The 60948-nt window shown below is 38.0% G+C and overlaps 5 protein-coding genes across 5 annotated transcripts; 1 reads left to right on the forward strand and 4 right to left on the reverse strand.

Annotated features, from left to right (window-relative positions):
• Positions 1–2083: 2083 nt before the first annotated feature.
• On the reverse strand, positions 2084–4823 carry LOC145815449 (3-hydroxy-3-methylglutaryl-coenzyme A reductase-like). The gene is made up of 3 exons (XM_082912147.1): positions 3620–4823; positions 3302–3483; positions 2084–3185 (listed from the first exon to the last, which is right to left on the reverse strand). Exons 1-3 carry the CDS (start codon positions 4591–4593, stop codon positions 2569–2571), a joined length of 1773 nt encoding a protein of 590 aa, XP_082768273.1. The 5' UTR covers positions 4594–4823; the 3' UTR covers positions 2084–2568.
• Positions 4824–16053: 11230 nt separating this feature from the next.
• On the reverse strand, positions 16054–33534 carry LOC114283425 (glutamate--tRNA ligase, chloroplastic/mitochondrial). The gene is made up of 13 exons (XM_028226232.2): positions 32901–33534; positions 32661–32779; positions 31412–31533; positions 29903–30085; positions 28207–28325; positions 28009–28057; positions 27766–27867; positions 27520–27622; positions 27330–27393; positions 26943–27057; positions 26386–26486; positions 16758–16914; positions 16054–16618 (listed from the first exon to the last, which is right to left on the reverse strand). Exons 1-13 carry the CDS (start codon positions 33230–33232, stop codon positions 16388–16390), a joined length of 1797 nt encoding a protein of 598 aa, XP_028082033.2. The 5' UTR covers positions 33233–33534; the 3' UTR covers positions 16054–16387.
• A 16339-nt stretch (positions 33535–49873) lies between these two features.
• LOC114283423 (protein THYLAKOID ASSEMBLY 8, chloroplastic) lies at positions 49874–52725 on the forward strand. Its single transcript, XM_028226229.2, has 2 exons — positions 49874–50533; positions 52187–52725. Exons 1-2 carry the CDS (start codon positions 50126–50128, stop codon positions 52583–52585), a joined length of 807 nt encoding a protein of 268 aa, XP_028082030.2. The 5' UTR covers positions 49874–50125; the 3' UTR covers positions 52586–52725.
• A 366-nt stretch (positions 52726–53091) lies between these two features.
• On the reverse strand, positions 53092–58668 carry LOC114283424 (uncharacterized). The gene is made up of 2 exons (XM_028226231.2): positions 57925–58668; positions 53092–53871 (listed from the first exon to the last, which is right to left on the reverse strand). Exons 1-2 carry the CDS (start codon positions 58347–58349, stop codon positions 53634–53636), a joined length of 663 nt encoding a protein of 220 aa, XP_028082032.1. The 5' UTR covers positions 58350–58668; the 3' UTR covers positions 53092–53633.
• LOC145815450 (cell wall / vacuolar inhibitor of fructosidase 2-like) lies at positions 54197–55184 on the reverse strand. The gene has a single exon (XM_082912148.1). The coding sequence runs from the start codon at positions 54950–54952 to the stop codon at positions 54377–54379; it is 576 nt and encodes a 191-aa protein (XP_082768274.1). The 5' UTR covers positions 54953–55184; the 3' UTR covers positions 54197–54376.
• Positions 58669–60948: the final 2280 nt, after the last annotated feature.

The raw sequence follows: 60948 nt of genomic DNA on the forward strand, positions 1-60948 counted from the left end.
ATGAGGCAACGACGATAGCTAGAAATTATGAAGGACTATGATATAGAGATCCATTACCATCCCGGCAAAGCTAACGTAGTAGCAAACGCATTGAGTCAAAAGACGACCAAAAGTTTGGCATGTACCCTCATTCCTCGCAAGATCAATGAACTGCTTGCCAACATAGTTGTGGAACCCGAATTGATTAAAGAAATCAGAGTCCACCAAAGTGAAGACAAACTTGTGAAGAAAAAGTACGGGAAGCAAAGAAGCATGCCCGATCCTGACTTTACGATAAGCAATGAGATGCTAAAATTTTGAAATCGAATTTGTGTACCCGACCTTCCAAAACTCATGAAAAATATATTGGTAGAAGCTCATAGCTCGAAGTTTGCGATCCACCCTGGCAATACGAAGATGTATCACAATCTAAAGGAATACTTCTGGTGGACAAGAATGAAGAAAGACATAGCAAGACATGTCTCCAAATGCCTGCGTTGTCAACAGGTTAAAGGAGAACATCAAAGACCTACAGAAATGTTACAAGCACTCCCTATTCCCGAATGGAAATCGGAGCACATTACTATAGATTTCGTGGTAGGGCTACTGCAATCAGTCTTAAAGAATGATGCAATATGGGTTATCGTATATCGATTGACAAAGTCAAGGCATTTTCTACCAATCATAATCATGTACTCCCTCTCTAGGTTCGTCACTCTATACATTAAGGAAATCATTTGTTTGCACAGCACCCCAATTTCAATCATATCCGATAGAGACCCCCGCTTCGTGTCTCACTTCTGAAACAAATTGCAAGAAGCTTTGGGAACCACTCTGACGTTTAGCATGGCTTATCACCCGCAAACTGATGGGCAATTTGAAAGGACAATCCAGACTTTAGAAGAGAGCAGAGAGTGACCCATAGAGAGAGAGATAGAGAGCAGAGAGCGACCTACAAAGAGAGAGAATAGAGAGCAACCCACAAAGAAAGAGAAAGAGAGTACAGAGTAACAGAGAAAATGAGGAACTGGTTCGGGTTTTGGGGGAAAAGAAAGAGAAGTCTTTAAAAGCATGGTAGCAAGTAAGGGGGGTGGGCCAATTTATAACAGCTTTCTGTTAAAAGCGTAGTTATAAATCACACTTTCTGTTAAAAGCGTGGTTACAAATTACGCTTTCTGTTCAAAGCGTGTTTCTAAATTGCATTATTATTTAAGCCTAAAAACGCTAATAGCAACAAACATTTCTTAATTAAAGTCGTGTTTTCTAACCACACCTTCATGATTTTGTTGATTTTGTCCGCCTGGGTCAGAAATTTATTGAAAATGTGTTTTGTAAACACGCTTCAACTTAGCTTGAAAATTTTGACCAAACTAGACTTAGTTTAGAAAATAATTTAGCCTCCGTTTGGGAAGTGGGTTGACTTTTTAATTTTTTGATTTTTTTAGCTATTTTAGCCTAGGCTAAAAAAACTTGGTTTGAGAAGAACTTTTTGACTTTTTTAGCTTTTTTTTATAAGAGAAGAGTGTGATAATTATAAATTAGATGTGATATTTTATTTATTATGACTAAAATAACATGTTTTATCATTAATGACTAAAATAATCACAAAAACCCTTGCCAAACAGAACCTAGTATGGAGCTTAGTTTGGAAAAAAAACCCATGACTCTTTCCTTTTTGTTTTCTTTAATTTTATAATAATAATGATACCTTATATTCTGCCTGTGTTTGGCAAGTGGATTTGTAGACTTTTTTGGCTATTTTAGTCACAAAAAACAAAATAAATTATTTTAGCCATAACAAACAAAATATCACATCCAACCCATAATCATTACATTCTTCTTTCACAAAAAAACTCAAAAAAATCAAAAAATTAAAAAATTCTTCCCAAATCAAACTTTTAAATCCAGACTAAACTAATCAAAAAAAAATAAAAAGTCAACCCACTTCCCAAAGTTGGTTTTGGGCCATTAGTGCGAGTTGAATCACATTCATCGTTTATCTTGGAATGGGCGCCGCGTTTACTGACATTTTTCTGTCCAAATAAAAACAAAAAAAAAAAACTTACTTTGGTGGAGATCCATGGCAAAACCCCTCCTGAAACTCTTGCATCCCAATTGAAATGTCCTTGATTGAATATATTATTGAAGTGTAGATACAAAAGAAGACTTGTGAGTACAACATAAACAGACTGAACTTTGAGGAGAAAAATAAATAAATAAAAATTACAAGACTAAGAACTAATGGCGGGCCACCCCCCAACCTTGCTCAGTAATACAAATACAAAACATACAAACAAACAAACCACAAAACAGTTTTGTTCGAGTTAGCAGCTTATCCTCCATACATGCATATCATCTTGTTAGTACCACCAGCTGACCTCTGCAATTATTATTCTTATACAGTAACAGCTTGTGCTGTGGGTGGGGGTGGGGGTGGCTCTTTTTTTGTTTTTGCTTTTTGTTTTTTTTTTATTTTTTTATTTTTTTGTTATGAATGCCTGAAATATAATATAGAAGAGAGAGACAGAGAGATGGGCAATTGTAATTGCTGACAGGATTAGGAATAGGATTAGGATTAGGATTTATGATTTACGATGATTTATGGGTAGTGGTCTGGTGGTGGTCAAGTCTGGAAACATCTTTGTTAGATCTGTTGTACTTCATGTGACTTTTGACAAGCTGTCCAGCAGCAATAGCTGACATGAGAGAAAGCTCCCCAGCAAGAACAGAAGCAGCTACAATTGTGGCCAACAGCCTTGCGTTTGATCCAGCTGACTCTTTGCTTGCTCCCTTGACCCCAAGCAGGTTCAGACACGCCGACTGTGATGCCAACTGGGTACCCCCTCCCACCGTCCCCACCTCAATACAAGGCATTGTTACCGACACGTGAAGGTCCTTCCCTTGGTTCACTGCTTCCATCATTGTGATGCAGTGTGAACTCTCTATGTTCTGCGCCGGATCTTGTCCCGTGGCTATATAGATTGCTGAAACTATGTTACTCGCATGGGCATTGAATCCCCCTAGTGCTCCTGCCATGGCTGAACCCGTGAGGTTCTTCAGCATGTTTAGCTCCACCAATGATGCAACATCTGTTTTTAGAACCTTCTCCACTACCGCCTCCTTTATTATAACCTCGCAAACAACTGACTTACCCCGTCCTTCTATCCAGTTCACTGCAGCTGGCTTCTTGTCCGAACAGAAGTTTCCTGCCAAATTTACAACAACAACAAAACCATATCAATCATCGATTGCTGTGCTGCACAAAGAGAGAAAGAGAGAGAGAGTATTTTATTTGATTGTTATAAAACAATATTCTAAGTACCAGAGATGCCAATCACATCCATGTCCGAGTAGTCATTCTTAAGGAAATCCAAAACGTTCTGTACACCTTTGGATACCATGTTCATTCCCATGGCGTCTCCGGTGCTGCACGAGAACCTCATGTACAGATTCTTCCCAGCAATCGCGCATTTAATGTTCTGTAGCCTACCAAATCGGCTAGACCTGCATATCCGAGGCGCCTGAATAAGTTAGAGAATACTCATAATGCTCATATAGTATAACACATACAAACACAAACAAGAAGAAACCGAAGAGGGAATTCATTTATTTAAAAAGACAAAAAATACTCAACACGAACCGGTTAAAATGGAGGGACAGAGTTTCGAAATTGTGGGGATCTTCCATGAAGAACTTCAATTGGGCGGCCCTCTTGGCGGAGGCGAACCTGACAATAGGAGCCCTGGTCATAGCATCCCTCAACACGACGCTGCTTGCCCCACCGGAGACGTAAATGGCTTTGCAACCCCTGTTGGTACTGGCCACCAAGCAACCCTCTGTTGTGGCCATCGGAACCGAATACTCCTTGCCGTCCAGCAAGAGAGGACCCGCTATACCCACCGGGATCTGAACATATCCTACAGGCATCTCGCAGCACTGCCCCAGAATTGACTCGTAGTCGAAGCCATCCAAGGGCAGCCCATCAAGCGACTTCCCAGTCATCCTCTGCAATGCCTCCCGCCTAATAGCTGTGGCTCTGTAGCAATCCCCGAGCTTCGACTCCAGGGCATAAGAGGGAGTGGTTCCAGCAACTACGGACTTGATGATTTCCTCGTCCGATGATTCAAAAGCTGCTGCCTCCTCCTTGGGTTTTGAAGGGAAATCGACAACGGAAGGAGGAGGAGGTGCGGCCGCGCAGGGAGTGGAACGAGTGTCGTCCTTGAGGAGAATCTGGTCAACGTCTTGTTCTTGAAGGTCGAGGTCGTCATCGGAGCCCCAGACGTCGTCGTGGGAAGAGCGGAGAAACAAAGACTGGACGAAGCCGATGCCAAAGAAGCCGAGGAGGTAGATGAAGGAAGCAACGAAGGCAACGATGGCGGCGATCTCGGAGAGGGTGATGAGGTGGAGAGGGGTGGAGTTGCGGATCTTCTCGCGCCAGCGGCTGAGTAGGTAGTAAACCACGGAGAAGAATAAGGTGAAGAAGACGCCGTTAGTGAGGTAGAGAGGGAGGGGCACGGCCTCGGACGCCTTTGTGCCCTTGGATAGTGGCTTCAGAGCCGCCGGGGAGGGGATTTGGTGATGCTGCTGCTGGATGGGTTTGATCGATCGCTCCATTTTCTTCTTCGACCACTCCGTCCGTTGCCGATTCAATTACTAAATTCGAGCAAGGAGGAGGAGGAGGAGGAAGAGGAAGAGGAGGCAATTGCAGGGCTTTGTTTTTTCTTATTTTTTTTATTGCCTGAGCTAAACAAAGCTAGATTTGGGTTGGAGCGAATGGCTATGTCTTAGGCCCAATATTTATAGGGTGTGCTAATAAAATAAAATAAAATCCTTCATTCCACAATGGTTTGCTGTAGACTTCGAAAGCCCATATGGACCCACAGCACGATAGTAATATCACGTGCTATGGAAAAATGTGGGGCAAAATTTAAAAAAATAAAAATAAGAATCATATTAGTGAAAACAAATTATAAGTCTTTTTTTTGATAAAATATTAAAAGTTAAACTCATAAATTTTTTCATTCAACTAAAATTATTTTTTATACTTGCAGTTGAAATGTTATATTTTTCAAAATTATTAAATATATCAAAAAATATGTATGAGAAAAGCATATAAAATAATGTACTAATATTATTTTCAATTATTAAAAAAAATGTGATGAATTTTTTACTTTCAATAAATGGCTATATAATTTAATTTTGGATTTTTATTTACAAATTCTATTTATATAATATTAAAGGTTTATATTATTTAATTAGCTCCTCATATGATTTCATCACATATATCATATAAAACTCATAAAATAATATGATTAAACATATGTAAAGCATCATTAGAGTTGTAAAAATGGCCTGCGAGCCTGTGGACTGTCTGAAGCCTGCCCAAGCCCAAGGCCGAATGGCTTGGACCGTGCCCTTTTTACACCCCTAAACATCATATATGACAGCCCAATGTTATATCATATAATATGGGAACTTTTTTGATAAATCATCTTTCTAAGAGTTGTATTCCATCTAATCCATATTCTTTTTGACTATTTTATTAGGTCCTATTTGAGGTAAGAAGACCAGAACACCCTCAATCTCTCATGCTCCCTATTAATGTTGATATTTAATGTTGATTGTCATTATGTTTTGGTAATTCTTATGTATTAGGATGTTGATTGTCATTATATTCATATTAATTTGAAATGAATTTTTGTCATTATGTTGTCAATTACATGATGTGAATATTCATATCATGTAATTGAAATGAATATTCACATTAATTTGAAATGAATTTTTGTCATTATGTTGCCAATTACATGATGTGAATATTCATACTAAAACATATGAATGTAAACATTCAAATCACTACATTAGACGAGAGAGAATGTTCACATATTATGAACGTTCAGATCACTACATGTTGTGAATAAGAATGTGTTATTAATTAAAAATATAATGAATGTTATTTTTAATGTGTTGTCAATTGAAAGTAAGAAGATTCACATGTTGTAAACGTTCACATCACTATATTAGATGAGAAATAATTTTTCGGAAAGGTGTTGTGAAGATGAGAGAGAATATTTTTAATGTGTTGTTAATTAAAAATATATTCACATTATATAATAGTATAAAATAATAACATCAATATTATTTAATTTGTATATAAAATTTTTTATACCTTGGTTCTTTCCCTTCTCTCTCCTCCCCCAACATTAAATATAAATATTAAATATGCATAAGAGTCTGAGAAAATAGTGTAAATCAAGAAAAAAAGATTTTATGAAATAAAAGTATAAATATATGAGATTAAGTGAGTTAAAAAATTCCTTCATGGACTCTTGGGTTAGAACTCTTCTAAATGTATATATTTTTATAACCAAGTCTCCGACCCAATTTATCCACACTTTGATTAATTCTTAGGTCCCAAATTTTGCCCGCTAAGCCGGCAGCTCCTCGAAGTTTATACAATTTAACAGTGTGGTGACATTAGCAATGTTTCTTAGGCCATGTTTGTTTGGACGGATTGGATTAGCATTCCCATGACTAATAATCCTAAGACTACGAATTCGTTGGATTATGTATCCTATCTTAATTAATAGACAAGTTTAAAATAATTAATCCGTACTTTAATTGTTTAACCAAATATCGGATTAATAATTTTATTGGACTATTAGTCCAATCCCAAGCTCATGTCCACCCAAACAAACATGACCTTAAGGTTCCTACAAGAGAGGTTATTTTTTATAAATTTTTTTTGTTATTATTTTGTACCATGGTATATTTGAACATTTGTAATTAGTATATTTGAACATTGTTTGAAATTATTATTATATACAATTTAACAAGATAATAATCTCATATCATGTACTGAAAATTTATTACAATGTAAAATTCTATAACATCCTCAAAAAAGGATGTGAACCGAAAGTATACATATTTATCTCAATTTTTTTGTTCGTACTTGTAAATTTAATTGCTAGTTTGTGGTTAGAATGAGCAAATAAATAAATGATAATATATGTAACCATTTTTCCAATGATGTGATGTGATGTGATGTGAATCATGCGTAGTGTGTAGGTGTGGTGTGGGTGTAACGCAGTAGGCAGGAATAAGTTGGGTCGTTTCTTTCTCTCTTTAATTATTTTTTCATTTTGGCCATCCATTCCCCCATTTCCACCAACTTTCTCAACTCTATCTTTGACGGGATTACTCCTAACCTAAGATTTGTGACTAAAATCACAAGAATACCCTCTCAAATATTCAAATTAACATTTTCTTCCATCTCATTCTTCCTGTTATAATTAATGGAACATGTCAAAATAGGTTCCAATTTATATATTAAAATTTTGATTTCGCAAACTTCAATTTTTTTGTCTCTCTTATTGTTTGACTAATCAATAAGTGTTCTCATTTCAATTGTTTGACTAATCGATTTTTTTGTAATAAAAAAATAAAAAATTAATTTTTTTTACTCTTCACAAATTTAAAATTCAAACTTAATCTCAATTTACCTTCTTTTTTTTAAAAAAAAAAAGACAGAAGAAGTGAAGTTTTCCACTGAAATATATACATATATATTATAACAACACACGATGCCTGCGCGAATAATCATTTTGTTTAAAAAAATAAAAGATATATATGTATAAACACATAAAATATTTAAAAATAAATTTTTTTGGGTATGTTAGTCTTTTCAAACTCAAGTATCACACTCAGTAAGAAAGTATTTTGTTCAAGTAAATTCTTGATCTTAAGCCTTCAATTGGTCACAATATTTATTGATGGATGATGGAGTTATTCAAAAATGAGCTACCAGACCATCATTCATCACGATTCACGATATTCATACCCCCCCAATCCACCTCTAGATCCTCAGTCTTCCTTCTTCATCTTCGTCATTTCAGTTCCAGAACAAGGAGTGAAAGTAATTACTAGTGCCACACCATTGTCATGAGATAAGGATTTTTTTTTTTTAAAATTAGAAAACTTGATTAATTATTCAAAAAAAATAATTAAATAAATATAAAGAGAGAGAATAAAGGAGTAGATCATAAAGATACTCTCATTAAAGCCACATCAAAATAAATAAGAAAAATACCATACAAATAAATAAATTTAAATTAAATTTAAATTTTTTTCTTCCTAACTAAATATGTCATGTAATAATAAAAATTTAGAATCTAAAACAAAATCCGGTTTAATAATATGATAACTATTATATTAAAAAATTAAAAAATATATATATATATATATATAATCTATTAATTTATAAAATATTACTCAATAAATAAATATATTGGTTGAGTCTCACACTAGGTCGTCACTACTACTTCCTAGTCTCAAGTGGTTGGCGCCAATGTATCTTACGAAGACCTAGAAATTCTTGAATAAATAAAAATAAAAAAGGAAAGAAAAAAACAAAAAAAAAAGAGGCCTAGCTATTCAAATGCAAATTAATTTACATTTTTGGTTCCACCTATGCCTTCCATCTTCAAGTCAAGGTGTAGGACTAAGACCCACTTTTATATATACCTTACACAATGCGTTGGATCTCGCCATGGGGAGTTCTTTATTAGTCCCCAATAGTCGGAGGACATATAAATATTTCATCCAGAGTATAAAAGAAAATTGAAATATGTTCACCATATCAATTTGTCGAGTAAATTAATTAGGGTTCATGAAGTCTATGTCGAATTAATTTCATTATATGTTGGAGCAACAAATTTATTTAAAGTAACTTATTTTAATTACATGCCTGTATATAATTAAAAATGCACCACATATGATGTATATTGAATTTATAACTATTTTTTATTTTATTTTATTTTATTGTTGTTAATAGGGATGTAAGAAAAACTGAAAAAACCGACCAAACCGATTGAACCGGATCAAATCGGCCATATTTGGTCTGTTTTTTAACAATAATCGGTCTGTGCGGTTTTAAAATTTGATTTTTTTTTTATTTTCGGTTCGATATCGGTTTAAGCACCTTGTGCACGATTTAAATCAAAACCGACCCTTCAATATATATTATATTTATAATATATATATATATATGTATATAATTATATAATGATATTAATAAGTATAATAAATTATTAACCTTAATTAATTTACCTTATCATCTTTATAACCTAATTTTGTAAACTCTTATTATATATAATCTTAACTCTAACTCATTATTCTTGGAACCTTATTTTCAAACTTTTTTTTTCTTTTTATTTTTGTTAATTTAGGAATTGAAAAGTAGGTATTAAATGGATGGATTGGATATGTTTGAATAGTAGATAATAACTAATTTAATATTTTTATATAGATTAATGATTATATTTAAAAGTGGCTCAAGTTTGAAAAATCCTAAACTGATTAAACCACACCAAACCGAACCGTTTCAATCGGTTTCGGTTCGGTGCGGTTTGAGGAGAAGTAGTCTGCATCGGTGTCCAAAATAATAAAATCAACATTATCGGTTCGGTGTAATTTTTTACCTAAATACCGATCATACCAAACCAATTACATCCCTAGTTGTTAATATGACATCTATCATAATATTGTAATAGATTCCTTTCAAATTATAAAATTTCATTATCCGGTTTCATGTTAGTAAATAAGAAAATTTTATAAAAATGATTAATTTAGATAATATTTTTCTCACAAAAATAAAAGTTATTAGAGATAGAGAACCAACTACATGGTAGTTGGATTCCAAGTTAGGTTCCATTCGCATATGGGGGGGAAAAGTAGTAAAATTATTATAAAGAAAATTCAAAAGGCTTGATGATAAATTAAAATTGAGTTTGTAATTTATTCAATTAAAATTTAAATCTTAAAATTTTAAATGGAGCGTAACTTGACCCACCTCTGTTGGTCTGATAACAGAGGGTGTATTATTTGAAGGGAAAGCAAAATGAATTTTGGGAGACGATTTGATCATTAAAATAGAATATATTATAGGAACTTGTTTTGAAGAAATGAGGCACCATTAATTCAATCCATCATATATATGTATATATATATTTTGACTGCACCCGCCAAATCAGCCCCTATAATGTATCTGTATCTATATATAGTAATAATAATATAATCTCTAAAGTCTAAACTGCTGGCCATATAATACTATACTAGTATGTATGTGAATGTGAATGTGATTACCAAGTCCAACAAGCGCCGCTGTTCCACCACGACCAACCCACTCCACACCCACCCAGCCCCTAGTTTGCTTTGCCTAACATAAAATCAACCTAACCCAGAGCCTATTTTTTGATAAAATTGCTCTCCATTAGCTTTGCTAATTATTGCTGTCTCATATTAATGCTTGTCTAGTCCAGTGCACCTTAACAAAGTGAGAGGGAAGAGCAAAAAAAGACCAACACACGCACACAAGGGGATTTAGTGATGCTGCTGCGCAGATTGTGCGGCAGCACCTGTTGTGCGTCAAAATGGGCCCATTTTGGGGCACATTTTGATAATCCGAACCGTTCATATTTTAAAATATATCAAGTAGAACATGCTTACAAAAAATCAAGTTAATCGGATATCGTTTACTTATTCATCCACTCATATTTGTATCTATAAAAATAAATAATAATTGTAAATTAAAGTATTAAAATGAATACAAATGTGAGTGAATGAATAGGTAAATGATATCCGATTAACTTAATTTTTTTTAGGCATGTTCTACTTAATGTATTCTAAAATGTGAACGGTTCGGATTATCAAAATAGGCCCTAAAATGGGCCCATTTTGATGCACAACAGTTGCTGCTGCGCGTGCAGCAGCATCACTAAATCCCACACAAGGAGTGTTGGGCTGCAAATGGCATTTTTAGTGGGCCCACAATATATTATGTTATAGTAATATTATAAATAAAAAATTTATATATAATGATAAATTGATTGTGAATTTTTCATTTCAAAACAAAACGTCATTAAAAGTAAATTTATTTATAATAATAATATTACTATATCATTATTATTAATTTTTTTGAATGAATTTATCTATAAAAAGAATTTTTTATTGCAGAAAAAATTAGTCTAAGGTCTTTTTCTCATGTTTAGTAATAGAAGGTGAGAGGGAGATTTTATGAGCTGAAATGGGCCATGGCAAAGGCCGGGCAAGTTGAGTGCCGAACACGTTCGGGCCACGGTATCTTGGGCTTGTCCAGAGAGGTTTTGCTTGGTTAAGGCACAGGGGCCATGTTGGGCCGAGCTACTTGGGCTCATTTGTGTAGAAACCGGGCTACTTGAAGTTGCTCGACCGAGATGACTGCCTGCCATTCCGGATTCCACGGTTCGTGCGTTCAGCTCGGCAGGAAGGCCTACAGCTAACTGGTTCGACCTACCTCGAGCTCGGTTTGCCGGAATGCAACCAAGCTCGGTCGTTCTGGGGCTCGGCGAGTGGATCACTCAGGTACGCCGTGCAGCGCGGTCATGAGAAGCCGAGGTGGTTCCGCCGGTCTGCCGGGCTCAGCCAAGATATCCTAACAGTTTGGTTAGGTGGTGATTGCTGGATTTGTGCTGACAAAGGGGATAGTAGCACCACGTGTTGAGAGACTAATGGGAGTAGATTTGAGGCACAAAAAGTATATAAGCGTGTCTGCGCCCCCCATGCTGAGGCAAATGATCATTTGGTGAGATACACTAAACACTGAACTCTCTCATCTCTCTCTCTATCCCTGAGTGTGTACTAACTTGACTGTCGGAGGGGTTTTCCGACCATACACCGCCGGGTAGCTCACCGCCATTGTGTTCGCAGGACGATCGGATAGACACGAAGCTTGGTAGAAAGGAGTACGGGCCTCGCCGGAATATTTGGTCCCCGTACAGAAGGGATCCACAATATTATTTTATAATATCTAAGGTCTCTCAACTCTCACGCCCATATATCACAAAGAAATTTGACTCTCTCAAATCAAACCTCAGTTTTTTTTTTTCTCTCTCTCTCTCTCTCTCTCTCTCTCTCTCTCTCAATCTAAACTCCTCTCCGATTACTACACGACCTCTTCTCCAGCCTCCTCTCGCTATGCCCAAGACCTCACCGTCAAGCGCCTCGCAATGTCTAGCCGTTTGACCAACATCAAAACCCTTATCGAATTCCATAAAAACGACCCTAAAATCACCCAAGAACCCTACCTCTCTAGCCTCATTCGATCCTATGGCGTCGCCAGAATGTTCGATCATGCCCTCAAAACCTTCAATCAAATGGACGATTTTGGAACCCCTAGATCGACGATCTCATTCAACGCTCTTCTATAGAAGATTGAGACCAGAGCTTCCTCGCCGACACCGTTATGTGGGTTTGAAAATCCTTTGAAGAAAATGTTCAACACAAATGTCAAGGTCAACATAGATGTGAGTCTGAAGAAAACCCTTTGCTGGTATGTGAGTTTGGTGAAGATGCCAAGGTCAACACAGTTTGCTGGTATGTGAGTCTGTAGAGAATTTCTCTTCCATTCTCTCTTTGTTATCTTCTATTTTAATTTTGAAAATTGAAGTTTTTCTTCAATGTAGCTATCTATGGAGTCCCTTCTCTACATTTTAATCTTTTGAAATGTAGACTGACTTGTAGACATCAACAATTTCTTTGATTCAAATAAGAGAAAATTCAAATTTCTCTAAATTCAAACCAAAGAAAGTTCAACAACACAGAGAAAATTACCCCAGAGAAATTGAAATTTCTCTGAGTTCAAACCAGAAAAATTCAAAGAAAATTGAATGTTTTTAAATTTTCTCATTAAATTTTCTCTGATTTGAACCCAAAGAATTTCTGGACTTCTCAAAGAATTCAAGCTTTTTGGATTTTATGAGGCTTTAAAGTTTTTTATGAGTAACATTTACGATATGATCATCATTAGGAAGCAAGCCATAAATTTCATACCATTGTTGGTGAAATTTACTAGTCTGGTCAAGTGTTGTGTTATGATATCCATTGCTTTTGGTGTTTTGAATATCTTACAGTTCAGAGAAAATTGGTCAAAATAAAAATGGTGTTTGTTCAATTTTTCCTGAGTTATTGTTGTTTGAATGTCTTACAGTTCAGAGAAAATTGGTTAAAATAAAAATAGTAGTTATTCAATTTTTTGTGGTTTGATAAAAAAAATACAGAGAAAATTACGAGCAAATCAGAGAAAATTGGTCAAAAACACAGAGAAATTCTCTAGAAAGTTCTCTAGATAGAATTTCTCTTGAGAGAAAATCTCTGAGAAGTCTAGAGAAATTCTCTAGGTTGAATTTTCTCTAAATCAATGTTGAGGGACCTTAGACATTATGAAAATATTGAGTGTCATTTATGTTATAAACTTTTAATACCAGAAATCTTTAAAAAAATCCCTTAAATACTTAACCCACACCTCAACAAACTCACTATTTAAATTAACAAAATCTTAACACACAATTAAATCTCACATTTAATTTTATTTTTTTTTAATCATAAAACACATTTTAATAAACAAATTTAACTAAGACTCATCTTAAGAAATAGGTTAAAAGTCACTTTATAACTTTTAATCTACTTTCCCTCTCACATAAAAAAAACTAAAAAACTAAAAATAATTAAAAAATTAATTTTTAACCATATTTTTATAAGGGAATGGCTTCTGTCCAGTCCTTAATCGGACTGGATCGTGCTGTTGGGCCCATGGAGGCCCACCACGGGTCCCGTTTTGATAATCTGAACCGTTCAATGTGTAGAACTCGTCGAGTACTATAAGCTGGTAAAAAATCACGTTGATCGGATATCGATAGCTATGTGATCAAAACAGATTTTTGTCAACCGTTAATTTATTCACCGTCTATTTTTTTTTATACAAAACTGATTTGATCATATAGCTATCGATATCCGATTAACGTGATTTTTTATAGGCGTATAGTACTCGACGAGTTCTACATATTGAACAATTCAAATTATTAAAATAGAATCCGTGATAAACCCTCACAAATTAACAATACGATCCAATCTGATTAAGAACTGAACAGAAGTCATGTCCTTTTAAAACCCCTGAGATGCTCTTACCCATGCATTCACCCATCATCACCACCACAATGTGTTGTCAGCGTTGACTACATTGGAATTGGCTGGTCCCCTTCCCTCCCCTTGTCCTCCTCCACTTGGCATATTTTGTTTTTATTTAATTTTTAAAATAAAGCCATTTGCTCGAATCAATTTCCCCAAAAAAATAAAAATAAGAATACTACAAATAGTGTATGATTATTTTGACCACAGTTACAGCCTTGTGTTGTTGTTCGATTGTAAATAAGAGAAGAAATGGTCTCTCATACACCCACGAGTCTGTCACGAGTCACGACTCTCACTAAGCTTTTACAAATTATTTAGGCTGTATTTGGTTTGTTTATGAAATTATAATTTTAAAGATAAATATTTAAATTACTTTTTAAAATTCACAATTAAACACACAATTCAAAATTACTGAAAACTTATTTAAAAATTAATTTTAAAACTCATAACTAAACACATAACTCAAAACTAAATTCAAAATTTAAAACCAAACTCTTTTTAAAATTTTATTTTAAAACAAAAAAAAATTAAAATATTTTCTTATTTTATTTTTTAAAATTATTTTTAGAATCCAGTTTTAAGTGAAGTCGTATTTTAAGTTATGAGTTTTGAATTAAGAAAATTTATTCGGTTATAAGTTTTAAAAAGAGTTTTGAATTATATTTTGAAATTTTTTGGATTTATTTTTTAAAATATTTAAAAAAATTCTTAATTTTATTTTTTTAAGGTAAATCTTTTTATATTTTAAATACTTAATTATTTATTTTAATGTGCATTATATTTCATACATTTATGTATTGTATTTTTTTAATATTAAAAAAATTAAAAATTATTTTTTTATTTTAAATATTTTTTATTTTTTAGTTTAAATATTTTATTTTATTTTTTAAAATATTTTAATTTTTTTGTTAGGTATTGGTTATGATTTGAGTGTAGAGTTTTAAAAGTAACGTGAAGTTTTGAATTATGTGTTTAGTTATGAGTTTTGAAAATAATTTTTAAATTGAGTTTTGAGTTATGTATTGGGTTACGATTTGAGTGTGAAGTTATGTTTTGAGTTTAAAATATTAAAATTAAAAATTAAAATATTTACAAAATATAATAAAATGTTTAAAATAAAAAATTTGAAAATATTTAAATGAAAATTATATATTCAAAATAAAAAAATAAAATTTTCTTAAACATTTTTTAATATTTTAAAAAAAATAAATCCAAAAACTTTAAAAATTCAAAAACTCTTTTCAAAACTCATAACCAAATAAATTTTCTCTTTTCAAAACTCAACTCACAATTCTATACTCAAATCACAACTTCAAAGAGAGAATTACAATTCCAAAACTAAACCAAACATATTTCCCAGCTTCAATCCTGCAATCAAAAACACTGAATAAGAAATATTATGGAACCCAGATGTTACATCCCCATTGTATTCCACTTTTCATGACGCAAACAAACATGGCCTAGGACTAATAAATACCTATTATGCATGTTTGTTTGTCATCAGCCCAATAAACCATACATACATAACATTATAACACTGTACCACAATTGGTTAAAAACTGTCTTTTCATTTTTTTAACTTTTCTTTTTTTTTAAAAAAAATATAAAAAATTAGCGAGATAAAATGATCCAAAATAAATTAAAAATTAAAATTTAACTTTTAATCATATTCCCAAATTGACCCATATAATATATATATATATATATATATATAAAAGCTACATAATACATATATTTTTTACATGTTTTTGTTACTCCAAGACACAAGTGAATAAGTCACATATGTATTTATAAATGTGAACCATATTGCTTTGTATTTAAGAGTTAAAAAAATGAGGTAATAAAATAAACTATATATAGCATTGGTCATATAACATAATAATGCACAATAAAAGACTCGAATATATAATAAGAATAAGTATTTTCTGCATTTAATAATTATGATGGGATACAGTACAGTCTGCTTGCATATATTAGCAAGGCAAATGCTGAAATTTAGAAGCTTTCGTAGATTTGGGTGTCCTTTTTGCTTACAAATGAATAAAATATAAATATACTTCCCGAAACAATACATACAATAAAAACAAAAGAGTGGCATAAAGAGTTTTCCAGGAATACGAATGTAATTTTGTGTAATACAATACAAGAGGTCGACATCTGTAATTACCACCAGCTGTCCAATTCCCTATGCCCTACGCCATTTCAAAATGTTTGCACTTGCACTTGCGCTTGCTCAAAACAAACTACAGTCAAATCAAACGTGTATATCACATAGGAATGAGTTCGACTTCAAACGTGTATTACATGTAACACAACTTAACCAACCAACTACTATCAACAATCATCACGTGTAACCCAACTTGGGTAGAGACAACAAAAAAAAACAAAAACAAAAAAACTGGAAACTTCAGTTAGATACAGCTGCAGCAGACTCCAATACAGTTTGGTCGCTGTTAAAAGATTCCCATTTGATTTCTCTCAACATTTTGAACCTGTCATCCAACGTGACAAACCCAGCTTGAGCAGCCACCACATTAGATGATCCAGCTTTGTGGAGCAGAAGCACACTAGCCCCCATATCTGGGCCATGAAGCTTTCCCGTTAGCAACACCCGAAGAGGCATGAATAGAGATTTTCCCTGCCCATGACCACGTAAATGCGCAATTCAAGTTATCAATACAAGAAAGAAAAATAATTAAATAAAAAAAGAAAGAAAAGAAACCAAGAAATAATAGGTGGTGTTTTTTTTAGAATGAGCCTATTAAATTAGAACAAACCTTGCGTTTCAATGATTTACCAAAGCTCTTTACCCACTTCTGCCATCCAGCATGGCCTTCTTCAAGGGCACCTAGGAGTTCACCACTATCATAGGTAGCTAACAAGCTAGCTGCAACTTCTGGAAGCCCGTCTTGCAATACAGGTTTACCTTCAGGACTGTAGATATAGCACACAAGTAGTCAGGAAAGATGTCACATGGATCTGTTACCATCATAAATCAATTTCAATCTCTTATACTTCAAACGTGACATGTGGGCTTTTCTAACAGATTTTCGACTGTACATATACCTCTGCAGTTGACATAATATGAAATTATCCGACTATTATTTTTATTTTATTTTTTTTGTAATCAGATAAATGTACAACTCCGTTAGGGTTGTTAACAACTCCGCCGGTCCCAAGCCCGGGTTAAGGAGGAAGGTTGTGTGTTAAGTAGCCGACAGCCAACACGTAAAAAAAGCCGTTCGGATCCCTTATGAAAATGAATCCTACTTTGAATCGTTTAAATGCTTAGCCGTTACCCTGTAACGCGTTGCGCTTGTCTTCGGATATTTCAAAAAGTGAGCAAGGGGCGCCGCATCGACGCCTGGGTGTTTCCTTGTTTTTCTGGACGAACACGGGTAAAGAAGTTAGTCCAAGACTACAGGTTTAGGATAGCCACTTGGAATATAAGAACCTTAACTGGTAAGACGATGGAATTGGTAGATGTTATGAATAGGAGGAGAGTTAGTATAGCTTGCTTACAAGAAACTAAGTGGACGGGTGAGAAAGCTAGGAAAATTGAGGATACCGATTTTAAACTGTATTATAGTGGTAAGGACAGGTGCAGGAATGGCGTAGGAATCATAATTGCCAAGGGTCTGGTGGAGAATGTAGTAGCGGTCATTAGGAAGGAGGATAGGATTATGTTAGTTAAACTAGTTATTGGAGAGAATATAGTGAACGTTATTAGTGCATACGCCTCTCAAGTAGGATTACATGATCAGACTAAGAGAGATTTTTGGGAGCAAATGGATGAGATCTTACAGGGGATGCCCGTAGGAGAGAACCTAGTTATAGGTGGAGATTTTAATAGCCATGTAGGCATAGATAAACTAGGCTATGAAAGGGTGCATAGTAGATACGGTTGTGGTGACAGAAATGAGACTGGAGAGAGTATTTTAGATTTTGCATTAGCTTCTGACCTGGTGGTGGCCAATACTATGTACAAAAAGAGGGAAGAGCATTCGATAACTTTTAAGAGTGGTCAGTTAAGAGCCAAATAGATTACTTCTTAGTGAGAAAGTGGACCACCTAAAATGCAATGATTGTAAGGTGATTCCTGTAGAGAGACCTGACCTCTCAACATAGGATTTTGATACTAGATTTATGTTTTAAAGGGCAATACCAAGCTAGGAAGGATGGTGGGCGTCGTAGGATGAGATGATGGGACCTAAAAGGGGATAAATTAAAAATATTTAAGAATAGAATGGATAAGGAAGGTACTTGGTACTTGGTACTTGATACTTGGTACTTGGAAGATGATGCTAACACTATGTGAAATTCGATAGCCAATTGTATGAGGAGAATCTCAAGGGAAGTGTTTGGAGAGTCAAAAGGGATGGGACCCAGCGCTAGGGAAACTTGGTGGTAGTGGAAAGAGGTTCAAGCGGTAGTTAAGGCAAAGAAAAAGTGCTTTAAAAAGTGGCAGAATGATAGAACTGAGAAAAACCTTAAGAGCTATGGATTAGCTAATAAGGAGGTCAAAAAAGTAGTGAGAGAGGCTAAGTTGAAAGCTTATGATGACCTATACATTAGACTAAATAGTAAAGAAGGAAAGAAGAGGATATACAAACTTGCTAAGATACGGGAGAGGAAAACAAGAGATTTTAATCAAGTTAAGTACATCAAAAGTGAGGATTCTAAGGTATTAGTGAATGATGAAGAGATTAAAGAAAAATGGAAGAACTATTTTGAGAAACTATTAAATGAGGAACATGAAGATACAGCAATAGGGGAAGAAATGGCTAGTAATACGATAAACCAAGACTAGGTTTTATAGCAGTATTAGGAACTTTAAAGTGAAGATTGCACTTAAGAAGATAAAATCAAATAAGGCTTTAGGACCCGATGATATTCCTACTGAACCTTGGAAGTGCTTGGGTAAAAAAGGGGTTGCTTAGTTGACTAGGTTGTTTAACAAAATTTTATTAACTAGGAACATGCCAGATAAGTGGAGGAAGAATATTTTAGTGCCAATATATAAGAATAAAGGAGATGTCCAGAATTGCAATAACTATAGAAGAATCAAGCTAATGTGCCATATAATGAAAGTGTGGGAGAGGATGATGGAATGCCGATTGCGAGATATAACAGAGGTGTCAAATAATCAATTTGGGTTTATGCCCAGCAGGTCAACAATGGAAGCGGTTTATCTTTTGAGGAGAGTAATAGAAAAGTATAGAGAAAAGAAAAGAGACATTTATATGGTGTTTATCGACCTTGAGAAAGCATATGATAGAGTGCCCCGAGATATAATATGGTGGGTGCTAGAGAAGAAAGAAATGACAAAAGGTTACATTGATGTGATTAGGGACATGTGTGAAGAGGTGGTAACCACTATTAGATCGTCTGCCGGAGAGACAAATGAATTTCCTATTACACCAATGATCTACCTTAAGCCCTTATCTTTTTGCTTTAGTTATGAAAATATTCAGGATAACGTGCCATGGTGTATACTTTTTGCAGACGATATCATGCTAGTGGATGAGACTAGAGAATGAGTTAATACAAAGTTGGAGATTTGGAGAAAAGCTCTTGAATCTAAAGGTTTCCGGATAAACAGAAACAAGATAGAGTACATGGAGTGTAAATTTAATAACAGTAACAGTAACAATGAAAGCAGAGGAGAAGTGAAGATTGAGAACCAAGAATTGCCTAAGAGTGAACATTTTCGTTATTTAGGGTCGATTATCACAACAGCGGGGGAAATTGATGCGGATGTGGCCCATAGAATTAAGACGGGATGGTGTAAGTGGAGAAGTGCATCTGGGGTGCTGTGTGATAAACGAATACCCACTAGACTAAAAGGTAAGTTTTATAGAATGACTATTAGACCAACGATGTTGTATGGGACGGAGTGTTGGGCAGCCAAGAAACAACATGTAGATAAGATGAGTGTGGCTGAAATGAGGATGCTAAGGTGGATGTATAGCAAGACTAGACAAGACAGAATTAGGAATGAGTGTATTCGGGAATGGATAAGAGTAGCACCGATAGAAGATAAGTTGAGAGAGAATCGATTGAGATGATTTGGTCACATTCAACGGAGACCAATAGAGACAGTAGTGAAGAGATGCGATGCTGTAACGGTAGAAGGGAGTGTTAGGGAACGGGGTAGGCTTAGATTAACGTTGGCTAACATTGTAAATAGAGATATGAATCTACTTAATTTGACTAACAAAATGGCCTTTGATAGGGCCGCGTGGAAAAGAAAGATTCATGTAGCCGATCCCATTTGATGGTACTTAAGGCTTGGTTTGGTTTGGTTTGTAATCAGATAAATGTATAATTCTATCCTTCTAATTCATCTGTAATATCTACCACAAATCAACACTGGGGTTCAACATGAAGAATATCATAACAAAGTTACATGGAAACAGAGAAAAGTAGTTCAGAATAAAGACCTGATGATCTTTACAAGGTCCAACTATTGAGGATCTAAACATGACTTGGACATCATAGAAACCATAATAATCCAAAGGGTTGTTGAGGCATTAATAGTGACAGCCTCTTGAAAGTTCCTTAATAGAGTACTGAGAACAGATAAATAAATCAACAGAAGTATACTTGCATAAGGGCTTTCATGATAAATGCCTTGCACTGTTCTGGTGCTGATCACCAAGGTTATAAGTGCCTTGCTCAGTTGGTATGGGGGTGGGGTGGGATTTGATAGGTCCAAGTTTGAGTCGGATTTGGGTAAGGTCCAACTTTGAGTCGAATTTGGGTAGGTCCAAATTTGAGTCTCTGAGAGTAGGTTTGATTCATCACTGTTCTATTTTTCTTGCCTACCTACAAGGTTTCCAGAATATGTTCTTTCTTCCAGTTCAAAAACTAAAATCCAAACATTTAAAAAAATAAAAAAAAAAGTGTCTTATATGTAGGGTGTACCACACTGTTGAAGCATGTAACATACTCTCTGGTTTTCACAGTGGAAGCTTTCTGTGATATGAACAGGATTCAACTAAATACCTAGTTTACATACGGCCTTTTCTAATATGTTGCCAGTTTGACAAAATACCAAACCATAAGTTCACAATCCCTTCACGAACTCCTAATACATTTGTCAGCTCCCTTGTAGCTCTTCTTCATCTTATATAAGTCATGTCAATCATCTAAGTGTCAATAAACCACTCCCCCAAGAATAGAACTAGGAATTTACAAAATTCCTCTCATGTTGGTATCCAATAAATTAAGAAATATACTACTTTAATATGTTACCTGGAATGTGGATTATTTTAGTACATGGAATTGGAACGTGAATGCGGTACGCCACATGCTCAAAATTGTGGTACAATAGGGGTAGATTCGTATAGTTTACACTATTAAATGTAAGGTACTTCTAGTCTAGAGTAATTTTTTTTTTAACAATTAGACATTCAATAAAATGTAAATTTCTTTTTTCAAATCAATTATGTAGCAACACATTTCTATGAGCATTGTGACCATTTTTGACGTTCTGTTATGTCAAAACTTCACTAATCTAGATATTAATTCATTGTATTTGATAAAAGGAAATATATTGAAAAAAAATTGGGAACGATTTGGATAATTAAATTTACCGTTTTGGAACATAAGAGAATTTTTTGGTAGTACTGCTACTTCACAACTAAGGAAGAGGTGTCAAGGCAAATCTGTTGCATCCTCTGTGAGAATATTAGGTTAGATTTATATATATAGTAGTGTTTCCTTTTTTGAGAGATTGTATAGGTGTATATATATATATATATATGGCAGTGTTTCAGTTGTATATATATGGCAATATTTCCTTTTAGTCTTAGGGTTAAGTTTACTATATAATCAGATGTATTCTTTGTATTAGTACACAATTGAATATACAGTTTCATTCAGAAAACTTATATTATATCAAAGCCGTTCTCTAATCCAAAGCCCTAGAGTCGTCACCATTGCTCTCTTGTTCGTATTCGTGCTTTCTTCTCTCAGGCTCATTCTAGTTCGACTTGGGTGTGTGACCCATCACTCATCTGTTCGTGACCCATCTGCTCATGATTGTGCCTCGTCTCAGTTGACCCCATCTGGATTCTCTCTATGTTCGTGCTATCTGGTAGTCGCACCCATCCAGCGGTTCGACTCATCTAGCCGTCGACTCCTCGCAGCTCGTCTTCTCTCTCTAGCTCTCCTTCGTGGTTGACCCATCTAGTTTCTACATGAACATCAGCATCGCAACTCTCTCTATTTGCCTCTGGTTCGCGATTGTGTTCGCACTCATACGTCTTCGACTTCAGATTCTGGTTCTCCTTCAAAGTCTCTTTGGTTCTCAATTTGGTTGTTCGTATCAGACTCTCTGGTTCATCTCCTTCAGACTATCTCTAGTCCTCGATTTGTTATGTGATACAGTACTACTGTTCTTAGACTTTGCTTGGGTATTATACTTAACACCCTAGGGTTCAGGCTTATTACATTACAACCCCCAAGGTTTCTTTTATTTATTATAATTTGTTCCATCAGCTCTTTTCTTTTCTTTTTTTTCATTACAATGTCCGATGATAAGATTGTTAGGCTCGAAAATAGGTCACTAGCTTTAGATGAGTGAGCCTTCTACTATTAGAAGGGTCATTGGAAGTATCACTATCCTAAAAAGGAATGTTTGTCTGCCGCGTCTTCTTAGCAATCTCAGACCTAGTTTTGCCTTTCACCTCCGAGTAATTTTTAGGCTCCCGCCGCTTATACTACATCCACTCCGGTTCTTGATCATGACTTAGCTTCCTTGAGTGCCCTATCTGCCTCAGTTGCTCCCTCTCTTCATTCAGGTTTACTTAGGTCTTCTTCAGGTATCTCTTCGTGTGTCTGAATTTTCGACTTTGGTGTCTCTCATCATATGACTCCTCATCCCTCCTTACTCCAAAATTGTACTCCTCCTCCCATTCCTATTACTGTCAATGCTGCTAATGGGTCTGATATGTCTGTTATATCTGTTGGGTTTGTCCTACCGTCTGCTATGTCTGCTGTCTCTATTCCATCTATCTTATATGTTCCTCAGTTATCAGTCAGTTTATTATCTATCAATCAACTTGATGCCTCTGGTTTTGACGTTATCTTTCTTCTTCTACCTGTTCTATGCAGGATCAGATGTCTACGCGGCAAATTGGGACTGGTCATAAAATTAGAGACCTCTATGTAGTGGAGAGCTTGCATCTGCCTATGACTACCTCTTCGACTGCCTTTTTCTCTTTTCAGTTAGATTCTCTGTCAAGTCCTTTCTATTTGTAGCATTTCAGATTAGGGCATTTGTTTGCTGACCGCCTACGGTCGTTAGTTCAATCATGTATATTGGGTGAAGTTTCTCTTAGTCAACTTAACGAATGTCGGGAATATAAACTTGCCAAAATGACAGCCTTACCTTTCCGTAAAAGTACTTCTATATCTGATACACCGTTTTCTTTAGTTCATATTGGTGTCCGGGGTCCTATTCTCACTAAAGGGAATTCTGCATACGATGTGTCATTTGTTGATGACTGCACTCATTACACTTAGATTTATCTTATGACTCATAAGTCTGACTTCTACTAGATATATCATACTTTTCAGTCTATGGTCACTACACAGTTTGGATCTATTATTAAATTATTACGGTTTGACTTGGATGGAGAATATTTTAAAACTTAGTTATGCTAGTATTTGGCCAATTTAGATACCATTCACTAGACTTCTTGTACTGATACACCTGCCCAAAATGGTTGCGCTGAACGTAAATATCGTCATCTCCTTGAGACGGCTAGGTCTCTTATTCTCTATGCCTCTATTCCGGCCCCGTTTTGGGGTGAGGCTGTTCTTATTGCTGCTTTTCTTCTCAATCGTATGCCTACTCCCCTTCTCTCTGGTTGGTCTCCTTATGAGACTCTATTTTCTCAACTTCTCAATTACTCCCTCCTTCGTGTATTTGGGTCTGCTTGTTTTGTCCTTTTATCCCGTAAAGATAGGACCAAACTGAACGCCCGGTCTATCTTGTGTGTCTTTTTGGGTTACAGTCTCACTCAAAAAGGTTATCGCTATTATGATCATGTTTCTCGTCGCCTATATGTCTCCCGCCATGTTGCCTTTCTTGAACATCTACCTTACTTTCAACTTCCTCATCTCACAGAGGATTGGATTTGGTTTATATTGATCTATTTCCTTCTGAGGTTCCTCCTAGTGAGTACATCTTTGTTGTTTCCAATGAGCTTGTTCCACCTTCTCCTTATCCCCCAACCCATATGATGAGTCCCTCTCCCCTGACCCCCATGACTTTGTTTCCTCTTCTCCTCCTCATCTTCCCTCACCTACTCTTTCTCCACCTCCGTTGTTAGTCTATTCTCGTTGCAAGGCTCCTCCTCCACCAATTGTCTCTACCCCTGCTGCTGATCCCCCTACTTCTGACAATTCTAATCTTGTTAACCATAAGTATCATCTTCGCATCCGTAAACAAGTAGTCAAACTTGGTTTTGCTAAAACATTTTTTTTTTTCCTTCATACTGCATCTTTTTGTCTGTTATTCACTCTTTTTCAAAACTCCAATCTTACAAGGAGGCCTGTTAGAATCTTAATTGGGTTTGAGTTATGGAAGATGAGTTGTCTGCTTTGTAGAAGACTACTACTTGGGAGCTAGTTCCGTTGCCTGCTGGCAAAAATCTGGTTGGTTGCAAATGGGTCTATAAAGTCAAGACTCACTTTGATGGTTCTCTTGAACACTACAAAACTCGTCTGATTGCCAAAGGTTTCTCCCAAGAGTATCAATAGGAGACCTTTACCCCTATTGCCAAGATAACTACTGTTCGTACTTTGATTTACATGCGTCCTCCCCCCGACCTTCCTCATTCTTCTAGACAGGTTTATCGTCTTCAACATGCTCTATATAGTTTGAAGCAATCCCCTCGTGCTTTGTATGATCGCTTTCAGGCTGCTATCATTCAGCTTGGGTTTCACCCTTGTGCTCAAGATTTTATTATGTTTCTCTTTCACACATCTACTGGTTTTATTGCCTTGTTACTATATGCGGATGATATAATCATCACTGACTCCGACTCTTTTGCTATCTTTGAGGTCAAGCAACATCTCTTTTGCACCTCCGAAATGAAGGATCTGAGCCCCTTGAGGTATTTTCTTGGTATTGAGGTAACCTCTTCTCCTAAAGACTACTTTCTGTCTCAAGCTAAGTATACTAATGAAGTTATTCACCGTGCCAGTCTTACTGACACTAAGATTGTTGATACTCTCATTGAGCTTAATGTGAAACTTAATACTACTGATAATGTTCCTCTGCTTGATCCTACTTTATATTGGGAGCTCGTGGGTTGCATAGTCTATCTGACAGTTACTCGTCCTGATCTTGCCTATGCAGTTCATGTGGTTAGTCAGTTCGTTTCTGCTCGTCGTTCTACACATTGAGCTACTTTGGTTCAGATTCTTCGCTATCTTCGCGGGCACTATCTTCCAAGGATTGCTGTTGTCCTCTACTTTTTCCTTGGCTTTAGTCGCCTATATTAATTCTAATTAGGCTAGTGATGTTGCAGATCGTAAGTCCACTTCTGGTTTTTGTATGTTTCTTAGCGATTCCTTGATTTCTTAGAAAAGTAAGAAACAAACTGTTGTTGCTCGTTTTACTGCCGAAGCTAAATACCGTGCTATGACTCACGCTACTGCTGAAGTTGTCTGACTTTGCTGTCTTCTCTCTGACTTGAGCATCCCTCAATCTTCTCCGACCTCCTTCTATTGTGATAACCGTAGTGCTATTTAGATTGCCCATAATATTGTCTTCCATGAGTGAATGAAGCACATTGAAATTGATTGTCATTTTGTCCGTCAGCATCTACAGTCTGACTCTATCTCGCTTTCTTTCATCTCTTCGGCTCTACTACTTGCTGACTTTTTTACCAAGACTCACACCATTGCTCAGTTTCAGTTTCTTCTTGGCAAACTAGCAGTGTTTTCTACTACAACACCTTGAGTTTAAGCAGGGATGTGAGAATATTAGGTTGCGTGTATATATATGGCATTGGCAATGTTATGTTTTTTGAGAGATTGTATAGGTGTATATATATGATAGTGTTTTAGGTGTATAAATATGACAGTGTTTTAGGTATATATATATGGCAGTGTTTCCTTTTTAGTCTTGGGATTATGTTTACTATATAATCAGATGTATTCTTTGTATTAGCAAACAATTGAATATACAGTTTCATTCAAAAAAACTTACATCCTCCCCATATTCATATCAAATAATGTCGTAAAAAGATCATGTCAAAGACTCCTTAATAGGTGCCAAAGCAAAAAGCAAACCCATATGACTAGTATGAATGAAATTTGAATGGCCTGGATGAAGAAGAGTTTCAGTCCAAAAAGATGCCCGATAATATGAAGTCCAAGAATTACCTTGCTAAAGTAGCATATAAGGGGTAAGACAGCAAGTTCGATAGTGCTTTGTCAGAATCTGGTATCAAGTCAATCCCATCCTTTAGCAGCTGAACAACCTCCTGTTTATACAGAGATTATTTGTGAGTGCATACCTTTGCATGATTCTTTGAGAAGCAAAATCTTGGAAGCAAATGTATAGGGACATTAACAACCAAAGTAAAACTCGGTTTAATATTGCTGTCCAATATTTCTGACCAGCACCTCCTAGTACAATCAAGAAAATATGTCCGCAGGTCCCAAAGGAGATTAATACAATGGTCCCATTCATACACATAAGAAAATCACTTTGAACATCCTTACTAGGTCAGTTACTAGTGTACATTTAACTGTATGGGTTATTTTTGTCCAGGTTCTGTTATTCTGAGAACATAAATTAGATTGAAATGTATTAAGTTCAACTAATATCTTACCGCAAAGATCACACAGAACATCTCGTCACTGACCCAGAACTCAGAAGTTGTTTGTATAAAATTGAAGTACAATAGATTCAATAGAAATATGGAAAGAGATAATACTTCTATAAACAGCCCCTCTGATTCGGTAAGGATGCCAGTGCTCTTCCAGTGCTCACCAATAAGCTTGGTCAACTCTTCTGAGGGAAGAGATCTTAAATGCTGACCATTCATCCACCTTTAAAAATACATAAAGGTGAAGAGTATCAAGAAGCTACAGAACATCACAACATTTTACAGATTCAAAGCATTTGAGTACCAATATCTTCAGAAATCACAAAGGCCTTACTTTCTCAGATATTTACCGAACTATATTCATATGGCATCAAGAAAATCAAAACAAACAACATGATAGAAAATAGTACATCATCCAATAGCAGATAAATTTCATCTGCAACTCCCTAAAGATAATAGTTTCTGGGCATGTAGCAGTTGAAAACCCACAATCACCTTAATTTCGTAGAATCAAAGATGGCTCCACTTTTGTTGACACGGTCAATTGAGAATTTTTCAACTGTAAACAACAAATTTAAAAATAAATAAAAAAAAAAAAGAATACTTAGATTGGTGAAACTTAGATGATATGCGTAGGTTCATACACTTACTGTACAAACAAAACCAATAAAGTAGATAGACTAACCAAGTTGCTCGAGGGTAAAGAACTCATTTTCAGTACCATCACCCCAACCCAGTAGTGCTAGATAGTTCACCATTGCCTGAGGCAGATATCCCATCTCCCTGAACTGTCGATGACAATCACAAAAAGTTGTTTATATTACTTATTTGACAAGAAAAACCCTCGAAGATATCGAAACAAAGATTATATTTTGCAAAAACTCTAATTTCATCAGGAAAACACCAATGGACTAATGTAACTGTTAACAACCTGGCCCACTGAAGTTGCACCATGCCGTTTAGAAAGTTTGCTCCGATCAGGTGCAAGAATTAAAGAAACATGTGCAAAGCAAGGCATTTGGAATCCAAGAGCCTGCAATGGAAAACATTTAAATTCCGGTAAAAGCTACTTCCAAATTGATGTAAGAGATTAATCCCTTGGAAATGAGGAAACATAAATGAAAATTCAGGACTAATAAAATAAATAAATGAAAATTCAGGGTAGCAAAATTACCTTATATATTAATGCTTGCCTTAGAGTATTTGGTAAATGCTCTTCTGCTCTGAAATGAAAGTTTTGAGGGCGAGGGGAGGGGGGAAGATTAAAAAGAAAAAGGAAATAATGCAGTATGTGATCACAAATGCAGGAAGCAAGCCAGAAAGAATGGCAGCATATATGGTATATTCACTCAAGTATTGCTGTAAATTTTACCTTATAACATGCGAGATAGACATGGTAGCATCATCAACAGTGACACAAAAGTTGTAAACAGGTTGTCCATTGCTTCTCATAATCACAAAATCCCCAAGTGTGTTCAAGTTCCAACTAACCTTCATGACACTATCAAACAAAATTAGAAACTTAGAAACAACAAGAATAAATGAATATGATTTCAACCAGAGTCACAAGGACCATACCATTTGTAGAACAGATAGGGTGCCTAGTTAAGCCTTTTCCAGTGAGAATGATGGATGACCAGTTAAGGTGAAAATAACTATATATTTCATTAATTTTTTATTTTTCTAGGAGATACAAGACCATCACAATATATATCTAAGTTCTACCATAAAGGGAAAGACTTGAAAACCATAACTAGTGTCTGGTAAAGGGGTTCCCACCACTGGGCTACGCCTTTGTCTCAGTGTGGATAGTAGGTGCTGACGTGTCCTCGTGGAATGTCTGGGAAGATGGCGGGTACCAAAATGGTGGGGGAGAATCGGAGGTGGTGAAGGTCAGAGCTCATGTAGCCTTAGTGAAGGAGAGGATGACAACGGAGAGAGCGTGTTTGCTGGAGGTGAAGGAGATGACTAAGGAAGGCTAATGATGATACCCCAATGTATGCATAGAGGCCCAACCATGGAGGCCAACTAACCTCTGGACGGGTAGCTCATTCTCTTTGGTTCAACAAGATGGAGATATTTCAACTACCTTTGTATCCTAAGATCAGACGTTGGAGTCTACATCATGAGAACTACGGTGCTATGTATGATATCTCGAGAGTTGCATCAGGGGAGGCTCCAGTATTTGGTATAGCACACATCTCTCATCGGTCAAGGTGGGGCTACCTCAATAGCTGAACCTAGCTATCTTAGTAATTGCTTAATGCTAGCCTCCAAGCCCCTCAGTGTGCCTTGTGCTTGGGTTCATTCTGTGGTGGCCATGGCTCAAAGTTAAGACCACCTCCAACAGATTGTGTTATTTCAATCGTGTCAATACTACATTTTGACATGGTACAAGGCCAAAATGTAATATTTTGACGAGCTCACTTTACCAGTGCATATGCTATTTTATTTTATTTTTACCACAATCAGCCTATAAATCAATTTTAATTGAAGATTATCCAATCGTGTATACCTAATTATATGCATTTGAAATGCAATAATTAATATTAAAAAAAAAATCAATTCATCAATTTAATTCAAAGTTGCATCAAATAAAATAGAGAATTTAATATAGTGAAATTTGGTAGCACACTAGGCAGTTGGCACAATGCCAACTTGGCATTAATTTAATTGATGTGGCATTTTGTGGGGACAATATAGTAAAATTTTCGTCGTGCTAAAACACGGCATTTTGCTTGAATTGTGCCAAAGGCCTGCCATGTAGTGGTGTCTATTTAGATGCCCACACTCCAGTGGTGTCTATTTAGATGCCCACACTCTATTTAAATAGCCAATATATATAAAACAAATTAGAAAAACTTTGTTGAAGTTCTGAGTTTCTTAAAATGGTTAACCCATCTTTTGTCTTGGCAAATTTCATAGGCGGCCACAAAACCATGCTACAAGTCAACCATGAATGATACACACACAACATGGTCTATACTGAACACATCATACACTCTTCATCCAACATCGGAAACACATTACTCTTTTTGCATCCAATGAAATTCAAAAGCAGAACTCACCTCTCCTCGAATAAGGTCATCAATTTGCAAACTCCCTTCCTTGGGCACTCGGAATCGATATGTATAAGGTGTTCCCTTTGCCAGTTCTACTTCTACTTCCTCATATGAGGCATCAGCCCACTTTCCAATGTATACTGGAGGCAGTTGTTTTAACTTTGCAATCTCCTTCATTTTTTCTAGTTCCTGGAAAAACTTAGAATGATCCATAAGTACAGTATTACATCCGCTAACAGTAAAAAAAGTGAACTTATTAAATTGACACAACACCTGCAGAATGCTATAAGTCTACAAAATAGCAGTTGTATAACCATAATGCAAACAATCACATTAGCAATGGTTTTGTCAAAATCAGGAAACTGATTCAAAATGAAAGGACCAATTACAGTCATATAAAACCCATAATGCCTCATTTCCCTGAAATTAATTTATCAAGCAGAATTTGCACCACAGAAGAACCATGTTTGCTTCCATCAACATATGATGGTAAACATGCAAGACTAAAACACAATTAACTACACAACCACTCTCAAACTCAAACCCCTATGTTCTCATGCTTGGCAGCCCAAATTTTCACCACTGAGCCAAGCACTTTCCAAAAAATTTAAAAACAAAAAAGATGACTCCTCACAAGTCTAAGCTCTTCTGAATCTTTGTCTTTCAGATCAAATACCATTACTTGATGACTTTTCATTTGAGCACAGGGCGTTCGAAGATCTCAAAATAGTCCTATTATGCTCTTTCAGATGCATAAAATAACACATCAGAGCAACACTTCAAATAATATAGACAGAAACAGACAGAGTTTCACTCATTTCTCTTCTGAACAGATCATTCATATAAAAAAAGCAACACGTTTCTGGAGCAAAATAATAATAATAATAACAATAATAACGGTAGTTCATGGGCCAAAGAAAAGTAAACGAGAAGGTGTCCCGGCAATTTTCAACTGACAGAAACAACATACCCGGCAAAAAATAATTCACTCCCAGAATTATACCTCAAACAACTTTAAAGAAGCACAGGAAGCCCAAAAACTTTGTTTTAAAAATCTCTCACAACCTTGTAATTCAATATCTAATAGAAAGCCCACTAAAACCAATTTACTCCAAAAAGCCCCATCACACCAACACATCCTCAACAAACACACTCACTTTAACCAAAAAAAGCTATTTCATAAAGAAAAACAAGCAAATGCCAATCTCAACCCTTGCCACCCTCCTCACTTAAACTAGTACATTGCATTTTAACCATGACATGAAAGATTAACAGATTTTTTTTAAAAAAAGTTGCAACTACCACAGACAAAGAGAGCCTTGCCCTAATTCCAACAAAAAAGATAAACTCCCTAATTCATCCAGACACTTGTCCCAATCACTCTTAAAGATCACTAAAGTACCCATCATCTCTTTTTGAGGCAATCTTATTTTTTACGAGATAGGCGCTGGTTACATGTCTGTGGCTATGATCATAGTTCATAAAGAAAGAATTCCAAAGATTGAACACAATTACCTCATTAGAACAAAAGCAACGATAAACATGACCAGATTTTAAAAGCTTCTCAGCATATTGTTTGTACAGAACATTTCTTTCAGACTGCCGATATGGACCATAGTCCCCACCAACACCAGGACCTGCATATTTTTTACAGCATGCGATCATCATCATTACTTGTAATAGATTTCATGTTATTCAATTCAGTGAATGAACCATAAAATTTAACGGAAACTCAACCTACAAGTAAAAATTGAAATGCTGGAACATACATAAAACCAAACTATTACGTAAAATATGAGAGAGAGAGAGAGAGAGAGAGAGAGAGATGCAAAACATGGATCATTTTCTTGCCACCTGAGTGCCACTTAGATCAAAACCCGCAGTTACAGTTGCTTGCCTGTTCTGTTGGGGTGTTAAAACCACCAAGTATCCAACAGGATGTCTAGTAAGCACATAACCCAGTTTAGTCAACTTAATCCAAACAAACAATTATGGCAAATGAGAACTGAAATTGAGAATAATGTTAAGAATTGAACTTGTCCTTGATTCTACTTATTTATTCGTTATTCGTTCCCATGTCTATTTCAAAGGTAATGCCACTCACAGATACTATATACATCTTAGCCACTCCAACACAAACAAACTCAGTGAGGATAAAAGTGAAGGCTGAACCTTCAAGCTACATAGTCCAACAGATGAATTTCCATGCTTATTGTTCATACAAAATAAATGAGGAGTTCAGCCACCGAGAGCTTTAGACAGAATATTGAAAATAAAAATAGAAAAGTGAAGAACCGGACAGAAAAGTAAAAGCTTGCGGATCTTGCAGCAAAGTTTCCAATTGAGCATGTAAAATATAGAAAATAATCATGTATATTGACATTATCAGATTTCATTGATATTTAGCAGCCGAGAAATGAGGCTTTGGAATTGTAGTAGGAGCCAGGAGGGGCCCATTCAAATTTTGCAATTTGATGCTTTGCTAACCATGGTGTTGGAGTGAAATTTTACACTCCATATACCCCTAGATGCAGTGGAAACAACTAAACTGTAAGAGGAAAAACAAATCATGCTCACCCAAGTCTCTGATTATGTGTACTAGGTTTGGTTATGGTTGAATTAGTGAGATAGAAATATACTTTCTTTCTTTTTTTTCTTCTTCCTAAATATAAATTAAAAAGCAGACAATTGGAGAAGTAATAGAAGTAAAAGTGAAATTGAGGAGGAAAGGAAGGAAGGAAGGAAAGAAAGAATGAAGAGAGACCTTCATCCCAATGGAGACCAAGCCAAGAAAGATCATGTAATAAGGCTTCCTCAGATTCCCTGGTGGACCTCTCCAAGTCAGTATCTTCAATTCGAAGAACAAATTTACCCCCTTTAGACCTGAAAGAAGGTGGCGAATAAATGGGAAACGATAACAGAAACAAAGATGGAAAGAAAAAGCAAGAGTGAGAAATTGGAAGTAAGTAATGGCGTGAAGTGAAGAAATAATTGGAAAGGGTACCTAGCGAAGAGGTAATTAAAGAGGGCAGTTCTGGCGCCTCCGACGTGAAGATTACCGGTGGGCGAAGGAGCAAAGCGAACTCGGACTTGTCCTAAATCATCAACGACCCTCTTCTTCTTCTTCTCTGGAGTAGGAGGAGGAAGAGAAGAATTTACAGATGATGCTGAGATTGAAAAACTCAATCTTCTCCGGAAAAGAGAGAATGCTCTGTTGTTACGAGGTCGATAATGTAGTGATGATGATGATGATTGACGGAATATCGGATGAGCTACCTCTGGAATTATCCTACTTCTCAACCATGGCGATGCCGAACCCACCACCATACTCGCCATTCTTTGATGATAAAAAGCCTCTTTGTTATTCTTCTGCTGAGTCCTTACCTGATGATAAAAACCCTTTTTTTTCCTTCTTCCACTTCCAGTTCCAGACTCGGGCGGGGCGGGCCCTTGTACTGTCACGTGCTTGTTGGGTTGGGTGCTTTTGCTTTTGCTTTTGCTTTGTTTGCCCTTCTTATTCTTACCAACCAACGATTCGCGATTTCCCGTTAACTTCACGAAACGGCTTTACTCCTCCGACCACCTCCCAGCCTCAGCCTTGTACTGTATCCTACTTCTAGAGGGGCCACTCCAAGCCCAAATTCATCGCAGCCCATCTAGCTCACTTTACCATATTCAGGCCCACCATACCATATTAATTAATTAATTTATTTATTTATTTATTCCAAAATTTATAAATTTTTATTTTTTCTGGATTAATAATAGGTGTCATTATGGAACAAAATCTCACACCATTCTTCTTATAAGATAATTCTATTTACCTATCATTAATTCTCTCTGTACACATCATTATTTAGTATATACACATAATAATTTTTTTAAAGTTTGAAAATATCATAGTTCACATCTTAACTTCCCATTATTGGCCTAAGATAACACACTACATGTTTGTTTGAATACACGTCACAACCCACACCCAAATATCTCCATCTTTAGAACTTCAAATACCTCAATCTTTATAACACCATAGATCCCCATCGCCGATAAATGGTTTCGTTTGTTTAGTACATTCTCATCGTTTCAGATCTCCATCATTGTCATTGCTTTGTCATTGACTTGCTGCTTCATTGTTGTCGTTTCAAATCTCTATCTTCACCGTTGTACGGGGAGGAAATAATTCTCCTCGTATAATCCTGTTGACCAAGTCCACGCTCCTCCGTACGACGTCGCTTTATCACCTGAAAACACAAACGTGAGCTAGCCGGCGGGTGTGTGCCGGAAACCTCTCCGATGCCTAAGTCAGTAAGCTTGACAAATAGACAAAGTTTTATGCTCTCAGAAAGAATTGTGTTCAATTACCTCTTCCAAGGTGATGCTTGTGAGCTTTTATAGGTTTTAAGTGGCATAATCCTAGTAGGACTTTTATTTCTCCATGCAGAGTCCTCCTAGGATTCATACTCCTAAGGATAATGCTTATCCTTTTACACCCTCCCCCACTGCTTAAACCAAGTGGGATGGTTTTTACTTTGGCCGAACTATCATATGACCGAAATAAGCTTGGCTATGCAGAGCCACTGAATGGACCGAACTCACTCATAGTTCAGTTCTTTTGTCTTCCCTTTCTTATCTCGGCTTTCCATATAGAACCCATAGTACGGTTTTAGGCCGAACCAGCGACTTTCGACCGGTATAGCCCCAAGACCGGCATAACTCCAAGTTGCTTTCGGACCGAAGTACCTCTATAGTCACCGCGCCGAAGTAACTTTGTCGCTCTTATGCCGGAATAGCTTTGCCTCTCCTCGGCCGGAGTAACCCTGTCTCTCCTGGGCCGGAGTAACCATACCTCTCCTGGGCCGGAGTAACCTTGCGGCCTTTTCCACCAAGTCCTTGGCACTTTGGGCCACAAAGCCTATCACATAGCTCGGCCCAATTGTTACCAAAAATTACCCTCTCAATTGCCCCTTAATTCCATCTGCATAGCATGATTGGGATTACCAGTCCACCAGCCGAGCTGGCGTCGTTTTAAGCTTTTCCAGCCGAGCTAAAAATACTTTAGCCTCTCCAGCCGAGCTAAAAACTCTCGATCTTTTAAGCCGAGCTAATTTTACTCTGGGCTCCATTTTGTCCGGTCAAAAACGTCTCTTCAATCATAGCGTCTGTAACGCTTCTCATTCCAATGACACGTGGCAGATTCTGATAGGCTGAGGACGGCTGTCATGCCGTCTTTCGTACTTCGTGAATTTTGAACAGTCCCGCCCAAATTTTGGGCTTTCTAACAAAAACACGCCCTGAGGCTAGGCCCCTTCACCTTTGTCATTTCTTCATCTTCTCTCTCTGTGTTCTTGTTGTTCGTGCTCTTTCTTTACTGCGACAGTCTTCATCTTCAGTCCCTCCTTATTCAATTCTGGTAAGCAAATCCACTTTCCCTTCATGTTTTTGCTTTTACATTCGTTTTATGCAACTGTATATCTTGTTTTGTATGTTTTTTGCCAACACTTTCTTCCTATTTGCTGCTTTTGCTTCCGTATTTTTATGAAAAAACCAGTAGAACTTCATGTGTGTATGAACTATTATGTAGAAAAACCAGTCTTAGATCCAAAATCACATAGTAACCGAACTAGGATACTGTTTGTCCAATATTGGTAGATCACTTCGGTCAATAGCCGAACTAGAACTTGTAGAGACAACAGTAGCTTCAAAAAATAACCTTCTGATTTACTTTAGCCGAAATAAGATCACCGAACGAAGTCTGAATATACCAAACTAGGAACCTCGGTTTTCAACCGAACTAAGCTTTTGGGGCCAAGCAAGCTTTCTTAGTCCCTAAACCGAACTCAGAAAGCCGCCCCTAGAGGCTTAACCGAAGTAACTTTATTCATACTGCAACCGATTTAGGCCTTGGGGCTAAACCAGCTTTCTTAGTTTTTTAGACCGAACTCAGAAAGCTGCCCCTAGACGTTAAACCGGTCTACCGAGCAACCTGCCCAAACCGAGCTACCAAACCTTTCGATGAACCGAGATAGAACCAGCTTTTTGAGGCCGAAGTAGGGCTCTTATACCTTACTTTTAAATTGTAGCACGGTCCATTGATCAGTGCTTTAACCCCCTCTGTTTTTTACTTTGCAAACTTAGGTTACCCAGGCACTCCTGCGTGCGCTCAACCGAGCTACTGAGCACGATTTTTGCACCGATATAAATTATAAGTAAATTATTCATCAGATGGGTAAGTATAGGTATCTAGTTGAGACCCCTGGTGGCATGGCCGAATTTAGGAAAGATTACCAAATTCCTGATGACGTCCATCTGACGTTGGCCAAAAAAGATGTTATTCCTTGGGAAAATGAAGGCTTCGTCCCTTTTACCCTTCAATCCATAATAGAAACCGGACTACGGTTTCCTGTCCAACCGTTGATCTGCGAATTCCTTAGGCAGACTAGATTATGTCCCACCCAACTGTCTACCAATACATACCGTATTATAATGGGGATAGCCGCACTGAACCACCAAACTGGACTGAACCTTGGCCTGGTCGAAATTTTCCATCAATACTCCATCGGCTCAAAAGATGCTGGGTGGGTCTATTACCTTAGGATTCGCCGCCGCCGAGAGAAGATAGTTAAACACACACCGGACAAAGATCTTAACGACGATGATTTCTTTTGGGTCTCTGGGAACTTTGAGGATTTTCAAGCCCAAATTCTTGGCCGACCTATAAATTGGAAAAAGGGAGAGCCTGGTAATTTAACTTCGGTCTTCTTCCTTGTATGTTATCTCGGTTTTTAGTCTATTGACCGAACTAACACTTCTCTTTTTTGCAGATTTCGCCCACCTCCGTTCCCTATATAGCTATCCCAACCTTGCAATTTTGCGAGCCACACTACAGTGTCAAGAAAGGAGTTGGGCTAAGCTTCTAAACTTTGAGCCGACCTATCGGTATAGCGGTCGCCGAAAAGCAAGAGTAACCGATTTCCTTCTTGAGGAAGCACCAAAACCGGACCCAACCTTGCCCGAAATACGACTTGTCCCATTAACTGCTGAAGAGGAGATGGCAAAGAAAAGCAGAGTTAGGGCCCTTTTGACCGCAACAACCAGAGCCGAAGTACCACCAACTATTGAGGCGCAGCCTGCCGTTGTGGCCCTCCCCTCTCAACGGCCTTCTTCATCTCGCCCTTCCAAGCGCGCCCGATCTACATCGACCGAACAGCAACTTGTCGATGAGGTTGAATCCATCCCCCAAAGTCCTCAACCTTCCCCCCAACCGGAGCAAACTGACCGAGCCGAATCTCCGAAGTGGGCTCCGCCGCTGACCTTTAACGACCGAGACATCAAAGCTACTGACTCGGTCGTGGCTGAAAAAGATCACCAACTGGCCTTTAACCTGGCCAAAAGTGTGTGCCTCCCCAAGGACATGGAGCACCACTCAAAGCAATTGAACACCGAAATGAAGTCAATTCGGTCTGCATCCAAGTCCATGATTTTGGTAAGTAACTGTCCATTTTTTCTTGTTTGAATTTTCCAACCTTTACTTCGGCTTAAGAGAAGTCTCTGTTTTGTCAGGCCTTACAGAAGAACAACATCACTTACAAGAAAGTCCAAGAACTCCGAAAAACCACAAGGCAAGCAATGGCGGAAGCCGAGGCAAAGGCGGCCGAACTAGAGGAGGCCGAAAGGAAAATGACCGAGCTTCAAGCAGAGAACGGTCGACTTGCCGATCTGGTTAGCTCGGCTGAAGCGGAGAGGCAGAAAGCGGCCATCGCTATGAAAGACAAATATCTGCGGGAGTTGGTGAAGCTTGAGAAGAGAAAAGACACCGAAATAAGCGAACTAAAAAAGAGCGCGGAGGCGGCTGAAAAGGAGGGGTACAAGCGAGGTTACAAGGAGACAGAAGACGCCTATGTCAAACAATGCGACGCCGCGAAGGAGTTGTTCTTTAAGTGCGGCTGGAGGGCAGCTGTGGAGAAGCTCGGTCATGGTCAACAGACCGAGGTCTTCGACCCTCCAGCTTACTTTATACCGAAGTCCCTTGCGGAGTATGCAGACGCCTTGCAACAAGAGTTTCTGGAGGACTCAGACTCTGATGACTCCTCTGCTCCCGAAGACATTCCGGTTGTAAGTGCAGACTCGTCACTTCGGTTGGAGCCCATGGTGGATGACCTACCTATCGAACAGCCAAATGAAATCGTGGTTCCAACTGAAACCAACCCGGTGACCGAGCGTGATCTTCCCCTTGAAACCGGTTTTCAAGTTGATGGTGATGCGGCCTTTGACGCCGAAATACAAGAGCTCTTTTCTTGACTTTGTACTTTTTTTCTTTTTCTTATTTCGTCTTTGTAACCGGGCTTTGGTCCTTGCTTTGTACTTATTTTGACCTTTAATGAAATGGAAATTTGCTTGAACTCTAACTTCGGTTTTGATATGAATGTCTGTACTTTGTAATGCCTTCAGTTACTCCAACTGTTATTTCGGTTTTGGCTGGTTAAACTACGATTACTAGCCAACCACTCCTTAGCCGATATAATCACTTCGGCTGAGGAGGACAAAGTGCTTAATCCAGCCAATCCAACTTCAGCCATACCCTTACCATGGCTGAAGGGTAACAAGTGTTGGTTTATTTCAGCCAACCACTCTTCAGCCTTGCACTTACTTCGGCTGAAGAGTAACAAGTGTTGGTTTATTCCTGCCAACCACTCTTCAGCCATGCATTTACTTCGGTTGAAGGGTAGCAAGTGTTGGTTTATTCCAGCCAACCACTCTTCAGTCATGAACTTACTTCGGCTGAAGAGTAACAAGTGTTGGTTTATTCCAGCCAACCATTCTTCAGCCTTGCACTTACTTCGGCTGAAGAGTAACAAGTGTTGGTTTATTCCAGCCAACCACTCTTCAGCCTTGCACTTACTTCGGCTGAAGAGTAACAAGTGTTGGTTTATTCCAGCCAACCACTCTTCAGCCTTGTACTTACTTCGGCTGAAGAGTAACAAGAGTTGGTTTATTCCAGCCAACCACTTTTCGGCCTTGCACTTACTTCGGCTGAAGAGTAACAAGAGTTGGTTTATTCCAGCCAACCACTCTTCAGCCTTGCACTTACTTCGGCTGAAGAGTAACAAGAGTTAGTTTATTCCAGCCAACCATTCTTCGGCCTTGCACTTACTTCGGCTGAAGAGTAACAAGAGTTGGTTTATTCCAGCCAACCATCGAAGTTAGTTTTTCCAGCTAACTTATAGTATTTGGTTATTCCGACCAAATGTCCTGCAGCCTGGATCCTTATCCTGGGCTTAGGAAGGGTGTTGGTTTATTCCAGCCAACCTCTAAGTTAGTTTTTTCGGCTAACTTAGAATGAAAAATGCTTGCAATGCGCCTAATCTTTACTAAAGCTAACTTTTACAAGGAACAACTTGTGCTAAAAAGAATTTCTCATTTTATTGAAGGAAGAGAAAATTACATATGTTTGAAAAAGAAAAGCTAAAAGTAAAATAACTTGAGATTGGCCGTATTCCATGGCCTAGGGATTGCCTTGCCATCCTTGTCTTCTAGGTGGTATGCCCCTTTGCCTGCTAACCCAACCACCTTATAAGGACCTTCCCAATTTGGGCCTAACTTGCCGTCTCCTGGGATCAAGGTGTTTCTCATTACTTTGCATAGTACCCAATCCCCAATCTTGAATTGTCTTGGATGAACCTTTTTGCTGTATTTTCGGATTAACTCTCGTTGGTATGAGGCGATGTGGACTAGTGCTCTTTCTCTTCTTTCTTCTGCAAGGTCGAGTTCTAAGGCTATGGCTTCTCCATTTAAGTTTGGATCAAAATTTTCACTTCGAATTGTGGGGAGGCCAACTTCTAGTGGGATCACCGCTTCCATTCCATAAGCTAAGGAGAATGGTGTTTCTCCAGTTGATCGCCGGGGCGTGGTGCGGTAAGCCCATAAGACGTGAGGAAGTTCATCTGCCCACTTGCCTTTTGCTCTATCTAGCCTTTTCTTTAGTCCATCAAAGACGACTTTATTTGATGCTTCAGCTTGCCCATTTGCTTGAGGATATGCCGGTGTGGAATTGTAGAACTCTATCTTGTACTCTTCACAAAAGCTTCTGAAGATTCTGCCGTCGAACTGAGTACCATTGTCTGAGATTAGTGCTTTTGGTATGCCAAACCGAGTGATGATATTCTGCCAAACAAACTTTTTCACATCTTTTTCTTTGATTGACGCCAATGCTTCTGCTTCCACCCACTTTGTGAAGTAGTCTGTTGCTGCGAGAAAGAATTTTCTGCCGCCGGGTGCTGTTGGAAGTGGTCCTACTATGTCCAAGCCCCACATTGCGAAAGGCCATGGGCTAGTTAAGGGTAGGAGTTCTCTTGCTGGTTGATGCATTTGGTGTGCGAATTTCTGGCATTTCTCACACCTCTTCACATATTTCTCTGAGTCTGCTTGTATATATGGCCACCAATATCCTTGCGAAATAGCCCTGTAAGCGAGCGACCTTCCCCCTTGATGACTTCTACACACCCCTTCGTGTATTTCGAACAGGAATGCTTCTACTTTGCTGGGATGAACGCACTTGAGGTAAGGCCCAGAGAACGACTTCTTGTATAATGCCAAAGATGGAGATAGCCAAAATCGCTGCGACTTTGCCCTTATTCTGTTGGCTTCTTTTTTCTCTTCTGGTAGGATGCCGTCTTTTAGGAATAGGATGATGGGATCCATCCAAGAAGGGCCTAATTCTGTGCAACATACTTCTTCTGCTTCGGGGTCTTCTATGCTTGGTCTTGGTAAGAAGTCGATGAGTAATAGATGTGGGATTGATGTATCTGCCATTGAGGCAAGGCCTGCTAGCTCGTCCGCTCGGCTGTTTTCCTCCCTGCCAATTTGTTCTATCCTTACCACATCAAACTTCTTGATCTCTGTTCTGACTAACTCTTGGTACTTGGCCATTCTGTCGTCCTTTGCTTCGTATTCGCCAGAAATTTGGTTTACCACCAGCAGAGAGTCACTGTATACCATTAGTTCGGTTGCTTTCATGAAGTGTGCTGACTTGAGTCCTGCGAGAAGCGCCTCATACTCCGCTTCATTGTTGGATGCTGGGAAGCCAAGGTTGATTGCTTGCTCTATAACCAGGCCGTCTGGAGAGATGAGGACTATGCCAAGCCCTGCACCATGTCGGTTGGACGCTCCATCCACAAAGAGCTTCCACATCTCTCCAACGAATAGCTTCCAGCAAGTGGAAGGATCAGATGATGTCGTGGGGTCAAGAATGGTGTTTTCTTCAAGGTCCATGTTGGCTGTCTGACCTTTGTCCTCTGTTTGAAATGCTGGTGAGCCTTTGCTTGTCTCTCCCTTGTTGTCCTTGGTGTGGTCTGCCTTGGTGCTTGATTGACTGCCTTCCACTAGGGGTTGCGCTATTCCGGCGTCAACTTCCGTCCCTAGTTCGGTTGTGTCAGTTAGGTCGACTGGGCAGATATGATGACTTCCAGGAGTAAACTCCGCGACGAAGTCTGCCAAAGATTGGGCTTTTATTGCGGTCTTGGGTTGGAACTTGATGTCGAATTGTCCCAACTCTACTGCCCACTTCAAAATTCGCCCACTAAAGTTCGCCCTTTCAAACAGAGCTTTTAATGGAAAGGCTGTGAGGACGACTATGGTGTGGGCGTGAAAGTAGTGCGCCAACTTTCTGGATGCCATCATTAATGCTAATGCCAGTTTCTCCAGGGGCAAGTACCTTGTTTCGGCTCCCAATAATGTCTTGCTGACGTAAAAGATGGGCAAGTGTTGTATTCCTTCTGCACGAACCAACACTGCGCTGACTGCGTGCTGAGAGACTGCCAGGTACAAAAAGAGTTCTTCACCAGGTACTGGAGTAACAAGTAGTGGTGGGGAAGACATGTATTCCTTCAAGCTTTCCAGAGCTCGGTCTCATTCTTCATCCCACTCAAACTTGGCCTTTAAAGCTTGGAAGAATGGTCGTAGTCTGTCTGATGACCTGCTTATGAACCGGTTGAGTGCAGCCGCCATACCAGTGAGATGCTGCACTTCTTTGACTGAGTTTGGTCTCTCCAACTCCTGGATTGCTTTGATCTGAGAGGGGTCTGCTTCTATACCTCGGTTGGTCACCAGGAAGCCCAAGAATTTGCCAGATCCAACTCCGAATGCGCATTTGGACGCATTGAGGCGCAATTTGTGTTTCTTCAGGATCTGGAACATCTCGTCTAGGTCTTTAAGATGGTCATTCTCATCCTTGCTTTTGACCACCATGTCGTCGATGTAAGCCTCCATTGTTCTGCCTAACAATGGTTCGAACATCTTAGTGACCATCCTTTGGAATGTCGCCCCTGCGTTCTTTAGGCCAAAGGGCATGACCTTGTAGCAATATAACCCCCTTGGTGTTGTGAAGGATGTGACCTCCTGGTCTGGTTCATGCATGGCGATCTGGTGGTAGCCTCTGTATGCATCCAGAAAGCTAAGTCGGTTATGCCCTGCCGTTAGGTCCACCAGTTGATCTATCCTTGGTAGAGGAAAGCTATCTTTTGGGCACGCCTTGTTGACTGTTTTGTAGTCGACGCAGACACGCTATTTACCATTCTTTTTTGGCACTACGACTGTGTTGGAGATCCATCTTGGGTAGTGCACTTCCCTTATTGCTCCTGCCTCCAGCAGGTTGCCTACCTCTTCTGCCACTATTTTGGCGTGGTGGAGTGCCGATCTGCGTGTGCGTTGAATGACAGGTCTGGCGGATGGGTGGACATTGAGTTGGTGACTGATGAAGTTTGGATCAATGCCTGACATGTCGTAAGGTGTCCAGGCAAACACTTCGATATTAGAGGTCAAGAATTCCAAGACCTCTAATCTCTCAGTGCTGGACAACGATGAGCCAAGCAAGAAGAACTTATCCGGGTTCTTCTCATCTATTTTTACCTCCACCAAGTCCTCCACCGCTTTCTGATCAGCCTCTTTGCCGACGTCCGCGAATAGTTCATTACTCTCTGGTTCTTCCACCGAATGAACGTATCCTTTGGCAGCTCGGCTTCCATTTGCTGTGGCGAAGCATTGTTTTGACATGATCTGATCGCCATAGACTTCTTCAATTATACCGGTGTCATTGGGGAACCGCATTACCTGATGGTATGATGACGCTACCGAATGCATGGCATGCAGCCATGTTCTGCCCAAGATGATGTTGTATGTGGAGGGGACCTTCAATACCCAGAACTCCACTTGTTTTGTTACACTCCCTGCTCTGACTGGAAGATTTATTTTGCCGACAGGCCACTCTGGCATGGAGTTGAATCCAATCAGGGGAGAAACTGCAGGTGCCAAGTCTTTGTCTTGCAGCTTCAGTTGTTTAAATGTGTCGTAGTACATGATCTCACATGAACTGCCCTGGTCAATCAGAATCCGCTTGACGTCAAAATCTTTGACTCGGAGAGTGACAACCAGAGCACCATTGTGAGGACAGTATATTCGATCCAGGTCCTTATCTGAAAAAGACATGACGTTTGTTGCCTCTGTTTTCCCCTTCTTGATAGCAGGTTGGGCACTTAACACTTCCCTAAAGTGCTCAGCCTTCTTAATTGAACCTCTGAGCTCGCAAACGCGCTCAGGTTCAAAAACTCCATGAATTACATTGATAATGCCTTGAGGTGGTGCATTGATTGGTATTCTGTTGGGATGGTCATTATGATCTTGGGGGGCCGGTTGCGCTCCTCCTTCAATGTATTTGTCCAAGTGGCCTGCTGCCACCAATTCTTCCAAGTGCTGTCTCAGTGGCGTGCAATTCTCAGTTCGGTGCCCCTTTTCTTTGTGGAAGGTGCACCGTGATCTGTCGTCGTAATTTTTCTGAGCTTCCCCTAGCTTGGCTGGCCACTTGATGAAAGGCTCGTCTTTTATTTCGCTCAGAATCCGATATATTGGTTTTTTGAACACCGTTGTTATGGCAGTGCGGATTCTCAACCATCTTTTGTCTGGGTCTTCTCCGTTATCTCGTCTGCCACGCCCGTTTTTATTCTGCCGATCTACTGTATTGACCTTTGCTGAGGTCTTCTTTTCTGGTACTGCGGTTGCACTAGATTTTGCTTTTGCACGTGCGCCATCCTCTTCTACCCTGATGTGCTGATGCACTCTTTCCATCAGGGCCTCCATGGTGAGGGGTGGCGTCATGGTAATCGAATCCCTTAGTCTGTTCCCTACTGGTAGGCCTCTTTTATATTGCGCAATGGCTAGATTGGTGGGGCAGTCTCCAATCTGGTTGAATGTCTCCCAGTAGCGACTATTGTAAGATCTGAGGGTCTCTTTCTCACCCATGTCGATGGAGAGTCACTGGTCTATCTCCACCGGTGTCTTAGTATTTGTCCGAAACCTCGTTACGAACGCTTCTTCCAATTGGGCCCAGGAGGCTATGCTGCCCTCTGGGAGTTTTTCGAACCAAGTCAAGCCTAGGTCGCCAAGACTTGACGGGAAGAGTATGCACATTAAGGCCTCGTTTCGCCTATACACAGCCATGACTTGGCGAAAGTGGCCCAGGTGTGAATACGGGTCTGTCTTCCCTTCATATGTATTGAATTTCGGCTGAAGGAAGCCTGATGGTAGGGGCGCGTTTTCGATCGCCGGGACAAACGGCGAAGTCTGTAGTCTTGCCAATGCCTTGTCCGTTGGTTCGTAGGCCGGTCGCGGTATTGGCATTCCAACCTCGACGCTTCCATGCGTCCGAGGAGCCAACCGTTGTAAGGCCGAAACTCGGTGTGGATCCCTTGCCCTGGCATCCTCCTTGCATCGTGCTTTTTCTTCGAGCACGGTTCGTAAGTCGGATGACCTGGGCAGCTCTGTTTGTCTAGATCTGGTTTGGTGTGAATGTGAAGGCCAATACGTGCTTCCTTCGGTGTATGATCTTTCGGATCTCGTCCTTTCAGACCTGGAGTGACGAGTCCTGGAAGATAAGGAATGAGTGTCGCCTGTCCTGAGGCTTCTGCTCTCTCCTTGGGAGGGTGTAGTGTTCCTACTACGATTCTCTGAGTGGCGAAGGGGCGTCTTGTGCTTGCGCCCCTCTCCTGTCGCCACATCTTTAGTCTTCATCTGGCGTTTTAATGCTTCCATGTCCGCCGCCATCTTCCGAATTAGTTCATCTTGTTCCTTCACGCGATCTTCCAGGGCTTGAGGATCAATCCTCCTCCTTTGCCTGTCAGGACTTTGAGAGCGACGAGGGCTGCTATTCCGCCTTCCCCTGCCACTCCTCCTGGAATTATGTTGTTGGGGCTCCAGATCTGCCATAGGAGGGACAGAGGGTATTCCTTCTCGCCTTGCGCCTCCGTCTGGAGTTAGCCCGTCGACGGCGGACTGCGGTAGTTCTTCAATGTGTGCCATTGATTTAAGAAAATGAGAAGCTTAGTCAAGAGGTTTTTGTTCTTGTATGTTCTTCCCACAGACGGCGCCAATTGTACGGGGAGGAAATAATTCTCCTCGTATAATCCTGTTGACCAAGTCCACGCTCCTCCGTACGACGTCGCTTTATCACCTGAAAACACAAATGTGAGCTAGCCGGCGGGTGTGTGCCGGAAACCTCTCCGATGCCTAAGTCAGTAAGCTTGACAAATAGACAAAGTTTTATGCTCTCAGAAAGAATTGTGTTCAATTACCTCTTCCAAGGTGATGCTTGTGAGCTTTTATAGGTTTCGAGTGGCATAATCCTAGTAGGACTTTTATTTCTCCATGCAGAGTCCTCCTAGGATTCATACTCCTAAGGATAATGCTTATCCTTTTACACCCTCTCCCACTGCTTAAACCAAGTGGGATGGTTTTTACTTTGGCCGAACTATCATATGACCGAAATAAGCTTGGCTATGCAGAGCCACTGAATGGACCGAACTCACTCATAGTTCGGTTCTTTTGTCTTCCCTTTCTTATCTCGGCTTTCCATATAGAACCCATAGTACGGTTTTAGGCCGAACCAGCGACTTTCGACCGGTATAGCCCCAAGACCGGCATAACTCCAAGTTGCTTTCGGACCGAAGTACCTCTATAGTCACCGCGCCGAAGTAACTTTGTCGCTCTTATGCCAGAGTAGCTTTGCCTCTCCTCGGCCGGAGTAACCCTGTCTCTCCTGGGTCGGAGTAACCATACCTCTCCTGGGCCGGAGTAACCTTGCGGCCTTTTTCACCAAGTCCTTGGCACTTTGGGCCACAAAGCCTATCACATAGCTCGGCCCAATTGTTACCAAAAATTACCCTCTCAACCGTCGTCTCGCCAACGTTTCATTGATGCATTGTCAATGTTGATTTATCATTCACACCTTTAATTCTCACATTTATATATTTTTCTCCTATTTTTTTTATTTGGTTACCGATTCAACTTTCATAGCAATTTCTATTTCAAGTTTGGCTCAACTCTGGTTACCGAAACATAATATTAGCGTACAAAAAAATAAAATTGAATATGTTCAAAATATTTATGTTGAACAAATATTATATTTTATTTATTTATTTATTTATTGTAAAGGTTGAATACATCTACTTTTTGTAATTTAAAAAAAAAGAAAAGAAATTATACCAAAAACAAATTAAATTATTTAATTGAATTAAATTAAATTTGAGAAATGAAATTTTTAAGGAATTAATATATGAACGTTTATAATCTAGTCAACCTTGATAATTTTTAAAAAATTAGTTTGTTCAAATAAAAATAATTGAACATTGTGTAAAAGTTAAACTCTGGCTATTTGAACACGTAACGAACAAAGTTATCTTCCCAAGGATTAAATTGACATTTTCATTGTTACATTATTCGAAATCAATAATGTCAATGTCATCCATATTGTGTAAATCTTCAAAACTAATTGATTTCAATAATCTTAAACCCTCAATTTTTAAAACCAATTAATTTCAATATGCTTAAATTCTATATCTTCAAAATCAATTTATTTTGGATGTTTATATGTGTATAGGTGATGATAGTGTGTGAGAGTGTTTTGTGTTTTTATATATGAAATTTTTGAATGCGTAGAATACATCCTGATATTATCCTTAATGGTCTTTTCATTTGAGGATATATTGGAATATAAATTTAATCTGTTAATGGTGTGTACTGAGAGGATTAATAATGTGCAAATAGAATTTGAAAAACTTACATATAGGTCCTAATAAGTGAATTTATTGTCTAATATGTCGTATGATAATTAATGGTATTTTTCATCAAACACCATTAAAAAAATGTCACTAATCGTTAATTTTCAGCGGCAATTTGAAAATTCGTCACAAAAAATGTCACTAATTAAAAGTTTTAGCACAATTTATAAAAAATCTTAACAAAAAAAGTCACTAGTTGTCAATTTTTAGTGACAATTTTATTATGATTTATTTTCAATAGTACTTGATAAAAATTAAGTTCAATTTTTAAGATTTATTGATACTTCACTCATCTTATAGTTTTGTCACATGCTTAGGTGCCGTTTGGTAACACTTATATTTTCAATTTTCTGTTTATATTTATAAAAATTTTAAAAATTGAAATAAAAACTTGTTTGATAAATTTTTTATTTATAAATTAGTGGTCTCAGTTTATAAATTTAGCAAAAAAATGTAAACTCAAAAAATGTGCTTCCGTTTTGAGTTTTGAGTTTTTTTTTTTTTCCACCCAACACTAGCCACCACTCGCCACCATTTTCCACCACCGTTTTTCGCCACCACCACCCACCCCCACCACCACCTGCCACCACCACTCACCACCAGCCACCACTACCCACTTGCCACCCACCAGTTACCACCACCCACCTACCATCTACCCGCCACCACCCGCCACTACCATCCACCGCCCGCCACTACCATCCACTTACCCGCCACCAGTACTCACCACTTACCTGCCACCACCATCCACCATCTGCCACCACCTGCCACTCACCCGCCACCACCACCCACCACTCACCCGCCACTCACCTACCACCACCACCCACCACCACCACTACCACCACTCGCTCGCTACTACCCACGACCCGCCACCGTCACCCACTCATCCACCACCACCACCACCACCTGCTACCACCCACCATCCGCCACCCACCTACCACCAACACCAACCACCTGCCACCACTGCTACCCACTTGCTACCACCTACCACTCGCCACCGTCATCCATCCACCCGCCATCACCACCCACCACCTACCCGCCACCACTACCCACCACCTGCCACTATCTACCACCCACCTGCCACCACCACCCGCCACTACCACCAACACTACCACCCACTCGCTACCACCCACCAACCGCCATCGTCACCCACCCACCCACCACTTACCCGCCACTACCACTCGCTCGCCACTACCACCCGTAACTACTACCACCACCACCACCACCACCACCACCCACTCGTTACCACCCACCACCAGCCACAGTCACCCACCCACCCGCCACCGCCGCCACCGCCACCGCCACCGCCACCGCCGCCACCCACTCACTACCACCCACCACCCGCTACCGTTACCCACCCACCCACCCACCACCACCACCCGCCACCACCACCCATCCGCCAACCACCATCCACCTGCCATCACCACCTACCACCCGCCACCACCATCACCATCACCACCACCCACTCGCTACCACCCGCCACCGTCACCCACCACCACCACCCACCCGCTACCCATCACCCACCGTCACCACTTTCCACCACTATCTTCCGTCGCCACTTGCTACCACTTGTCATTTCTCACTCTTTTTTATATTTTTAAATTTTTTTATATATTTTGTCAATTACCAAACGCGTTTGTAGTTTTTATTTTTCTAAAAATAAATAAAAAATAAACAAAAACCAGTTTATAAAAATTTTGTAAATATAAACTGAAAACATAAACGTTACCAAATAGACCCTTAATGAACACATTCTCAATACATCCATCAAAAAAATAAAAAATCTCAATACATATCTCTTGATTCTAATAATACCCTATTTTCAATTTTAAAACCTTAATTTTTCTTACATCTACCCACCTTCATTCACTGTCATTGCCTCCACTCTCAGCCCTAAATCACCACCATCAATGCCATTTCCAACTCCCTTTCATCCGAAATCATGACAGTCAAATATCAAAAGTGGATGGTTCGTGATGGAGAGTTTGTGGGAGTATACAGTTTGTGGCAGAAGGTGGTAGTAGGTGGAAGGGGAAAGGGATGACGAAAGATGATGGTGGAGGAAAAACGTGGTGATGGCGATAAAGATGAAGATGACGGATGGTTGTAATATTTTAAAATTAAGAATTAGGTGGAAAAAGATAAAGATGTTATGATATATTATTGTAGGATAAGATTGTATTCTAAATTTTTTTTATTTTTTTTATTAAGCGTATGAACTGTGTTTGGTTGAGGGATTTAGAAAATGGTTTAGAGAGGGAAATAAAAAAGGAAGATAAAATATGAATAAAATATATTTACATTTTATTTAATTTCACATATATTTTTCCTTTTCTCCCAAATTCTTTTTTTTTTTAAATCCTATCTCAAATTTCTAACCAAACACAGTATAATCATTTCGTTTTCACTTTTCAGTTATATTTATAAACAATTTTAAAACTGTTATAAAAACTTATTTGATAATTTTTTTAAGTTTATAAATAGTTGTCTCAGTTTATAAATTTGAGGAAAAAAGATAAACTCAAAAAATGAGTTTTAAGTTGGTTTTTAAACAGATTTTTTATTTTTTTGACTAACAAATTTTTTTTTTCTAATTATTTTTTTTTTAAAATATTTTTTTCAATTATAATATGTATGATCCTATTGTCATAAATAATAAAAAATAAATACAAATATTTTAGACCTGAACAAACATATTTTTAAATTTATATTTTTAAAACTTTTCAAACATTTTATTCAAATCAAATGCGTTTATAGTTTATATTTTTTTAAAAATAAACAAAAAATTAATTTATAAAATTTTATAAACATAAATAAAAAAACGTTACCAAACGCTGACTTTAATGTTTGGAAAAAGAATTACCAGTTTTTTCTTCTTCTTGAGGTAAGAAAATTCGTGGGCGTTAATAGAATGAAGCATCCCTGCCCCCTGCATAAAAACCCCTTCCCCCCCCCCCCCCCCCCCCCCCCCCCCCCCCCCCGAGCCACACCCATATTGCACTACTGTAAAACCATATAGCAAACCCAACCAGGAGATGGGGTTGCAGCGGCCGGGGCATCCTTGATCTCGAGAGAGAGAGAGAGAGAGAGAGATAATATCTATCTCCTCTCTTATTTTGACATATTCGGAACGATGACTTGTTGTGCAATAATTGGAATTGGAACACCTCGTTCTCCTTCTTTGTCATTCAGCAGCAGCAGCAGCGTTATTTGTAGCGAAGGGAATGGGTGGCGACTCACCGGAATACATAGTAGGATAAGAATGGGGAGGGACAGGAGCAAGAACCGAAAGCCCCTTCAGAGAGGGAGGAATCTCAGCATCGAAGCAATCCATACTCTTCAATCTCTCAAGCGAGCCGCCCTCCTCCTCTACACCAACCACCAACACCAAGACTCCTCTTCCTCTTCCTCTTCCTCTTCCTCTTCCTCTTCCTCTCTGGAGCTGGTGTTCGCTTCCAAATTCAAACGCTTGCTCAAAAACGATATGATGGCTGTTCTTCGTGAACTCCTCCGCCAGAACCAATGCCTTTTGGCCCTCAAGGTTTTTCTATTATAACTATTCTTTTATTTTTATTTTTATTTTTATTTATTTCTTCTCTTCTTTTTCTACCAATTTACTTGCTGTATAGCTCACTTCACTTGTATATTTTGCAACTCTAATTCGCTTTGATAGACTAGAGGCTGCTCGTTTCAATACCCAATTTCAATACTTAACTGCACACGAAAGTGAAACACCACCGTAAAGAACCATCAACAGCACTGTACTAGGGCTCCTAGTAGTGCGTAGCAGAGTTTCATTTGCTGATTTTTGTTTTTTTCTCATTTTCTGATTGTAGATTGAAACAACTTCTTGAATAAACTTGCAATCTTCACATATGATGTGCCAGCAACTTGTAGCAAATTAAACTAACAAATCTCTAAATTCCTAACTTCCACAAACTTTTCTTTCTAGCATGACATGAGTATCTTTCATATCCTTTAAACCCGTCGATCTTCCTTATACATTCTACCAAAATCACATATAAGTAATCTCAAAAGTCCTTATCCTCAGCCACCCAGAGGTGGTAGAAAAAGGAGAACCTTGGCATTTATTGCTGGCCCATCAAACATTTTGATCACAAGACATAGGAATCCTTTTCAATTTCCCATTTCTTCCTAACTCCAAACCAAATGTCTTTTTGGTGAATATTTAGTCAGATAGTAAATGATCTCAAGACACCACCTATGATCTATATATATATATATATATCTATATATATTAATTATAATAAACACTATACTCTCCTAATAATTCCCTTGACTGAGAACCTGTCTGAGTAGCTAATAATTGGGAACAAATAACAGTAGGCAATTTCTCTCTTAAGAGCTTCCAATACATTTTCCACTGAATAACTGCCATTAGAAGAAGAAGAAGGAAATCAAAAAAATCTATCTTCTTTATCCATATGACTAGGTAGAATAGGACCTGCTTTAGCACAATATGGTCAGTGGAATTTGCGCGGGGCCTTTTTTTTGGGTGAATAAATTTGCGAGGGGCCACGTCCAACTATTCTGCAAAATAATGTCAGTCTTCCATGGGCATTTGTTTTGCCCTAACCGTTTAGCTTAAGAGAAACCAATTATTGGAGATATAATGGCCAATTACACCAAATTAATGTTTTAACAAGATTAGATGCTTACATAAATCGAAGTGAATTTATGATATACCCAAAAAAGGGATGGATATGTAAGAAGGTTCTTGGTGATTTTGGATCACATGTGCAGATGAAGGATTTCTAGGGAATAACATTTCTGTTAATCTTTTACATGTATATGCACTGACCTATGTTAATTGCGTAGTTGCATTCTTATTTTATATTATTCTTTCATTTGTTGAATAAGGATACAGAACTAAGGATCAATGATTTTTTATCAGCTTATTTGCCGTTTGGTTGCTCTCTCCTCTTTTTTATTTTTCTCTTCTTTTGTCTCCCTTTTGGTAGTGGATATTTTTGGATGTCTTAGATGTCTAGTTAACAATTGAGTTCTAGCGGTTGTCAAATAAATGAGGGAAAGCTTATTCCATTTTTCTCTTTTCTTTTTTATTTTCAAAGGTTTGATGTAAACACCATGATTAATGACATTATACTTTCTTGTCTTTGTCTGACTACTACTGCCTTGGTCCTTACTGACATTGTCCAATAAATTGATCTAGGTTTTTGAGGATATTCAGGAGGAGTATTGGTATAAGCCTCAGGTTTCATTGTATGCTGAAATTATATCAGCTCTGGGATGCAATGGGTTGTATGAAAGGGTGGAACTTCTCTTCGTGCAATTGAAGATGGAAACTAGTTTAGAGCCCGAGACTGTGGCCTTTAATTCGCTGTTGAAGAAATTGATGAATTTCAACATGACGGGACTTGCAATGGAGTGCTTTTACTTGATGAAATCATTAGGATGCGAGCCGGATAAGTCATCCTTTAGAATATTGATAAATGGTTTAGAATCAAAAGGAGAAGTGGGTCTTTCATCTAATGTAAGACAGGAAGCTGAGAAATTCTATGGTAAGTCTTTGGAGTTCTTAGAGGAGAAGGAAGAGGACCCTGTTGCATGAATGTGTCTTGTAGTGTCATAGACCTCTAATGATACTATCATCATCATGTATGTATGCCCACTATTCCTTCTTAAATGCCATGCTGTTGGATAATGTAAATAGCATTTATCAAAATTGGAAAAGGTTTTTTTTGTTTATCATGTGCTGCGGCTGTTTGCTATCGTTCTCCAATTGGTTGAAATGTATTGCCATTTGCCATTGGAGATAACATAATTTACCTCCCCCTTATTGTTGTCATTGGTTGACTGTTAGATCCTGACTTGTTACATAGCCGATCAGTGGTTTATACACTTGTAGCAAAGCCGCAGTGAGGCAATAATCTTCTCAAAAAACACTAATTAATTAATTAATCAAAAGGGATCAATTCATGCATCCACCCGTTCTCATCTAGCCACTTTTTGGCTATTTCAACCCCCCAAAAAAAGCCCCACTTTAGCAATGCATGTTTAACTGACAAAAATGGAAAATTGAAAAAAAAAAATCCAGTAAACTTTATCACCAACTAAAAAAAGAGAAATTTTTTAACATTGACCAAACAATAGTCTTTTTAACAACTACTTTTACTTTTCAAAAAAAAAAAAAAAAAAAAAACCTACAAAAAAGCGTTTGCCAAACCCAGCATCAGCCAATCATTTATTCTCTCCATACCAAGTCAAACAAATATCCGGTGCTTGGGAGTACTCTGGCTGGCTATCTGATCTGAAAGAGCCTGATAGTGATATGATACTTCCTTGTGTAGATCCTCTTTTTTGGACATCCATGATATGAATTTTAAGCCTATTTGTTTCAGATCAGGCCAGTCTTGGAGAAAAATTGAATCATAGCAAAGCCAACTCAGTGGCAACTTTACCGGTGTCTGCCATTTTTGACCCAGACAAGATTATCTTTGGGTTTCATATTAAAAAAACAGAGACAACTGAGTTCTCACACCATAACAAACTTGAACCGAATAGGGTGTCATGTCCAGTTATATTCGATGATGATTTATTTATTGGGGGAGCTTTTGAAGCAGGTTTGTATATGTTTATATATGTTCTGAATATTATGATCACACTATGATATCTTTCAACGGGACTATGCAGCCTGTCGGTGTACTGTTGCCTTTGTTGCGGATGAGCATTGAATTGCACCCTTTGCTACCACTGTTGACGTCATTCTTGTTTTTGTGATAGTACGTGTATATTGCTTGATCCAACGTTCCCTCTCTGTAAACAAAGACACTATCATCTTCTTCTATACGGCGCCACTTCCTGTTCCGGTCAAGAACTCTGTGGAGTGGCATTCCCCTGAAATAAAAAGTGAATAAATAAATAAAAACCACAAGATTATGATGAAGTCCAACAGCTCAAGGAACATTCCATATGATTAACACTGGTTAAAAGGAGGGTTGTGAATATAATTTTTCCAATGGGAGAAGCTAAAGTAGTGGCAACACATTCACCCCTTTTACTCAATTTTTTGATAATTATCATACTAAATTTGAGATTGAAATAACATTGTGTTCAAGCCTCATTAGCAGCAAAAGACGAGATGATTATAGTTTCAACTAGACATACAAGAAAGTCAGGGATTATAGTTCATGAAATAAAATCACTGTGAGAGGTATAAAGCTGTGACAACAATGTGGAGCATTCAATCAGAATTGATTTTACAAGGATAGAAGCCTTTTCATCAAGCTCAAAAACACAAAATGAAACCAACTCAAGTTTCAAAAAAATAAAAATAAAAAAATCCACCTTAAATTTGTAATCTAACTAAATTGTGCCTATTCGCACCACAAACTGACCCCAATTACACAGATACAGTAAAAAGATGAGAGATAACAACACAAATTTTGGAGAGACCCCTCAAATCGTGATTCATGCGAGACAAGGTAAAGGGGGAGTGGCCTTGGAAAATGGCTTCGCAGTCACAAGCCTCATGGACGGCAACACCAGCTAATCGAGCTAATTTGGAGTAAGTCTCAGAGTCCAAGTCATTGACGGCTTGAGACAGAGCTGAAATGGCCCCCCCATAGAAGCTACTACATCTCTGGAGACGCTGCAATAACCGTGAGTCACAGTCAGCAGTGGTGTTATTGAGCAGCATGTCTATGTAGTCTTCGGTATGGCTGGCATTAAGGTAAGCCAAGTCGAACGAAACGTAAGCAAGAACGTAGGAGTCAGCAGTTGGTGTGCGGGGGTCTGAATAGAGAGACTCCACACAGAATCTGTAATTTGTAGTATTCTTGCAGATACTGCTAACTAGTTCAGATGGTTGTCCTGCACCAGTGCCAGTGGTGGGATTCATAATCAGAAAAAAGCAGCAGCAGGAGAAGAGGAAGCAGTAGTAATTGCAGAGTCGAAGTGAAGGAAGAAGGTAACCCATTATTGTTTCTTCTGACAAATCAATTGACGGTTTTGGTATGTGGGTGGTTCAGAAATGAATGGGATTGGGATGGGATGGATGGTATGAAACTTCTCCAGCCAGCCAAAAGGCCAAAAAAGAGTGGGGTCACACCACACTTGGCCATTTTTGTATTTGTATTTGTATGTAAAGAAAGGGACAAAAGGCCTTGCTTTATCTGCTAGAATCATGCTAAAATAAAATTCTGCTATTTTTCTTCTCCTGGACTGATTTCGGCTAAGTTATGCATATGGCCATAACTTCATATAAAACTGTTTCTTGTTGGTTTTATTTCAACATCTTTTCTTTTCTTTTCCCTTTTTAAGAAATTGAACATGATCCTAATTGACGATGTTGTAAAACACGAACTATCTCAACATTCTTTCTACCAACGTAGATGCAACAATAGGTGATGCTTGGTATTCAAGGTAAAGAAGAGGATAATTGCCACCAAAAGAGGATTGGAACAGATCAATATTGGAATCAAACAACAAAATTATAATAAACATAATTGACTTGCAGGATGTTCTACACTTCTAACAAGCAGTATTCCTCATACAGAAACAAAAGAAAACAGACACTAATTAATTGTTTTCATCTCAATTTGGAATCACTAACTTTGGAATCAATATAATTAGATTATAAATCAACTATTTTGAGACTGCCATTTTAGTTATTGAAAAAGAAATGAAGGGATGGGTATAATATAATCAATTAGTCAATGCATTCTTATTTATCATGCATATATCTTTTGACAATTCGTAGTGTGTTTAATATGCTACGGATTAAATATCCTTCGAAGGGTACTGAGCGAAACATATCTTGTATTGGTCTCTACTCCTTCATTTTCTTAACTCACATTATTCTCATAGAGAGATAAATTTCCAAACAAGGACTTGCCAGTCTCCTCAAAGCTATTGAATTCTTTAATTTTCTTACCATAGACATGTTAGGAGAAAACAATGATACATTAAAAAAATAAGTCAAACACATTTGCAACTAATAGGGAAATGGCTCTATAAATATGCTCAGATTGTCGAAAGTGCAGGACGCAAGTTGTCAAAATGCAGATAACCTGACAACAGTAGCGCCAAGAAGAATTGATAACAAGTTTCACATTTAGTTTTAGCTTTTTCACACAACGCTCCATCTCAATTTATAATATAGGTGACTTGGGAATCTACTTTTAGTCTTGAACACATCTATATAACTGTTGCATCTAGTATGCCAAGGTCCAGACATTGGATAGCTATATTGCATGCATGCGCACACATGCAGTCGTGTGCTATTTTAATTGAAGAACATTTAGTTTAAGGCACCCAAGCCTCTAGATGTGGAGCTTGTATAATTTATTTGGAGGATATTAGCTTTCACGAGGATCAGTGAGTTGTTCTAGAGCAAATAAGACTGTCCCCAAAATTGTGGTACGCATAATTAGAAATATATGAGAAGTTAAACCAAAACTACATTGAGAATGTATGTCAAAAAACATGGCAAATTATCAACAAAATGTGCATTAAGAAAATGTGGATATTCACTGGGGAATGGCAATAGTGAAGACTTACCCAAAAAAGGGAGAAAGAAAGAAAAGCAATAGTTAGGGCACTCTACGATGAAAAGTTACAATTGTAACAGACAAGGGTTTTGCCAATTCCCGGTAATGCTTTATTGTAATTTTGTCACATCCACTAATTTAGTGCTTCTTTTTCCATTACATCCCTCTACATATCAATATATAGACAAAGAGCGGTTACACAATTGAACTTTGCACATTTTTTTATCAGTTTATTTCCTTCAATGTTGTTGTTCCTTCTTGTACACATTGGGCGAATTTTAAGAGGATGATTTAGTTACTAAAAATAAATAATAATTATTTTTTTAAAGTTGTTGCTCAATTCATTTTATCCCTTCATAATTGTCACCAAAATAGAGGAAAGAAATGCAAATATGGTCTCTGGTTCTCAAAAAGGAGAAGAAAAAAACAAACCTGTCTAAACAAAGTAGTTGGGAATCCTGGTAATGGAAAGAAAAATCCTACAATTTCAATTTCTTGCCTGTTCTGACAAATATTTTCTTGTATACCAAAGAGAGAAAGCTATAATCAACATCACAGAATCACGGTCAGTTGATTAAAGGAAACCATCTATCACCAAAAATATACACATTCAGTTCAGCAATACATTTTTCTTTTTTTGATTGGCACTGGTGTCCAGATCAAAACCCGTGCACAGGCCTTGTAATGAGTTTCCCACAAGTGCACGACGGTTAATTTCCCAGTCTGATGACTCAAGAAATTGTTAGCACCTAAGAGGCTAAACCTTGAAAGAAACACACCCCAAGCCCGAAGGCTTGCCACCGGGCCAACCCTTTGGTTTAAGTTAAGCAATACATTTATGTGTCAACATTTGAGAAATGGCAATCTATGTTCCAATTCTATGATGCTCCCAACTTTACTCCACTCAAAACTTTTCTATGTACCCAAATTTCATAATCCAGTTAGTGAAAGAGTGTAACCCCTAAAATTATTTACCTAGAACACAAAATCAACCTAAATTATTTAGGGGAGAATGCTTAAATGAATAAAAAATAAAAATAAAATAATTTGAAATTTACATTGAAAATGTTGGAGGACTTAAAAAGAAAAAAATTAAAAATTTAATCATCAAGCTAGCGCAGAGTTTGGGAACTCATTGATATATACATATAAAACAAAATCAACAATGGAATCGTAAACTGCAGAAATACTAATCAAATAAAATAAAAAGAAAGTAGTAGTAGTATTGTTACGCTATTATTATTTGTACAGACAACTTTATTTAAAAAAAAAAAAAAAAAGATTGAAAGAATTATAGGAAGAAAAAAAAAAAAAAAAAAAAAAAAAAGAGTACGAACGAATAATAGGAAAGGGGGAAAATAAAATAGGAATAGGGAAGAGAGAAGCAAAGAAAGCGTACCTAATATGGAAGAGGTCAGACATATTGGTCATCTCGAGGTAGAAGTTGACGGCATCTAGGAAAGCCGTGTAGGTGTAGATGTGGAGGCCGTCGATTCTGGGATAGGGAAGTCGGGGGCTCGGAGGCGGCGGATTCTGGTGGTCGATGATGGTGAGTGACAGACTCCGCCGCCAGCCACCAGCGGAATACACATACTCCTTCCAGTCGCAGCCGGAGGCGGCGGAGGAGGGTGGAAGGCCGACGAAACCGAGGGTAGCCATAATGGGTTCAAGCTCATCGTGAGACATAACTGGCTTGAAGGTACGCGTCACCCACAGACACAACTTTCTCATGCATTCTCTCATGCAATCTTCCATTGGCTTCTCTTTTGTTTCTCTCTCTCTCTCTTTTTGTTGTTTCTCCATTGCATTTACATACATATACATGTATGTATATCTAATACTGATAATACTCCTCTCTCTCTCTCTCTCTCTCTATATATATATATATATACGCACACTCACTCCCTTGAACACAACACAACCAAGACAATGAACAAACAAATAAATAAAAATAAAAAGAAAAAGAAAAAGCAATTGCTGGTGTAGTAAAGAATGGATACAGCAGTGTGTATATATAAATATAAAATCTAAAAAGAGAAAGAGGTTGAATGAATATATATGTTATGGTGGAGATATTAGATAGGTATTGATGAGAATGATGGGGATTTTGGTTGGATTGGATTTGGACGGGACCGAAGAGTTTGAAAGGGTTTCTTTCTCAATATATATATATATATATATATATATATATTTATTTGGAAGGCGTTGATATTGCCTGAATTTACTTGAAGAATACCGATTAATTGGGAAAAAAAAGTTGTGAACAAAAAGTATGAACGTTTTACTCGCAAAAGTGGTGGGGACTTAAATATACACATAGGGGTGTTTTGGAAACTTTTTTAAAAAAAGGTTAATTTTTTAGTTTTTTAATTTTTTTTTACATAAAAGATCATAAAAAAAATTAGCTTTTTTAACATAAAAATGTTAAAAAATTACAAAAAATTAAAAAGTCAATTTTTTATTAATTTCTCAAAACACCACGTAATATAACCAGTCAAAAAAAACGTATACCTTTTATTGTGATTTTTATTTGTTTTATTTTCCTTTTCTTGGATAAAAGAAAATAAATGAAAAAATAAAAAATCTAAAAAAATTATTTGAAAGCAAAAATACCAAACCGGCTTTTAAAGCCTTGAACACACTCAATGCTGTTGTGATGCCGTTGACTGGATCTCCGGTGTCAAAAACACGTGGCATTTGCGTCAATTGGTAGCCCCGCCCCGCCCTTTCAAAAGGTGTGATGCTAGCTAGCTTGATTACTACAAAATAGTAAAGAATAATGGTTGGGACCTCTTTTGGGGGTCACTCCCTCACTCCTTTGTTATGTGGCGGGTGGTGATTGGAGGAGTAGGAAAAAAAAGAAAAAGAAAAAGAAAATGTAACCAATAAGAGAGAGAGGGGGTCAAAGAGAGTGGGAGGAAAAGAGGGATGTATCATTGTTGAATAGTAAAATAGTAACAATATACAATTTTAAGTAGAGTTTATATTTTTAAATCAGTCATGTATTGTATTTTATTCACTTATTTTTAGATAAATTATATTTTATGTATTTTTCATTTAGAAGACATTCATTAGAAATTGAACACTTGCTATAAAAAAAGGTAAAAAAAATCTCCCTTCATTCTTTATATTTATTTATTTTGCACACTTTTTTTGAGTCAAAGTTTAATGAACAAAAAAAATTGAAATGCCAATATATAATTTTTGTAATATCTCTCTCTAATTAACTAAATTGGAAAACAAAACAATAATTGTCCACTATTCATCCTTCTTCTAGATCTAAATTCACATCACTCACACCACTGATTAATGTTTCATCATAAATAATCATAAAAATAATAGTAATGAAAGATTATCTTTTTTCAATCAACGGAAGAAGAATAGAAAAGAAAAGGCTACATTGAACTTATGCATTAAGCTTTGTAAAGCTTTGATTTTTCCCAATAGTAACTCCTAAATCTTAAGACTAATAATAATTAACAAAATTTATTAATGTGTGATTTTTAAAATATATGTTAAAAAAATTGAAAAGATCATATATTGTACGAGCCTAGAAAAAATATCAACTTATATGGATCCAATCCAAATAAGTCTTAAAAATGGGTCAAGACTAACAAGAAAGCCCATCAAACAAATATTTAAGCAAATATCACACCTCACATCTATAAAAGGAAAGCATCCCATGGAATAGAGGTATGCATAATCTCTCTACAAACGTAGTACACAATCACTCTTCATTTTTTCATCTTCTTTTTTTGATTCAAGTTGCTAACTTCATCATCGGAATGTCCCTGGTCGGCAACCCCGGTTGACTAGCGCTGACTATGTTTATCTTTGCAAATTTACAAGAGTCAAATTCATCTCTTCGTTGGATCTTCAAAAATCTATGTGAGATAATTTTCTAGGTCTCACACATATTTTTTTATATAAATATATTTTCATGAAATATTTACAATATTTACAATATTTATAAGAGGTGTGTTTGCACCCATTTTTGTAGTTCTTCTATTGATAGGGAGTGAAAAGTTGCTTATGACATATGGCAAAGAAGCTTAAAGGTGTTTTACTTCCTGGGTCAAAGTATGTGCAATGTGGTGAAGGCAATCAGTGGATCAATTACAAGCAGTTGAATGATGGGCCAATTTTCAAAAGGCATTTGGTGCTTGTAAATGGCAAGATGGCTTGTAGATATGGGTCAACAATTCATGAGGAACACATAACAGTGCTTATGAAGTTCAGTCTTGCCTTAGAAAGAAAATGCAGTGAACCATAAATTGTTTTTTTGTCAAGTGTGACCTATCGACTATGGCCAAATTTAATCTAATTGATTGTGGCTTGTCAACTATAGCCAAATCTAATTTTATTAATTGTGACCTGTGAATTTTGATATGTCAATTTGAACTATAGATTATTTTTAATATAA

Source organism: Camellia sinensis, unplaced genomic scaffold, assembly GCF_055761805.1.
Source record: "Camellia sinensis isolate YWXY unplaced genomic scaffold, ASM5576180v1 Unanchor2, whole genome shotgun sequence".
NCBI classification, from domain to species: Eukaryota; Viridiplantae; Streptophyta; class Magnoliopsida; order Ericales; family Theaceae; genus Camellia; species Camellia sinensis.

Excerpts from the sequence above, each read along its gene's own strand:
- LOC145815449 (XM_082912147.1), bottom strand. The coding sequence starts at position 4,593 with ATGGAGCGATCGATCAAACCCATCCAGCAGCAGCATCACCAAATCCCC. Across the intron at positions 3,484-3,619 it reads CTGTCCCTCCATTTTAACCG|GTCTAGCCGATTTGGTAGGC; the intron begins GTTCGTGTTGAG and ends TCGGATATGCAG. Across the intron at positions 3,186-3,301 it reads GGATGTGATTGGCATCTCTG|GAAACTTCTGTTCGGACAAG; the intron begins GTACTTAGAATA and ends TAAATTTGGCAG.
- LOC114283425 (XM_028226232.2), bottom strand. The coding sequence starts at position 33,232 with ATGGCGAGTATGGTGGTGGGTTCGGCATCGCCATGGTTGAGAAGTAGG. Across the intron at positions 28,058-28,206 it reads TCTATCTCGCATGTTATAAG|AGCAGAAGAGCATTTACCAA; the intron begins GTAAAATTTACA and ends CTTTCATTTCAG. Across the intron at positions 27,868-28,008 it reads GGCAAGCATTAATATATAAG|GCTCTTGGATTCCAAATGCC; the intron begins GTAATTTTGCTA and ends TTTCCATTGCAG.
- LOC145815450 (XM_082912148.1), bottom strand. The coding sequence starts at position 54,952 with ATGGGTTACCTTCTTCCTTCACTTCGACTCTGCAATTACTACTGCTTC.
- LOC114283423 (XM_028226229.2), top strand. The coding sequence starts at position 50,126 with ATGACTTGTTGTGCAATAATTGGAATTGGAACACCTCGTTCTCCTTCT. Across the intron at positions 50,534-52,186 it reads AATGCCTTTTGGCCCTCAAG|GTTTTTGAGGATATTCAGGA; the intron begins GTTTTTCTATTA and ends AAATTGATCTAG.
- LOC114283424 (XM_028226231.2), bottom strand. The coding sequence starts at position 58,349 with ATGTATATGTATGTAAATGCAATGGAGAAACAACAAAAAGAGAGAGAG. Across the intron at positions 53,872-57,924 it reads TCTGACCTCTTCCATATTAG|GGGAATGCCACTCCACAGAG; the intron begins GTACGCTTTCTT and ends TTTTTATTTCAG.